The sequence below is a fragment of the Pseudocercospora fijiensis genome (assembly GCF_000340215.1).
Source record: "Pseudocercospora fijiensis CIRAD86 unplaced genomic scaffold MYCFIscaffold_6, whole genome shotgun sequence".
Taxonomy (NCBI): domain Eukaryota; kingdom Fungi; phylum Ascomycota; class Dothideomycetes; order Mycosphaerellales; family Mycosphaerellaceae; genus Pseudocercospora; species Pseudocercospora fijiensis.
The window spans coordinates 705869-758476 of NW_006921537.1; the positions used below are offsets into that span (position 1 = coordinate 705869).

The window sequence follows — 52608 nt, forward strand, 5'->3', positions numbered from 1 at the left end:
ATACTACCGAAGGTCGAGAAGTTCGATAATTAGGACTACTTTTTCGTTTAAAATGTACGCTAACGTCTATACTATTAATTTGTATAGAGGTGTTGTTAGTTTTTGCTAATAAATCGCGGTTACGTGCGGGGTCTTTTATATATAAAGAAAAGATATCCCGGCGATACGAATTATTAAACCTCACTTTCTAGTACTAAGAGCCTAGCGATTAGACGCATACTAATATTAAAGGAGAGCGAGCAATAGTTAGAATATAACGGTTAGAATATAGAAACAGCGGTCCTTACTAAATTCCTTATACAATCTAATTAATCCTGTTTTCGATATTATTCTATTAACATTACTAATCCCCTACGCCTAAAACTCCGGGTCCTAGACTTCTCGCTCGTCTATTCTATTGTCTTCTAAATACTGCTTATAATTATTATACATTCCCTATGCAAACACCTCTCGAAATCGCTAATATAGGTCCTCGTTGTCCGCTATAACGACCGGCTCTTCGTCCTCGTCCTAACCTTCCTCGACTAGTAGATCGAGTATAGCTAATAGCTCCGTACGAAGCGGTTGTTTGCCGTAGCAAAGGATAAAGTTATAGACTACAAAGCAGGATATAATAAACCTCGACTGCGAGCGGATAGAATACTTCTCGCGAGCGCCGATACGGACAATCTCGAAGCGCTTCTATATTACCCTAAATAGCCGCTCTATAACGTTACGAAGTTGAGCGTACCGAAGGTTATATAGCTCTTCCTTATTATCCGGCCTACGTCTAGTAGCCGCCTGTTCTCGAAGGTAATACCTTATCCTTTTATATAGTACAAGAAGCCGCTTGTCCTTAAAGGAATAGCTACTATCTACTAAGTAGAACTTGCTAGTAGGTACGTTAAATCCCTTCTAATATGCCTTCCGCAATACCTAACCGTCGTTTCTAGCTCCTTCGTATCTAACAAGTACGTACTAGACCTTTATATCGAAGTTACAAGCCGCTATTACATTCTGCGTAATGTAATTCTTCCTATAGCGATATAGACCTTAAATTAACTATAGCAAACTAACAGGTACGAGGCAGCTATCTATAGCTCTAACGGCGTTCTCGAAGTACTTGAATTTGCTAGCATCTCGTCTAGTTACGAGCCTCTTATAAGGCGACTAGTCGTCCGGTTATTATATATATATATCCGCTATATAATATAGCGCAATACTAACCTCTTTAATAATCCGCTCGAAGGTCAAATTAGCGTATTAATAATGCCGCCTTAGCTCTCGAATAGTTGGATTATGCCTAACAAAGTCTAGATAGATTATTACCTTCTTAGCGACTGTAATATCGTTACGCTAACCTTTATACCGCAGAAGCCCTCTTTCTTCTATCTCTTAGATTAAACTCTTTAATACTGGCGGCCGTAAACTAGTTACCTTATAACACTCTTGCTCCGGTCTATATAGCACCCGAAACACCTTATATCGCGCCTTTTTTAGCTAAGTTAACGTCCTTATAATATCCGACGGTCGATACTACCTCCTACGCTATTTCCGCTTTAGCAAAGGCGCGAGGGCCGTATGCTAGCTCGCTATTACTATATATAATATTAAGCCGACCTAGAGCTTCGGATCTATTATTTAATGTTATAAGAAAGAGCTTAGAAAGCGGTAGTATAGAAGAGAAGATAGTATAAAAGAGGCTATACGCGTATATCGCTAATCTACTAATAACCTACTTTTAAACCGCGTTTTCGGTAGACGGCTAGACCTTCTAATAATAGCATACCGCGCTCGGACGACGCTATAGTAATTAATTACAATCTACCGACGATAACTACCGGAAATAGAAGTAGACAAAGCGGTAGATATAGTCGGTAGATAAACCGGTAGAAAGATTATATGAGAACGCACCGGTCCACCGATCCACCGACTAGCAAGTAGACACACCCTAAGTAGCGGAAGTTGTTGTGAATGAACAAGGAAGGTTGATGTCTCGGATGTTTGCAGGTTTCGTGCCACAAACAAATAAGGTTGGAGCTAACCTGGAAGGTGCGCGACGAGCCGCTGAAGTAATGCTGGCGTCAATACTTCATCGATAATTTGACGTCCCTCGGATATCTTTGCTTATCAACACCTTCAAGTGCCGCTGCGACAGCATCATGCAATCGACATTGCCAATCACAAAATCCATCGGCGTCCAGAGATTCTGAAGATCATCGCATCATCTTGATGTCCGCAACATATGCTCCCCGTCTTCGGGAATGTAAAGAGATCAGATTGCCGACAATTTCGAGGGCGAGACTGAATGCAGCCTGGGGCTCGAGTGACTGACTGACAAGAGTTATGAATGGTGAAGCTATACTCGAAGCGACGAAAGGTGCCTGTGAACCAGTAGTGAATATCTTTCAAGAGATTTTCTTCGAATGAGTCAACGTGATAGGTTGGGAGTATCCAATCATCAAACGGATACGGCTATAATAACATCCTTCTATGCGACGCCTAGAGTTCTCTGGAGCGCCGAGCCCTGGGATACTGCCAACCATGGCCAAGCATCAGAAGTGCTTGCCATTGGAGGCTGGAAGGAGATTCGGATGTTATGTCTGGCAAAGACAACGCTCGGCCGGCCGAGCTGAGAGTATTGGCAGCTACGCCGTCGAGTCCAGCAATGCCCTTGAGCTCTGACATCCGGCACACCTAACTTGCCTCGGCCCATCAATATTGCGCCTTGTGCGCTGCTCGAAAAAGCCAGCTGGACAAGGAATGGCAGGTCTTCTCATTAGGAGCATGATCAGACCTCGACGCTTATCCTATGCTCTACAGTGATCGAGCGCTCCGACACACGACTCACGCTCCGATTTCCTGGCTCTTGTTGGGATGAGACGCTAGTTTGTGGTCCACGAGGGCTGCCGTCGAAGATTTCTGACATGTCTCTCTGCCGTCTTCTCCACGAAAGTCGATGGCTTTTGTTTGAGGAACTATTAGGCGTACGCCGGCTTCTCGCGACGGAAGAATGCCGTGTGTACTCGGCCGGATCCAGCTCCTCCAGCGCTGTACCAAGGAATCCGGTTCTCCATCCTTTGAGAAAGAGTCGCAGACAGGGAATGGTGGCAGCTATGGTATTATAGTGCATTTCCACTTGGGCCAATATTTCGGGGTCCACGTAGGAGAAGGTGAAGTCTCTATAGTCCATGATCGCAAGACTAGCCAGGCGAAGGGCAGAGAGGATGATGACTGGGAAACGCAAAGCGAAACCGATATTCACAGCCACCTTCGTACCTCTTTCCATCTTGAGGTTGCGGATCAGCAGAAATGGGTATGCGATAAGAACCCCATCAATTAGCATGCCCACAGCCTCCACACTCGCCCATCTCGCTAGCGTGATCGACGATGCAGCATGGTCAACCTTCCATGGCTTTTGGATGGGGCGACCAAGCGCTACAATGCAGACAGCGGCAACGCCATAGCCAATAAGTCCAGCTGAAAGAAACTTCGATCCTCGACCCATGGAAAGGCGACCAAACAAAGTCGTGATGGCAAGCTTGCCCAGGAAAAGTGCCGTCACGAAAAGCAAGTTGCTTGCGTACAATATCTGGATATATCAGCAAGATTTCTTCTGTTGTAGTGACAGCTTTACCTTTTCGACTGATTCGACCTGACTTTCGCGCAAAAGCTGCGGCTTCTGTCCAAATCCTCTCGAGACGCCTCCAAACACTGTCGCACTTTGTGCCGCCGACACCAACGTGGCGGCCATGCAGACGACGTCGTCGAGACCGAGGCGGGCTGTCCATGGCCACCGGATGCAGAGTCTGGTCAAAAAAGATAGTGTGCTGGCAACGAGGCAAAGGATTCCGACAACCACGATCTGTGCTCCATGGTCGTCAGGCGTGACCGCTGTACTGATGGCCAGAGATGGTGTTGTGGCGCCCTGGTCCGCCATGCTTCTTCTGTCTGGGCTCAAGGCATCACGATGTGGCGGCTCAATATGTATAGATGTCGTTCATGCGTACTACACAATGCTTATAGCTGGTCGTCTGTGAGCCGAACATTCCAGCGTGGTGGACAGCACGTGGCTAGAGCCTCATTAATCCAGCTTTGAGAAGGATGCAACCATCGGAAAGGCCGATAGTGCTTGCGTCTCCTTCAACAACAGTAAGGCACTGGCCGTGACATTGTGCTGGCCCTGTCGTCGTTAGCATGACGCGACCACTCGCCTCATTTGTCTCTCCCAAGAGACGACTACATCTGCGAGATGGCATTCTCTATACAGAACGTGCGCTCAATCATGTCTCGAGTGTGCGGCAAACCAGCCGCGGCATGCGCCAAGCAGGAATGCGGTCGTTGTCGCGGTGCCGACGTTCCACAGCATAACATCTCGTCTACGTGCATTGGCGAACCAGACCACAACATCGCCTTCGGACCTCTTTCGGCCGCAACTTGCGGAGTCTTGCTAATCACTCTTCATCGCATTGTTCCGGAGCATTATATCAAGGCCAACCTTCCCTGAGTACACCATGGGGGTTCTCAACACCTCTCATATCTTGACTGGAACCATGGACTTTGGCAATGGCGCGGAAAAGAGACGCTCAGATGCTGTCCAACTTAGGGCCGCATCAGAAATTGACGACTTCGCTCCTAATGTTCGATCTGGGACCAAAGAAGATGCTGTCGATATGCAGCGACTTGGTCGCGAGCAGGAGCTCCGTCGAACCTTCAGAACATTCTCGATTCTTGGCATGGCCTCAGTAACGATGGCAACTTGGATGGCATTGCTTCTTACCGCCAGCTTCTCCTTGATCAATGGAGGGCTTGCGGGTAGTATCTGGGTCTACTTCGCATCCTGGTTATTTACAATTTGTCTGGTCTGCAGTCTCGCAGAAATGGCCTCGATGGCTCCAACCAGTGGGGGGCAGTATCGTAAGCAGCGCAAGTTAAGCAAGTCGGCCTGCACTGACAATTTAAAGACTGGGTGTCGGAGTTCGCGCCACAATCGCATCAACGGTTTCTCAGCTACTCCGTCGGCTGGTTGAGCGCCCTTGGTTGGCAAGCAATCATCGCTGGAGGGGCATACTCAGCCAGTACTCTGCTACTTCAACTCGTATCACTCAACAATCCCGGTTACACCCCAACGCGGTGGCAGACGACACTCCTAATGATCGGGATTGGCGTTTTTGGAGCCCTCTTCAACACCTTCGGGGCCAAAAGGCTACCGCTCCTAGAGGGAATTGCGCTGTTCGTGCACGTCTTCGGCTTCTTCTGCATCATCGTCCCGCTATGGGTGCTCGCGCCCAAAGCTTCCGCCAAAGCAGTATTTACGGAGTTCTCAAATTTTGGAGGATGGTCATCCATTGGTACGGCCTGCATGGTCGGCCAGATTGCAGCGACTACCTCGTTTGCTGGTTGTGACGCGCCTGTGCACCTGTCCGAAGAAGTCAAAAATGCATCGCTCGCGGTCCCTCGCATGATGATCGCCTCAATCATCCTGAACGGTGCCATGGGGTTTGTCGTGATCATCACCTATGTCTTCTGCATCACGAACCTCGAGGCTGTCATTGGTTCGACATCCGTGTTCGTATTTGTGGACGTCTTTCACGCCGGGACAGGAAGCAAAGGCGCAGCAACTGCCATGGCCTGCATCCCGCTTGTGCTTATAGTTTGCGTCACGCTCAATTCGATAGCTGCGGGCTCTCGGCAGGCGTGGTCTTTGAGCAGAGACGGAGGGCTTCCATTCTCAGATTGGTTCAGAAAAGTCGTCGAGATCGGTATTCCTATACCACTGAACGCCATCCTCTTTTCATTTTCAATCCTGGTCATCCTCGCTCTAATCAACATCGGTACCTCCACGGCATTCAACAGTATCATCAGTCTGGCAACAAGTGCGACAAGCTTTTCGTACGCTGTCAGCGTTGGATGCATCCTCAGCAAGCGACTACGAAGAGAGCCACTTCCGCCTGCCAGATGGTCATTGGGTCGACTTGGTCTGCCAATGAACGTCGTCGCGTTGCTTTTTGTTGTGTTCACGGCAATTGTCAGCTTCTTTCCGGTGCTAGCTATGGTGAAACCTTCCACCATGAACTGGTCGTGCGTCATGTTCGCAGGCGTGTTCACGATTGCGGCTTTCGACTACATTTTGCGCGGCAAGCGAAGCTATCTCGGACCAGTCGTGCGTGTCAACAGAAGTTGAGACTAAGTCTATCTTTACAAGCAAACTTATTACTCTTCTGGTCGTCCTCTCTGGCAAACTTGACGCCGCATCGCTGTCCCGACAACATCTCCCTCGTATACGATATCCTTGAACCAGCGAAACCCGAAACGCTTGTAGAGAAAGTTTCCTTCTGGACTTGCTTCAACCCACGCCGCAAGAGAAAGCTGATCTGCAACCTGACACCCCCAGTGAAGCATTTTGCTACCGATACCGCGGCGCCAAAATGCAGGATCAGTGAAGCACGTGTCTAAGTCTGATGGGAATCAGCATTGAATCAGCTCCGAAAATTGCATCACCTACGCAAAAATGGCTGTGGGTTGTTCCTAATCTTGATTTCATTCATCGGGTCCATAAGAGCATGCGCTGCTTTCGCGTGGTCCCCAGTAAGCCACTCTGGCACCTCCATAGCTCGTCGCTTCATTGACGTCTCCGGACCGAGGTACAGTTTCCAATTGCTTGCAGCCACGATCTTGTTCGTCTCAGAATCCACGACCTTGATCCAGATGTCGGTTGGATCTTCTCTCATCGTTCTAATGCGTTTGTCGACGAATTTGGGTAAGTCCTCTGGCGACAGGCAGCCCATGACCAGTTCTCGGACTATTATCGGCTTTTCGAAAGATCTGTACTGGACGGCAATGATCTCTGGCATGTCGGCTTCTGTCGCTCGCGAAAGCACGAAGCTTGAGGTATCCTTGGCACCATGGATGTTCATGTTGGCGACGAGAGCAGGAACAAGAACACCAGGAGAGCAGGCGCTCGAGGAATTGCCTTGCATTTATCTATCACGTTCTGTTACACAAACCTGCCGCGTCCCACGCCAATATCGCTTGCCTTGCATCGGAGGAAATGCCGCCGAAGCGTTTGCGGGACAGGACTTGCGTGACCCACACCATATAATCAAGCACCCAAGCACCGTATGACTTGCGAGGCTCTCCAACCCTCGCCCTACTCCGTCGACCATGCGACCCGCAAGACTACACGCCGACTGGGGTTCTCATTCTCAGCCATGCTTAGCACATTCACTCCTTCTCTCCAGACTCGATAACCAGCCTTAATTCGCTTTCTTGCCACAACATCATGACCACTCGGTCATCAGCGCGGAGGTGCGACATACTGCGGTAGTTCCACGTCGGGTTCGGTCTCTGTTGAACGTTTCCGAGCGTCTGGATGCGGATCATTGACAGCGTACGCTGGAGGTGCTGCCCATTGCGTTCCCCACATCGGCTTTTGTCCTGCCCGTACTCGTTGCCGAGCAGATATGCGACTTAATAGCAATCAGCATCATGACATCTAGCTTTGCAAAAACAAAATCCATACCTGAAGACGAGAAATCCGATCAAAGTCAAGAGCAGTAAGCCCACTACCACTCCCACAAGCACCCACCGACCCCACTTATACCATCCCGAATCTTCACACACCGTGTCTCCATAACGGTTAACGAAGCAGTATACCATATTTGCCGTCGACTCGTCGTTAATGTTCGTTTATATAATTGTCGTCGTAAGAGATGAATGCCACAGCAAACCAAGATCCGAGGAATCCAAAGCAGTACTTATTAAATATCTACACCCCGCAGCATTTTGTGCACTGCCAACAAGACATGTACTATTACGCAGTCCCTGTCATCGTCAGCACTTAGGGATCTGGAATTCTGTTGAAGCGGTGGATTCCAGTATCCGCAGGGCACAGCCTGGCTCGGACTGAGTCGCCAAGCCGTCGGAAACGGATGTGTCAGTGCCAGTGTCAGACGGATGGCTGCGGCTTGCTGACTGACATTCATGTACTATGATGTTATCACTACTGCTTGATGTTTGAGCTTCTTTGAACGACAACGACAACGAGAGCGTGTGCGGAGATGTTTGAGGTGTCATGTTCTGGAAACTTCGCTTTCGCGTCCTTTTTTTCGCAGAGTAGAACAATGCTTGATGCATGTGACCGCGCATAGCCTTGTGCGAGACTCAGCCTACTAATGATTTGAGTAGATCGATCATCGCTATCCCCGAAGTGAGGCCACTGCGCAGTCTTGTGCTCTATTGTGTCATCGAACAGCAACACTTCTTTGAGAAGCACGTGAGCAAGCCAAATCGCACATTGTATTGCTGTCGTCGATATAGCCACAAACGAGTCTTCCTCTAGCAATCATAATTCCATTCGTCCAAGCTAGGCCCTCACTGCTTTTCTAACTATCTGCTTATTTCCAGGCGGTTGCAGATACAAAGGCGGAAATCATTGCTGTATATAAATCAAGCAGACCGAGAATTCGGATTACCTTTACCAATAATGCATAACTTGTTTAACTTTCTTCAGCCCTCAAGAGTTTATAACTCTCCATGCCACTTGCACCGATCCCTTTCACATATTGATAAGAAACGCGCAATCACAACGCCGAACCTTCACACCCTCTTGCTTCAACTGTACAAGAAGGGACCTACTATCTCTGCCAAAGAAAATTAAAAATTCGAGATCAAAAATCAAATCCAATACCTCTTGTGCAACCAAAAATCGAAGAATCTCCAACCACTGATTCCAATTTCTCATCAAACCATGGTCCTGAAAATCCTCATCTTCACCAACCGTCTCCCCACCCTCACGCCAGCCGAATTCAAAAACTACTACGAAACCCACCACATGCCACTCATCCAAAAAATCTCAGGAGACGATGCTTGGTTGAGTCATACGAGAAATTACATTCCGAGAGACAGCGACACCAATACAGCACAGTTGATCATTGGGGATCAGGATCTGGAGTTCGATTGTGTGGCTGAAGTCATATATAGGGATCAGGAACAGTTGCAGAGACAGATGGCTGCGGTTGGGACGTCGGAAAATACGAGGTTGAGGGAGGAGGATGAGGAGAGGTTTATTGAGAGGAGGAGTGTGAAGGTTGTTGTGGTTGAGTCGTGTGGGGGTTCTGTGGGTGGTTTTGGTGGGTGAAGGGAGAGTGGTGGGTGAGTATTGGGACTGGGATTCGATATTGCAAGAGGTGTACTGCTCATCAGTTGAGTCCAAGCCCGGAATCCCGTCTACCAATCGATTCCTCGCTGATCTTCTTTCCTTGAGTACGATCTTTCACTGCCTGACTTCCATCTTCATGCCGCTGCGATGTGGAGTCCATCTATGACTCGGCCTAGAAGATCCGTGGATCAATGTTCCTCAGAAGCCCGGGAAGCCACCATCAGTCCCGAGTCTTGGATGAATTCTGATCACAATTGGCGTCGTAGCAAAAGCCCAGAGTGTTGGCATCAGAACTAATATGTCTTCACCCTGCAGTGTTGGCGGTTAGCAACATGAATGCTGCTCTTGGAAAACCCATCCAGAACCATTTGAAACGCGATTGCGTTGCTATTGCAGGCTCACCAACCCCAGCAGCTACCTTCCCTAAGACCCCTCGAGAATCCAGCCATAGGCTGCTGACACGGAATGGCTCGGCCAATGGCAGCTTGATCGATAGCATCGAGTTGCGATCCGAAGCGTAGCTGATATCCTTCGCTCTTATCAGACCTAGGTGGTGCCCAATTCCAGCGGCATCGATTGGAGATTGTGGTGAATAACTCGTATTTTTTGCACTTGGTTGCGGGCGCCGACAGATCAGCCATAGTCTGGATAGTTCAGGGAGCTTAGGGAAATAGAGCGGTGTAAGCACACCTAATTGTATAGCACAGCGGAGAGTAGAGGCGTAGGGGCAATATTGAGAAGAATGGAGAGCATGGGTCGAGATTGTATCTCCAGACGCGGGAATACTTCATTGAAAGTTCCGCATTTCGTAAGGAGGCGACGTGGCTGGTAGTGATGGGAAGAGAGATCAGGAGACAAGTTGAGAGAGAACCAAGAGAAACAACCCGCTCGGACTTCCCGCCGGCCTCATTTCAAGTACGTGTTGTGGTTCAGTTAGGTGATATGCTGGTCAGCTGATACCATTAGCTGACCTGTGCTAAGAGGAAGGACATACAATAGGTATATTAACTGCAGTTTCTGTAGCAGGCTCCTAATCCTTCTTTGTATAGTTATATAGTTGTCAATCCGATAATTAGTTGTATCCCTAGTACGATTAACAACAGGTTATAAGCCCGGCGTATACGCTTACCTGTCTAGTTCAACTATAAAAGAACTGTTTCTAGAGTCTACTAAATAGAGCTAGCTATCTAGACCTATTAGGTACCTAGTTAAGAGCTCTAGTTCGGACTAAAACCTAGTAAGTGTCCCTTATAAGCCCTGCCTAGCACTATACTAAAAGGCAGCTAGGAACGATGGACACTAATTAGACAAAGACAGTAAAGGAGAATTAGGTTCTTAGAAAGGGGATCAACTTCTAAGACTAGAAGCTTATATTCTAGGCGGCCCTTCTAGAAAAGGACCTAGTTAGTATAGTATTCTATAGACTTGACTAGGCTAATAAAATAAAACCACCTCTGAAAAGTATGTTTATAGGGGACTCAGCCGATTAGCAGTATAGAGACATATTTAGGGACTAGAAGAAGAAAGACATCTAAGCCCTAGGTATACTTATTACTAGACTCGACCCTGCCCTTAGACTAGACTTCGGTAATATACCTAAGTTAGCTAAGGATATATACGACTATATTGAGGCTCTATATAAGCCTATTGTAACCGTAGACATATTTGATACTATCAAACTCATTAGGTATATTAGGATGCCCCTTACTAATCCGAACACCTAGTAGTACTACGAATCTTTTTAGTAGTAGTTCAACAGATTCTAAACATCGATAGAACAATTTGCTAGCTTAGTTACAACAATAGAAGCGCCTATAAAGTTATCAGACATTAAGATGCCTAACATGCTTGTTAGGATGCTGTTTATTTAGGGCCTTTCTAGTTACGAATAGCTTAGATCCTAGAAGCACAATAATAAGCCTAAGGCTAAGGACTCCTCCCTTAAAGCAATAATAACGTCCCTAAGGAGAGAAAAGCCTCCTAGATAGTCATCTAGCGGCTTAAAGCTTATTAGAGGGGCTATTAGCAATAATAACGACTAGTGCACTTAGTGCAAGTATAAACATACTAACGCTAAGTGCTACAAGCAACACCCTAATATAGTACTACCTAGTTAGGGAAAGAAAGACAAGAGCAAAGACAAAGACAAAGGTAAGAAGGGTAAAGGTAAAGGAAAGGGCAAATCTAGTAGTACCATCAATAATAACAAAGATAAATTAGACTCCTCCTCTAACTCGGAAGATAAGGGAGACTATTAGCTAGACGGCCTTAGTAGGGGCCTAATTAGGGGAGCTATTGCAAAGCCGGGACTAGCTACAGCAAGCTCTAAGAACCTAATAGCTAACACAAAAGTTTAGGATATAGGTACATTACTATATATTATAGGGAACAAGAGCTAGTTTAGCGATCTCAAGTACCTAACTAAGCCTGTTCAGTTCTCCTAAGTAGTAGGAAAATCAAGTGTATTACGATTAGGAACTGTTAACATCTTCCTAACCTATAAAGGAAAGAAAACCCTAATTACTCTAATAGACGTCCTCTATTCCCCGAACTTAGATTACAACCTAATCTTAGTAGAGCGTCTTTGGAAGAAATGTAGCATTTACTTAGACAGACCTTTAGGCACTTTAATACTTAAAGGCAAGCTAATTGGAAAGGTTAAGGAAGTATAAGGAGTACTTACCCTTAAAGATGCTAGAGTTAAAATGCTAGGCTCAGCTTTAAAACCAAACTTAGAATCGAGTTAGAAAGGGCAGCTATTAGCCCTAGCTATCGCTAGACTACGAGCGGACACATTGAGATAGTATTAGAGACTTAGCTACGTCGGCAATAAGATCCTAACAGCTACTAAGGAAGCTATTCTAGGCCTAGAAGAAGTTAATACATCTAAACTCGAGCACTATAAGACCTATAAGCTCTCGAGAGCTTAAAGAGTTATATTAAGAGAATACAGAACTAGACTAGAAAAAGCCCTTAACGAAGTCTATATTAACCTTGTTAGCGTACAACTATTTGATCTGTTTGGAAACAGGTACATTATAATCCTAACTAATGCTAAAACTAGGCTTAGGTAGGGTCTGTTACTTCGAAACAAAGACAAGGTAATAAGTAGTAACAAGCTAACTAACTAGATAGCCAGAATTAAGAGGCAATATAATAAAATCCCTAAGATTATCTTTAGTAATAGCGGGGGAGAGTTTACTAACAACGATCTAGTACATTTTGTAGAGGAAGTTGGCATTAGATAGGATGTGTCTATACTATATACACCGGAGTAGAATAGTATTATAGAGTCGTTAAACAAGACGATTCTACTTAAGGCAAGAGCAATGATAATTGACTCTAGCCTACCAATATACTGCTAGTACTTTACAGTAATACATTCGATTTACCTAACTAATAGACTAGTAAACTTAAGAACTAAGGAAGTTCTACTTAAGGCTTTCGAATTAGACTTGAATATCGGCAGCATAGACGTTGACCTGTCTAAGACGAGACGATTTGGCTATAAGGCATTCAAATACCTCGAATCCGGGGTTAAACGACTTAACTCCTAGAAATTTGTACTAAGAGCTTTCGTTTACTAGTTCATTAGATTCTAAGAAAATTCATTAACAAACTATCTGCTTTGGAACCCGCACTAGAAGGATAGCGTATAGTAGTATAACATCAGATTCTCTCTATACGTTACCTTCAACGAGGACTTTATCTATAAAGACAATTTCACTAAGCTTCTAAGTACCCTTTAAGCTTAGGGGGAGTATTTGAGACTAGCTGTCCCTTAGGAGACTATTTAGGTACTTAAAACCTAGTCTAACCTTTCATTTAAGTTAGGAATCCTAGCACTATTCCCTAGTAATAACTAAACACCTTAGCACTCTTTAGAACCTTAGGGGGAGCTATTTAGAGGTAGCATCCCTTAGCCTTAGTAGGCTCATAATTAGGAAGATTAGGAAGACTCCCTTACAGCTTAGGGGGAGCAAGGTATACTTAAGCAAGGAACACTACCTTAGCTAATACCTACAGCTAATAAGCTAATACTCTAAAATTACTAACTAGAACTACTAGCTACCTAGTAGGAAGCTGCTCCTAAGAAAAATTAGTATACTTAAGAAATAGATACTACTAAACTAGAAGATACCCTAATCACTCCCTTCTAAGTCCCTAAGACTACTAGCAAGAGAAAGAGGGCTCCTAACCTACCTTAGCTAAACCCTCCTTAAGCCGAAGTACGACTTAGGTCTAGCAGAGCCGTAGCTAAGTATAACTATAGCAAGATTACTAAGATTGCTGTAGCTGCTACTATAAAAGATGCTTAGAAGCTAGCTAACCTAACAACCCTAGCTAAAGCCCTAAAAAGGCCTAACTAGGATGAATAGAGAAAAGCCGTTATAAAGGAGATAAGGTCTCTTAAAAAGTCTAGTACAATCGAGTAGATTCTAGCCGAATCCCTGCTAAAAGGCAGAACACCTCTAACAGGAAAATGGGTTTTCAAGATTAAATACCTGCTAGACGGCTCTATTAACAAATATAAGGCAAGATAGATAGCTAGAGGCTTTATATAGAAGTAAGGTCTTGACTATATCAACACCTATACTCCTATACTAAGAGCAGCTACTACTAGACTTATCCTTAGGCTTTTAGTAAACAAAAACTAAAAGCGAAGACAGGTTAATATCGAGACTGCTTTCTTGAATCCCCCTCTAGATAAAGAGATTTTCATTAGACCCCTAGAAGGCGCGTACCTATTTAAGAAGCACCCTCTAAAGTAGATCATCCGTATTAGAAAAGGATTGTATAGCCTTAAGCAGGCTGCTAATCTCTAGCACTATAATGCTTTAGATACTCTTCGTTAACTTAGCCTAAGCAGGACAAAGAGTAACTGTTACCTATAGCAAGGTAATAGTATTCTTGTCCTCCTTTATATAGATAACTTCTAAATCTTTAGAACCTCTAAGGCAAAGATCGATGCTCTAATTAAAGGTCTTCGCAAGAAGTATACAATTAAGATTGTTACGTTTAACCTGTTTCTAGGCCTTTATCTAAAGGAAGACAAGGAGGGAAACCTTACTATCTCCTAGATATACTATACTAAAGAGAAGCTTTAGAAGTATAGCTTAGACTAGTGCAAGCTAATAAAGCATCTACTTAAGAAGCTTTACGAGCCTCTTACAACCCCCTATAACCGTTAGGACTACTAGCTATTTAATACTATAATTGGTGAAATGCAGTTTCTAGCTAACTAGACTAGACTAGATATTAGCTATACCGTCAACTACCTTGCTAGGTTCCTTTAGAATCCCGGACCTAAGCATGTTATAGCTACTAAACATCTCTAGAGGTATATTACTAGCATAGTTGATAAAGGACTTGTCTTTAGAAAGAAGAAAACTTTGGAATTTTAGGCATACTCTAACGTAGACTTTGCTAGTAACCCTTTATTATTAAGATTAACATTAGGCGCCCTTGTACTTCTTAACAACACTCTAATTATATAGAGATTATAGCTCTAGAAGGAAGTCGTACTCTCTAGTACTAAAGTAGAGTATATTACTCTAATAGAAGTATACAGAGAAATCTGCTAGCTCCGAAATTTGATAACTAAGCTTTAACTACTTACTAGGGAAGAAGTCAACAGGATTTACGTCTAGGTAGACAACTAGTTAGCCATTTCCCTTATTAAGGACTACATAAATTCTAAGAGGTCGAGGCACGTTTCCCTTAGGAACTACTACTATAGAGAACAGTATGCCTAGGGAAAGATTAGTATCGAATTCGTTACTACTAACAAACAGCTAGCGGACTGTTTCACTAAGCCTAAATCTCCAAACAAAATTCTCTAATAATATACCGTCTCTAGGACAAACTCCTAAGTTACTCCTTTAGAAAGAAAAAATCTTATTTATAGGATTAGAAAACAAGCTTTATATACTTATTGAATTTCATTCTGATTTCTAGAAACAGCCTAGCTGTACTATGTAGTCTAAGCTGCAAAATTTCTTTTATAATAACATTGAGACTAGGCAGGAAGAAATACCCTAGCCCTTAAGAGTTAGAAACTCTCTAATGCTATAAGGCTTTTACCAATCTAGACTGCCTAGCCTATTTTAAAATCGAAAACATATATTACAGCTCTCTATCTACTAGAAAAAACCGAATCTCCCTAATTAGCTATCTATCTTAGCATTACTGTCTTCGTAATTAGAGAAACCCCTCTAAGGACTACTAGAATTACGCGTCGAACTAGGACTAGTAGATAACCTAGAACCTAGACTACGACCACGTCCCTAAGTAGTAGCCTAGGTATAAGCATTTGCCTACTATAGTAGCAAATTTACTACTACCTAGGCGCCCTAAGGAGTACTCTAATCGATGCTAGACGGGACTAGTACGTATAGACGACGCTAATTAGTGCCTACTCTGCTCCCCGGATTGCGAGGCGGTAGAGGTACTATAGGCGTCTAACGATTCGTATTAGAGCGTAGCCGAGAGACGTAACCTAACAAAAGGATTAGTGTTTTTGCTTTAAAAAAAAATGTATAAGACTAGATTCAACTTACTAGAGAACTCGTATTAACTATAATAATTTAGGCTAGTATAGTTAGTATAAGCGCCCTTTAGGAAAGCGATATCCTAACTATTAATTCGATAACTTAGAGTTACATACTCTAAGTACGGACCCTTTAACTGCTTGCAAGGACCGTACTAGCCGTTACTAGTATATACGCGTCTAGCAGTAGCCGTATATACAAGCGCAGTAGGCAAGTAGTTAACATTCGATTTTAAGCCTAAATTGAATGCCTTAGCCGCCTTACGCAGACGCGGAGGCATACTTAGAAATAGCCGAGCATTATCCTAGCTCGTAATGAAATGCCTAACATTAACGTTACGTAGCTAAGGCGGAGTCTGCTCCGGACTAATATTAGTTAAGTACTAGATAATTCTCTAGAGAATCGCGATAGTTAACTAAACTTCCTTAAGGACTGCGCCTAGTTAGTAAATTGTTAGAAAAGGGGAACCTCTAATAGCAATACTTACTAGTCTCTATAAGCTAGAGCTTATTATAATGCGAAGGGTGCCGATTCTTGTTTAGATCGTTACTACCGCCGCCGCTACTACTACTACCTATACTACTCGCTATACTCCCTAGGCTAGGATAAAGAATTATCGCTATAATAAAGTCTCGGCTAGCTATTAGACTTGAAAGGTCTTAGTAAGAATTTGAATTCTAGTAGAGGCTGCTAGTACTAAGGGGATTGCTAAAGAGTAGATTGTAAAAGTTCAAGTTATCTAGTTAAGTTTAAGTATCTTTTATAGGCACCTACTAACCCTACAATCACGACTAAGGACATTACTCTAAAGCAAACTAATTAGTAAACAATATAATATAAGCACGTACAAGTAGTACAGTATATAAAGCTGTATATAAAGCAGATATAGTCTAATATCTAAAGGCAGTTAGAAGATGAAGTGAAGCTCTAAGCCTAGATTTAGAGTGTCTAATCTGAATAGCACATTATCTCTACCTAAGGGGGAGTGTTATAGTTCAGTTAGGTAATATGCTAGTTAGCTAATACTATCAGCTAACCTATACTAAGAGGAAGGACACATAATAGGTATATTAACTGTAGTTTCTGTAGCAGGCTCCTAATCCTTCTTTGTATAGTTACATAGTTGTCAATCCGATAATTAGTTGCATCCCTAGCACGATTCACAACAGTACGTGCACGGCGCACGGAGCACGCCGTCGATCGGGAATCGTGACTGCCAAGCCCTCTCCCTCTCTCTACTACTGCTTCCTCGCTTTCGACTCTTTCTCGCATCACACCACACGCAACCTGATGTGCCAGGCTACGAAACGTCACCTGTTTCTCATGTAGGATTGTATAGGAAGAGGTCGGATGTTCGGTAAGTCTCTCAAGGTTAGTATATATTCATTGTATCTGGTTGCACTGCTGGTAAAGAGATCTGTACTACATTAGCAACAACGATCAATTCACTGCATTAAACAAACCAGCACCTATATCAGCAGTATCACCTGCCCTATCCTCTACCTTCCTAAAACCAACCGATCGATTACCCATGTCCGCCCTCGCCCTCAAATCCCTCCTAGGCATAGGATCCCTCGCCGCCTGCCCTCTCGGCGTGGCCTACATCCTCACAGCCGATCACTCAACGTAAGTCCACCTTCCTACACACACATACACACACACTCTCTCTCTCACACAAAAACCCTCTTAACTAACATTCCTTGCTTGGAATTCCCAGAATCCCCCTCAAAACCCTCGCATCAAGCAACATCGAAAACCGCTTCAAAATCTTTGACGATCGCGCCCAAGACTCGCTCCCTGTGGCTGAGAGGAGACATCGAGGGCAAAAGATAAGGGAGGGGCTTGCTGTGGGAGGGGTTGTTTGAGTTGAATTCTTGGGGGGTTTGGAGTGCGTGGATAAGGAGGGTTGAGGGTTTGGGCTGAGAGCTAGTCTATGTTACTGACGGCATATCTTGAGCTGCTAGTAGGACTGCGAGTAATAAAAGGCGCGCGGAGCATGGTTTTTAGAGAAGGCATAGGAATGTTTGGAATTGAGCCGGGCGGGAGTTTGGCTATTGCATTTTGGAAGGGGAAGGTTGGAAGTTTGGGTACGATGACATTGAAGGCGTTCCGGGTTCCGAGACTTTGGACGTTGGATGTGTACATTTGGGAGTCCTGCAATGTGATGTTGTGATTGGAGTTTGTTTCGGGTCCCGGTGGTGGATAGTACTGTACTTGATGCCTTGCGGGCTTGATGGTATAGTGTGTGTGTGTGCCCTCTTTCAGGAACCGAGTGGATACAAGGATACAAACTTCCTCTAAGCTAGGTTGTTTATATAGTAACTGCGACTAGAGCCCGCCTCGGGTCCCGGCAATAGATAGTACTATACTTAATACCCTACAAGCTTAATACTATAGTATATATATACCCTCTTTTAAGAACCGAGTAGATATAAGGAATTAAGGATACTAACTTCCTCTAAGCCAGGTTGTTTATATAGTATTTATCTATATAATAAGGTATTTAAAGGCTTACTATCCGACTAGACAATAGCCTATTAGGCTCTTATATAGTTACGTTACTAGCCTTCTAGCTCTAGCTTCTCGAGTCTTCTAATTCTGTTACTAACTATTACTAGTTATTACTAACACTTCTAGTAATATTAACTAGGCGACCGTATTGCGAGACCGCCTACGCCTCTATTTGTGCCTCGATTAGGACTGTAAATACCTTGTTTAGTCTACTATAAGAGCGGAGGTACTAAAAGAGATAGAAGAAAGCGAATTTAAGGAAAAGGAGGATATATAAGATATAGAGGTATATAGGATAGTAGGAGAAGGCTGTTTTAAAGGAAGGATACTATATATAATATATAGCAATGTAACTATACTATATAGCAATCTAACTACTTCTATATATATATATATATATATATATATATATAAATGCCTTCTTTTTAACTTAAAGCTATTTTAACTTCCCTTTCTTTATCTCTAATACCTAATCCGGAGACCTTCTTTAAAACACTCGATATACTACCTAATATAATGCTATTACTACCTCCTTAACTAATAGCAACCCTGTTTTAGTTAACTTAGATAATAGTAAGGATAATACTATAGCGGATTTAGACTACTAATAATAATAGCGAAGGGCGGTACTACTTGTTAGTAGTTAGCTATAGTCCTACTATCTTATTTGTTAGTAGTCTATAGGTATTAGTTAGCTAGGCGCTTAGGGTCTTATTTAATATGTTTATAGTCTACTTTAATAGTCTACTATCTACTTACTAGTTTTCTATACTATAATCTATAGCTTCTTTACGCCTTAATCTACTCCTTTTATATCTATAGTACTAGCTGTATTAGGATAGTCGGCCTTATTAACCCTAGGGATTGCCTACTCCCTAAAACCTTAAAAGAGGGTATATAAATATATAGAAAAAGTCTAAACTTTTACCCTTATTATATGCGATAGTCAGTTAGTTACATAAACTCTTCTTAACACTCTTCTTAAACAGCAGTATAGAAATCCCTAACATACTAAGGAAACCCCAACTCAACTATCATTCAATTCAGACCGTGCTATATGTGCCTCCTTCGAATCCAAATCTCAGCCTTCGCATCCGGCAGAGCCGCAGCCTTAAGATCCCGTGTCCTCCTCGGCCCAGATCCTGCAATCTTCACATCAAAATTCAAAACAACATACGCCAACATCAACTTCATCTCCTGCGCAGCGAAAAACCTTGTCCCATCAAAATCAGCATTTTCACACACACTCTCTCTCTTCTACATGCCAAGATCGATCAAAACGAGGAAATATGTGTTGTGTTGTGTTGTGTTGTGTTACTCACCTCCCCGGACATGCATGTCTCCCATACCCAAAATGCAACGCCGACTCACTCGTTAACACCATACTTTCCCTACTGTGCACGAATCTAAACGCGTCGAATTCGTTCGGGTTTTCGTAATTTGTGGGATCTCGGTGGATGCCGAGGTTTGGGACTGCGATTTTGGTGCCGGGGGGGAGATGCAGGCCGTCGGGGAGGTCGATGCCGTGGGGGGATGTGATGGTTCGCTGAGGGGGAGAAAGAAGAGGGGTTGTTAGTTAACTTCAGAGGGGTGGATTGGAGGGGATTGCTTACGGCGATGCTAAAAACGGAGAAGTCGTTGATACGCATGGATTCGCGGATTGTGGAGTCGATGAGGTGGAGGTCGGTTACGGCGGCTTTGGTCCATTTGTTGTTGTGGGCTTTGAGGACTTGTGTGACTTCTTCGCGGAGAGCTGTGATGTATTCTTGGGCTCGGGAAGAGCTGTAGAGTTCGAAAATTGCACTTGTGATTGCGAGGCTTGTGGTGTGGATGGCGAGCATGTTTAGACGTAAGAGGCGTCGGGTGATCATGGTTACGTCTAATTCGATGGGATCGTTGCAGGCAACGCATTTTTCTATCAGCCATTGGAGACAGTCTACCTGCAGCGAAGGTTAGTAGGTAGCTAATTATACAAGATCGATATCCACATCGATTGACTCACTGGGGGATCTTTGTTCCCAGCTCTCACGGCCTCAATTCGCCTCTGGATCACGGGTGCCGCATGTTTCAAGACCATATTCCTGTGATGAACGCTCTTCCGAGTCATAAATGCCGCCGCCAGGGGTCGGAGAAACGATATCGGGATCATGTTGATCAACATGCCTTGCGTAAAGATCTGGTATCCATACAGTCGCGTGTGCTCGAGAAACTCTGCATTTCTGCAGAGTTCCGTGCCACTGAAGACGCGATTTGCCGCACGAGTGACAATCCGGATTGTGGTCTCATAAAGCAGGATAGGTTTCCATTCATCTGATTTGGGATGCCACTCGTCTTGAAATCCCAGACTCAGCTCGTCGTAGATATCTGGCGTGAAAAGTGACAGCTTTCTGGTAAGATCATGCCGGACGAGATCGATGTGGAAAGCACCAACCGCGATGTCACTGTCGCCAGTATACCTGACAGCAAGGTTGTCTCTTAGCATGGCCATGATACTGACATCTGCGTCCGGTCTCTGATAGACTTCTCTCATCTGAGACTGTGGTAAGATCAGGAAAGGCTCTTTGCCCCATTGAGGAATCACAAATGGTCGATCGTGTTTTGAGAGGCGGTTATATGCTTCGATGGTGAGGGAGCGGCTATGGGTCATAGATTTCCAGGACCATTGAGGAAACCAGCTTTTCGTTGATCCAGCCCATTCTTGCGATCTCAGGAACCGAGCTCGTCGTCCGAATGTCTTTATCGAGAGGTAGGATGTGATGTAAAGGATTATCAGGAAGAATGTCGCCTTCCATAGGAGGACAGCAGGTTCAAGCGTCCAAGGCATGGTTCATCGGCCAGGAGGTTGCTTATATGCTCTTCGGAGCTAATGATGGTTTTGATTTCGACTGGTAGTCTGCGCGGTGCCACTAAGCTTCTTATCCAGCACATTAAGCGATCGATGAACACAAACAAATCAGGAAGGTTGATTATCTTCGTTAGTCTCCTTGATCGCGATCTTTGAGCACCGTATAGATGTTGTCGATGGCGGAAGGCTCATTAATGTGCATCGACGATCGAGGAGGAGAAAGGAATGCAGAAAGAATCGAGGAAGGAAAGCCATATCTTGGTAATCAAGACTACTAGACATGGACTCCGCTGACAGAACCCTCGACAGAGGAATGGTACCAGTACGGCCGGCGTGCCGAAGAGGTTGGGCCGAGAAGAATACGAATAAAGTACGAGGCTTTCCGCGCAATTGATCGATTGCGTGCGCTGAGTTGAGACTTTTCCTGTAGTAGGTTCTGCCTTTCTTGCATCGTCCTCTCAAACGGGACAATGCTATGATCCCTGTACATTGGATTTCATGGCAGGGTTCAAGGAAGCCGGCACGTGGATACAGTATTCTAGAACCTAAGACTCCGGCAGCATTGTCGCAGTTCACTTAAGAAATCACGACTGTAAGTCGATCATGAGAGTGTTTGGCTGAAGGTAGTAGTTGAATTGTGCAATCTGGAGCAGCGGCTGAATGCATCTGACTTGTGCGCAAAAGCGCTAGTGAGACGACTTGATATACAAGAACAGGGTCGCATTGTACCAGCGGTAGAGAATCGGCAAAGAAGTAGTAGTCTTTGATTCGCATGTTCGGTCGCCAGATTTTAGAGCGGCCGCTTGTGACCCTTGGCGGAGGTGAGGTTCAGGTCAGATGTAAAGGTTGTCTAGTGCTGTTAGGCTGAGGTTGGAATAATAATTGACTAGCTAGCTGGCTTCGAGCTACCTCCGTTTAGGCCTTTGTGCATTAAGGATTACGTTGCGCGGTAGTGAATTGGTCAGATTGCACGTGATAGATTTAAATTAGGGCTAGCTTCCGTCTTTCCGAACAACTAATTATATACTACTCTACCTAATCCTTTACCTAAAGGCCTAAAGCTAAACCGCTAATTTTTATCGTAGATTCCGCTATTAAAATACGATCTCGCTACACTAACGACAACTAGCAAATCTAATACGAGGAGGTTATAGCCCTGCTAATTGCGAGTCTAACGATCTAAAAATCTTGTATATACGACGTGTACGCGCTAAGTTATACTAATTTAGCCGAGCCTACTTCTATAGCTTTCCGCCTATCTAAACACACCGATTCTTAACATATCGCTATATACTAAGTTAATACCTAGAGGTCCTTAATTAGGGCTATTCGACTAACTTCTTCGCTATACGTACCTACGCGCGACTTCTCGCTATCGAGTTCTTGTCTTCGTCGGAAATAGCGGTAGCAACACTCTCCTTTATTTTTAACTAAACTAACTCGAGGCCCTTCGGAAGGTACTTCTAATCGACTTCCTTGCTAGATATAACTACGCCCGGTATAGTAGTACTAAGTTCTTATTACTTTGCCGACGCTAGTTACTAGCGACTTAGAAGGTTCGAAATAGATTATTACTACCCTACTTAAGACCTATACGAGCTCGTATACCTAGTATTTCCGAATAACTTTGCTATAACCGGTATACCTCTACGGACTATCGTTACTAAAATATAGCTAAGTAGCAGACGCGACTCGAGCTAGCAATTCGAGTTAGTACTCTAAATACTAAATAATACTAACTACTACTAACTACTACTAACTAACACCTATACGACCTATACGACCTATACGACCTATACGACCTGTATAGTATCGCTAATATAAGCGACTCTAACTTAACTAATTAACCTAATACTTCGGAGCTCGATCGTCGTCTAGATAGAGGCGCTTAGGGCGGAGGCGCTTAGTATGCTTCTTCTTCTTATCTCTCTAATATTCTAGCTATATCCGAGCTCGATCGACATTTAGGTAGAGGCGCTTAGGGCGGAGGCGCTTAGTATACTTCTTCTTCTTGTTTCTCTAATATTCTAGCTATATCTAAACTCGATCGGCGTAGCGAAGACAATACCGCCTTGCCGACTCGACTAGAATATAATAAAGATAAAGACGAGGATATAGTTACACTAGAGGATCTAGATCTACTAGGACAGACGTCCGACCTGCTAATCTATATAGTCGATTAAGATCGCCGCCGCTAGCGCTAGTATTATAGCGACTATTACAACTCTAAGTATATACTAGGCGATAAAGATCGCTTAGCTGCTCGACGCTAGCCTGTCCGCTAACCTATCTATTAGCCTAAGCGGTCTGCTCGCCGCCTAAGAAATGCTAATCTTAACGTTATACACGCTTAGCTAGTTAATAATAGTCTAACTAAAGACGAGGATGCTAATATAGATAAAGACTCGTAGAGCGAGGGCGAGTTAGAGATCGAGAGTCGTGCTAGCAATGCCTCTAACGACGACGATAACGATTAGCCTAGATAGCGGCCTAGTAAGCGCGGCCTCGATAAGATAAACGACGAGGAAGAGGGCGTACTCGATCCTACTAGCCTCCGTAGTCTACGTCGCACGCTAAAGCAGAAGTACACTATTGCTATATAGCAACTCGCGCAGCTTAGATTGCTAATAGAGAAGATAATGTTTATATAGTTCGGTAAGGCGGGTATAAAGACCTACCGTAAGCGTATATAGGCTGTTTAAGATATGTTGCCGAATAAGCACCTTATTAGTGCTATTTAGTTACGTACTAAGGTTAAGAACTTAATTAGCAAGAAGTTCTTTAATGCCTATAAGCTAGAAGACAGTCTTGCCGCACTACGTCGCCTATCTAAGATATATAATGTAATCTATAATATCGCCCTAAATTAGTACCGCCTTCTCGAGGATTTTATGCTACTAAATACCCGTAAGGATACTATATAGCGAGCAGTATCGTTCGAGGACAAGCGGAACATAATACAGAAGCGTATCTATACGATTACATATATAGTAGTATATTTAATAGCACTAAAGCGGGCCTCCTAGATGCTAAAGTCGCTTAGCCTTCTATTAGTATATATTAGCAATCTTCTGGTACCTCTTATCGACACCCTCTATAGTATAGGTCTGCTTCCTACGTACAAGACTATACAAGCCTTAATTAAGAAGAATGCTAATACTTAGCGGCTAAAGATCTTAGAATAGGCTAAGTTGTATATCTAGTAGATCTGCTACGACAACTTTAATCGCTAGGCAAAGCGGAAGGACTAAGGCATTGCCGACAATAATAAACAGGTTAATATTACTAACTCGTATATCGCCCTTTGCGAAGATATACTAGAGGGGGGGTTAACGTAGGACATACTAGACCGCTCGAAGCTAGTACTTACCGAGAACATTATCTAGAATATCGATAGCGACGATACTATCGTAGCAGTCGAAATATATTAGCTCTACGAAGCTTGTATATATATATTTGGTAACGCGATTAAGGGCATCTTTAAGGTAGCGAAGGATACCGGCAATCTAGTCGAAGAACTAGTATATCCGGAGATTAACTATAGCTTCCGTAGCAAGACTTAGCTACTAGCTATGCCTCTATCGTAGAATAATAAGATCTCGAATAAGGGCACCGCCTTAGTATACGACGACATCTACTAGGGCAATCTAGGTCTAAAGCTAGAGGATCCGATTTTCGATAATAGATTGATTATTAACGTTAGTAATTAGCTAACTATCGAGCGTATGTTAGCTATAATCTTTAGTAGTGTCGAGAATAAGGCTATATACGATAGGAAGTAGTATGTCCTTCTAGTGCCCGCTTAGTTCTACATCTTTATAAACCTATGCTTTACACTATTCCGTACCTATTAGAATAAGAATAAGGCCGGCGATCGTATAGACTTCTCTCTATTATCGGATATCGATTTCTAGGGTATAAAAGAGGTTAATCTAAAGTTACTAAAATTCTTCCGTATATAGAGACTGCTAAAGCGTTGCTTTAAGGCCCGCACTATCGCCGTATTCCTCTAGATTATAGTTAACCGTAGCTATATCTCTAAGGATCTTGTTAGCGAAGGTAACTAGACCCGGCCTAAGGTCGTTAAGTAGGCTATTGTCGAGAAGATGTCCGCTACTAAGTATATAGATATCCTAAAGGAGATATATAAGCTACTCCTATTACTAGAAGCATAGGAGGGAATGCCTAATCGACCTGCCTCTACCGACAATAGCGCTACACTAGCTAGGCTAGATAGGGCCTTTACCTCTATATATAGACTAATAAAGGAGATCTCTTTGTTTCTGCGCGTCCGCTATGCTGTCCGTATATAGGATGTCGGTTACCTTCGTCGATACGTAGACTATACGATCCCTATATTCCTTAGAGCTAGACAGAGCAACTATAGTCGTCTAATAACCTATTTCTATTTCCTCCTTAATAAGGGCGGTACTAAGAACCTATAGAAGGCGGTCCTTACTACTGCAACTGTTAATTAGTCTAGAAAGAAGGGCTATACTATCGGTAGTAATAAGATAATTAAGCTTATTAACTATGCCCTATCCGAGGACTACAATCGCCTTACTAATTCGACTTATAGACTTGCTGCTGCCTTTAAACGAGTATCGATAAACCGAGAGTTATCTCGACTTATCCGCGATATATTTAGGGAGAATTCTAGTGTCTATCGGACTAGTTACTATACTAATAAGGACATTAGCGCGGGCGTATTCAATCGAGCTAATAAGATCCGTATCGATAGGTTCGCGAAGTAGTAGCACGGAGATTTTACGCTCTCGGACGATATCTAGAATATCGGTGCAGATTAGATGCTATTAGTCGTCGAGAACTTTAACGCTACTAACTAGAACTTTATTCGAGGCCGTACTACGGTGCTAGAATCTAATGCCTTAGAGGGTCCTAATGCTATAGAGCGCCTAGATAGTGTTAATTACGGTCTAATTAAGGATGTAGTACTTGATCTAGAGCGAGATAATATATAGGTTTAGCTTGCAGATAGTACTGCTTAGCTATTCGAGGGTATAGAAACCTAGGACCTAACTAGGACAGGCACTAGCGCAAGCGCTAGCAACGGTAGAGTAGAAGGAGCTAATATAGGTCTCCTCGTACGCACAGGTAGCCTTAGCAGTAAGGGCAGTAGTAACTTCCAAACAAATAGAGCACAGAGCATAGAGCATAGAGTATAAAGTATAGAGTATAGAGCACGGAGTATAGAGTATAGAGCATAATATTTGATATATTAAGGTAGGACTATTCTTGTCTAAGCACTAAACTAACGCCTATAATGTCGTCGTTGTCCTATAGCAGCTCTAGATTGTGCGCGCCTAGCGGCGAAGTAATAGCGGTAGACTAGAGTGCGTGCCTCGTACGATAATAGCTTAATAGCTAGCTAGGCTAGGCGTACGATAATCGCTTAATAGCTAGCTAGGCTAGGCGTACGATAATCGCTTAATAGCTAGCTAGGCTAGGCGTACGATAATCGCTTAATAGCTAGCTAGGCTAGGCGTACGATAATCGCTTAATAGCTAGCTAGGCTAGGCGTACGATAATCGCTTAATAGCTAGCTAGGCTAGGCGTACGATAATCGCTTAATAGCTAGCTAGGCTAGGCGTACGATAATCGCTTAATAGCTAGCTAGGCTAGGCGTACGATAATCGCTTAATAACTAGCGTTACTCTAACTAGCGGTTAGCGGCGAAGTAGTAGCGGTAGACTAGAGAGCTACGTCGGCTAACGAGCGTAGAGCACATTCTGTCGTCGTACCGAAGAGCTTTTCAAACTAGCTATAGCCTAATGCGAAGTCCTTACCTATGCCTCTAGTCGCTAGCAATTCTAGCCTTAGGCATTCTCGCCTTAGGCATTCGACTAGCAGTAGTCGGCGGCTATTACGTTAAAAGTGCGATAATATATAGCCGTTATTGTTGCCTTGCTATTATAGCTGAATAGCGCAATCCTATTAGTAGAGGCAAACCTTACCTGCGATGCGCTAATATAGACCTACGCTTCCTAGTTTAACTTCTTCTTCTTCTTCTTCTTCTTCTATATATACTAATATACTAATACCCCTAGCAATATACTAGCTATCGGCTTCTAATAGCAATAGTGTCGATACCTCTTTATCGTATATAGGTAGCTCTATAGCGATTAATACTATTCCTTGCTAGTTCTACGACTTGCTACCGACAGAGCCGCTTGTCTAATAGTTAAGGTTCCTCGATCGGTAGAGTTTGTTTAGTCCTTCTTTTAAGGTCTCCGATAGGCTTTATCGACGTAAGACGTTGCGAAGGCGACTCTCCTAGCGAGTAGGTATACTATAGCTTTAGCGGGCGTCGACTACGTATTTAACCGAAAGAGTATAGTTTTTATTAGAACATCGCAGAGGTCTTAGATAGATTGGCGGAGGTAAAAACTCTTCGGTAAGGTATACCTATAATGCGGCTAACGGTCTAACTCGGTAAAAACTCTTTAGTAAGGTATAACTTAAGTAGCGGCTCGATAGCGACTCTCCTACTAAGTAGGTTAGTTCGTAGCATTGCTATAGGCCTAACTCGGTAAAAACTCTTTAGTAAGGTATATCTTAAGTAGCGGCTATAGGCTTCCTACGTTCGGATTCTTTATAGGATAATATACGCGCATCTAGTTAAGTCGGCGTAACGCCTTCGTTAGGACTGTTAGTTATAATAACCTTAGTCGTTACGTAAGGGCCTCTAGTATACTTAAGCCCGAAGGCGCTTAGTCTTAGTCTTTACTGCTACACGACTATAGTACTGCTACGCGACTGCAGCCCGTTGCGCATTAAGACTGCTATTCGACTATAGTGCGCCTCCTCTTCTAGTAAGCGTATCGATATTGCTATATAACTACAACGCGCTCGACAACCTTTTTTGCGGTATCTCTAACACTAAGGGCGCGGTTATACTCTATTGTTGTCTAGGTACTAATAAGTGTCGCTTTAGCGAATAAGCTGTTGTTGTTTCGCTTAATAAGTCCCTTCCTATATACCTCGTACTATAGTTAGTAATAGAATGCGTTAATTGTTGCGCATTGCGCGTAGCATATAGGCTATATATAATTCTAGTATACTTCGGAGTATATGCTTCTATAGCCGCTTAGTGCCGCTAGTTAATTAGATCCCCGGACGCTACTGCTCGTTCTTCTCTGCCTCGTATAGTAACTAGTTATCGGAATGATCGTTCTAGGAGAGTCTAAGCAATAGAGGGCGTTAACGTAAGAGGGCTATCGTAGCTTCTCGAAGAGTGCTTGCGCTCGATATATATTATCGCCCTACGTATCTATCCTTGCCGTATATATTATAGTGCCTACAAGAGTATGCGGTATAATAAGTATAGTACTAGTATCGCTAGTGTCGCTAGTGTCGCTAGTATTAGTAACTTCTCGGGTTTCGGAGGCGGTTCTTAGTACCTAAGGCGGCCGTCGTTATCGTATTAGACACTTTTGTTAGCGCTATTTGCTAGAAATGCGCTTAATCGACGTATCTCGCTACATTAGTAATGTACTATTGTAAAAGTCGTAAAAGTCGTAAAAGTCGTAAAAGTCGGTATTGTAAATGCGCGGAAGGAAGCAGCTATAACGTTTAATCCTACTAATTAAGCGCTCTACTATACTAAATCCGGGGTCTTAGCGGGACTCGGCATCCTTATCGCTTCCTCGAATTTACGCTTCTCGATTAGCTCTTATATACGATTTTTACGATACCTACGACTACGATACCTACGACTATTTATAAGCCCTTCTCGGCAAGCGCGTTAATAGCTAATTTAATGTGCTTAACTACAAGGGCAAGCCTATAAGGACACGATAGAAGAGCCTGCTTAGTAAGCCTATAAGGACACGATAGAAGAGCCTACTTAGCGAGCTTACGAGGACACGATAGAAGAGCCTACTTAGCGAGCTTACGAGGATACGATAGAAGAGCCTACTTAGCGAGCTTACAAGGATATAATAGAAGAGCCTACTTAGCGAGCTTACGAGGACATAATAGAAGAGCCTGCTTAGCGAGCTTATAAGGATATAATAGAAGGGTAGTAAGGAAGGACCTTATTAAATGCTAATTCTAGCGCTAGCTCTCGTAGAAGCAGCTTAACTAGGCATCCTATATTATATACCGGCTCTCGTAGAAGTAGCTTAACTAGGCATCCTACATTATATACCGGCTCTCGTAGAAGTAACTTAACTAGCTCTCTCGCAGAAGCAACTTAACTAGGCTAGCTCTCGTAGAAGCAGATAAACTAGGCTAGCTCTCGCAGAAGTAGCTAAACTAGGCATCCTATATTATATACCGGCTCTCGTAGAAGCAACTTAACTAGCTCTCTCGTAGAAGCAACTCAACTAGCTCTCTCGTAGAAGCAACTTAACTAGCTCTCTTATAGAAGTAACTTAACTATCTACTACCTACTCGGCAGATACTAGGATAGGATATTGTCGTCAACTCTACTACTACGACTGCTTGCTATACTTAGGCTTCTCGTACGAGCGCCCTCGCTATATAGACCCTTAGCAGCCGTAGGAATACGAATGTTACGACTACTACGACGACTAATATAGGCTTGTATTAACCGCTCGGTTGCTTTATCGACAGTTATCTCTTCTTCTTCTTCTTCTTCTTCCTCTTCGGCAAGGGTAGAAGCAGAGGTAGAGGCAGATCGACGGGCGCCTAATAGCTAAGCACTACGGCGTTAGCGCTTCCTAGCTAGTAGTATATCGGTAGAAGGCTTAGCAGGATTAGTACTATTAGAAGGAGGGTTAGAAGGTACCGCCGCCGTAGTAGGTGTCTACTAAGCCTATTAAGCCTGTTAAGCCTGCTAAGTCTATTAAGCCTGCTAAGCTAGGCTGCCCTATATACCGGACTAGCGTATAGTATTCGCAAAGGCAGATCGCCTTAATAACTAGTTTAGGTTGCGCTGCTCTGCCTCTATCTACTATAGAGTCCTATAGGTTACTAGACGTAGATCGGCTAAACTACCTTTAGGACCCTGTTCTTCTCCTACCTATTTAGCAGTATCTGCGATAGCCTTCGCTACAGTATCCTGCTTTGCCTTCTGTTCTGCCTTATAGGCATCCTAGTTAGCGTATACAGCTTTAGCAATGCTAATAATAATAGCAAGTAGCTCGTCGAGATCCGTATCCTTATACTACTATCTATTTAATTCTAGTACGACCTATAGCAACCGATCTTTGCTAAGATTTACATCCTCCTATATATCTATTAACCGAGCGAGAAGGAAGACCTCCGATATAGACTATATTAGTCTATCCTTTATATATATACTAGCTAGTATACGAAACAGGCGGTTCTTACGCGGATATAGGGTATCAATCTTCTTTAAGTACTAGTCCTTAATATGCTTAAGCCTAAAGCTCGGTCTTGTGCCTTTGCCTAGTAGGTTAACTAGCTTAACGCGCTTAGCTAGTAGTTTAGGTAGATTAGCTATTAGATCGGTGTTGTAGAAGTTGTAGCAATCTCTTCTATCTGCTTAGCCTAGTAGGTACGGAAACTAGGTTAAGTGTTCGCTATAGTGCTTATTTATTACTACTCGAAAGCAGCGGCCTAGTATCTTTAGGTAATCGTTTAGCGTACCTAAGAAGACCTTTAGAATGTTCTTCCGGCTCTCTAGCTTAGATTTATTCTATATATTACTCTCCTTAGATTTGCCCTTACGGCCTCTAGAAGCACTATCTCTAGTATCGGTATTAGCGTTACTATATACATCGTCTTAGTCGCTCGTACTACTAACATCCTTACTAGGAAGCTCTTGTCGCAACCTGCTAGGTCCGGTAGTATATATACCTCTACCTCTACTACGAGCACCTCTGCCGCGACTACCTCTACTACGGCTACGACTACGACTACGACCGCGCGACTGCGACTGCGACTACGACTACGATAGTAGAAGGATAGAAAGTATACTAGCACCTTCCGGCATACGCTTAATATAGTCCCCGGTATAGTATAGTACGAAGAAGAATATACGAGGTCGATAGAAGTACGGCTTATCGAAGAATCCCTCTATGTTTAATAGAGCTAGTCGCCGAGCAATACGACTAAGTCGTTGCTAAAGGTCTCTAGGATTACGAGTAATATTGAACTTCTATTAGTATATATTAGCGATATTAGGCACGTCTAACCTAATACTTACTATAGTAGTCGCTGCTATATAACGAATAGCGGAGTCTAATTTACAATACTCGTCGTATCGGTCGTCCTAGTCTAGCTTTAGCACCCTCGTAGTATAGAAGGAGATAGTGCGGGTAGTATTAACGCCTAGACCTGCTAGGCTATATTAGTACCTCTTAGTTAGATCCGGATTATCCTTAGTTAGATATAGCAACTAGCTACGGGCGATATCGACAAAGTTAGCGATATACTTATAGCTATCGATAAACACTAAGGACTTGCGTATATTCTATAGTATTGCTAATCCCTTTATAATCTCCTTCTCTTCTCTATTAGGAATTAGTAGATAGGATACGGCATTGTCGATCACTATATACAATATATCGTAGTCGGTTAGATACTCCCTCGGGATAAACTTAATAATATATATAATTTCTAGGCGATCGATGCTACTACGGATAATCTTAGTCTTATACGGGTTAGGGCCTTCCTTGCGTATACCGGTATACTTCATCGTATACTTAGTACACTCTTTATCTATAGTAGCCGAGGTTAATAGAGTGCTAGTATCGATACGTAAGCGATCGCGCAATTAACCGACCTACGAGTATTTATCGCGGAAGCTAGAAGGTTTACCTTAGTTATAGATTAGATGTGCCTTATCGATAATAACTAGGCCGACCTTCTCTCGTATACGCCCGTCGTTTAGTAGCGAGAGAAATTGCGGTAATACTACCTATTCTAGGCTAAGCAGAATATGCTAGAGCTTGCTATTAAGGATGTTCTTAAATATACCTAGGTCGATCTTCTTAGTTTTAGTAGAGATATGTACTAAGTAGACTAGACTACTAGTATTGCTAGCTATACGCTCGATTGCTACTGCTTATTCGGCGCCTAAGCGGTTTAATAGCACTACTTAGATAGTAATTATACTAGTTAGCATTGTAAAGCCCTAGAATAGCAGACTCTTTCCCTCGCCTATACGAGTAATAAACAGGACATTATTCTAGCTATAGATAAGTGCGTACATTACTATCTTCTACGCTAGTATAGGAACGAATGCTAAACTAGGGTGCTTAAAGTCGAGGAGTTTCGTTAAGCCCTTCTCGATAATTTCCGCCTAGTACTAAACAGTCTCCTTAAATTAGCCTACTTGCTATACCAACTCTTAAATACGCGCGAGGGATGTCTCTAGATCTATAATCTTCTCGATACGCCGCTTAAAGTGCCGCGCCTATTCCGACTTTAGTTAAGGCAGCTTTATCGGAGGGATACCGAAGTCTAGACGTACGCGTATAATAGCGGAGCGACCTAGCAGTAGTGCTTAATATAGTTCTTAACACTCGAGTTGCTGCTTCTTCTAGCGCGCGGCCTTCTTAGCTAGGCGCTGCTTGCGGCGGGCTTTATCGCTAGCTATACTAGATGCTAGATGCTAGATGCTAGATGCTAGATACTAGATGCTAGATACTAGATACTAGATACTAGATACTAGATGCTAGATGCTAGATACTAGATAGACCTCGAGTCGAACTTGTTAATTAGCGGCCTCGAATAGTTTAGATAGCTTTCTCCGGCGGCGGTAAGGTCTAAATTGGACTATCGATTTAGCGTACTTTTATAGGCGGCGGAGCTTGCAGAACACTCAAAGTTTGCAACTACGTATTAGGTTTATCGAGATTAGGATATAGGTTAAAGATATTAGAGGCTAAAGGGTTAGTTTGCCCTACTAAGTCGAGGCGAGTATACGACTAAATTATACAGTAAATAGACACGCGGAGGTTGTAGAGGGCACTAGAAAGGTAGACCCCCTACACTTTATTAACGTAGAAGGGCGTCGTTTGTTTGCTCGTAAAGCATATAGAGGTAGGCAAACGAGTTAGTCGAGAGCAGCAATTCACGTTTATCGATAATAACTTTGGCATTTCTAAAGCGACTAGCTTATTAAAATAGCGGATATTCTTAATCGCTAAATTATCTAGGTCCCGTCTCTATAAAGTGCTATACTGCGACTAATAGTTATTAAGCTATATAGCCTATTCGATATGAAATATAGTAGTAGTAACGCAACCTATACCCGCTAGTAACGGTTTAGCTTTAGGCGCTTCGCTAGAATGAGATCTCGAATAGCGCTAAACCTAATATAGTATAGTATAGAAATGGAAGTTACGAGCAGCATACATACGAATTCAACTACGAAGCGCCTAAATAGAGGTAGGCTTCGAGTCGAAGATAGCACAGCTAGGCTAGGGCAGTTGCTAGCAAGCGTAGCAAGCGTAGAAGGCTTCTAGCCTTAGCGTACGGTTAGCCTTAGCAGACGGTATTTAGCTACTTCTGTAGACTATCTTTATATATAAATAACTCTATAACTATAGACCCAATTAATAAGGCGATTAATAATCTAAATAGCTAGGATAATCCTAATATTGCTACTACTACTAGTAAAGGACGGAAACTAATACTACTACTACTACTACTACTAGTAATAGTATAGGCAACCGAGGGTAATATAACCCGTAGCAATATAGGCAGCTATGTTTAGCATAATAGGATAACAAGACCGTTGCTTAGGCTAATAACTAGAGTCCTACAATATAGGTATTATAGAAGTATAACGTAAATAATATGCTATACGAGGTTAGTACTCTATCTATAATATAGAAGGAGGCCTCTTATATAGGCTTAAAACTCAGCCTAGGTGTATAGGGCCGGTTACTAGCTAATATCCCTCCCTTTCTTCGTATCTAACTAGACACGCTTTATATTAGGCGCGGACAACAAACAAATAGTTATATAGCCTTAGGCACTTTAGCTAAGGCTATTTTTTAGAAACTCCGTAATAACACCCCCGGGGTAGCATTGTTCCTAGATTCTATTAATATACAAAAACAACTTCCTAAGTAAACAATCTACTACGCCGACTTACTACTGCTTTAATATACCGTAATCCTTACTAGTAATAACCTTATTGGCTAGGCGGTTCTCCTAAACTGCTCCGTAGGTATAGAAGCTATTAGTACTAAAGTACTTAGCCTCGTAGTAAGCTTAATTAACGAGGAGGTTAGTAGCCGTATCCTATATAGCCTTCTCCTACTCGTATAGATAGTCCTTAAGCTCCTCCTTACTAAACTAGAGGATTTGTTTAACTTCGTTCTAAATAACGTAACTTAACTAAGGAATTCTACCGACTAGGGTATCGGAAATATAACTAAGGCCTTCGACTAAGATAGCGGTAGGGAAGGCGAATAGTACGAAGGTATTCGAACCTAGAAGGGTAGTTAGATTGCGGTACGCCTTAGTAACGTTAGCGACGGTTAAGTTATCGTAGCCCTTAATCTTAGTGCCGTTAACGACGCGAGAGTAGCCTAGGTCGATTAATATATAGTTACTCTCGGGCTTTAGATTACTATATAGAAGGTATAGTATCTAAATAGAGACTTCGCATTCCTTTAAAGGGTTAAGGACCTACTAAGCTGCCTCGCCTTCGTTAGGCTAACTATCGAATATATAGCCGAGGTCGTCGTTAGTAAGGTGCTTGTTAGTAAGCTTGCTAATCTTGTTTAGTAGAACTAGGCTACGGGTATTAAGCTTCTTAACCTAGTTTTCGAAGACCTCTAGTTTGTATATACCCTCGATAATAGTTAAACAGGCGGTCTTATCTTTAGATATAAGAGAAACCCTAATACGCAGATAGCTAGCACCCTTACTAGCTACGAGCTTAACTATATCTTATCTAAGACGAGAAGTCTCCTTAGTAGGGTAGTTCTTATAACCGCTATTACCTACCTTAAAGTACTTAGTAGGCTTAGGGACGGAGATAAGCTCGTATATATAATTAGGTCGAAGGGCAACGGCTAAGAGCTACAAGGCGGGATGCTAACGGACGATTTAGTTACTTACTCTATAGGTTTAAAGGGCATTGCGGCCTTCCTACTTAGACTTAGGTAGTTTATGTATATACTAAAAGTATATACGAAACTCCTCCTATATTAGGTCGATAATAAGAGGAAGGTATACTCTACGAGGCGATTATATCGAACCGAAGACTCGAGAGAAGATAGTATTACTAGTCTAACGAAAGCGGTCGAAGGAGGTGCCTTAGCCGAGAATGCTAGCGACTAACTTGCTCTAACAATTAGTTAGCGTAAGATCGCGAGTAATAGTGCTAGTAGGGTTGAATACGTAGAGTCCTAAGGAGGTCGGGGCGGGAGCGGGACGTCTAGGAAACTAGTTAGTATAACTAGTCTTAAGGGTAGTAAAGGCATCCTAATTAGTAACCTTACGACTAATCTTTAATAGGCGACCTACGAGGACACTCGCCTTAGTACTAGTATAGAGACTATAGACCTTAGCAGCCTTCTTAATATAGTTAGTATATATAGAGAACTGCTCTTTACCTAGCTTACTAAGGTCGTCGAGCTATTAATAGATAGATAGAGCGGTAGGAGCTTTACCTATAGAGGCCTTAGGAACTATATCGATTTCGGTAATAAGATACGTAATAGAGTCGCCCTTACAGGAACTATAGATGTTCTTAGTTAATAGGATCGGCGAGAGGCCTCTATCTCTACGCTCGCTAAAAGAGCCTTCGGAGGAGATATCTTCTAGCGGCGTATCCGGCATATTAATATCCGAGTTACTATAGTTAGTACTAGTACTAGTACTAGTACTAGAAGGAGTACTATACTTCTTAGTAGCCTTGTAGAGGGCCTAGCGAGCGTGTAATACCTTCTTGCGAGCCGCTTCGGCCTTAGCGCGTTCGTCCTTAACTTACTAAGAGACCTTATAGTTACGGGTCGAGCGACGATCTTTAGCCTATATCTCTATAGCGAGCGTAAGACTAGTAGCCGTATCGGCCTCTATTTCTAGGCGAAGAGCCTTGCGTTTAAGGACATTAACGATAGGAGCCTCTTAACCTTTAATAATAAAGCCTATACTATTAATACGATAGCCCTTCTTTTTTAGTAGATCCTTAGTTGTCTATATACTAAGATCTACCTAGACGATTATATCGTAGTGCTTCTTCTAGTAGGCTATCGTAAAGTCGTTAAGCGTAAAGGACAAGTTAAGTAACTACTTGCCTACCTTCTTACTAGCGGTAGATATACGATAGATTATAGTACGGGAAAGGTACTCGGCGCCTTAACGACGGACCTTATACTTATTAACGAACGAAGAGACCTACTTAGTACGCTCTTATCTACTGTAGGCGAAGTTAATAAGGCTCTTAGGAAGACTGCTTAGTCCTCTCTAATATTCGAAGGCCTAGTCGAGGGTCTTAAAGCGTAAACGAATCTAGGTACTAGCTATCTCGAGGCTATAGACGATAGGAAAGGCTTGTTTAATATCTATATTATTAAGAACCTCGCGCTTAAAGATACGCTTACTAATAGAGTGACGCAAGTTGTTTATACCGTACGTAACTAAGATAGTAGCCTTCTTAATATTTCTATTAATAACGCGTAGTAGGGTACGAGCGTTCTAGATCTTCTCTTAAGGGTCTTCGAGGGTAGTAACGATCTAGAAGCAGTGCTCGAGACTAGTTATAGCAGCTAAGGCGCTATCGGATAGGGCTTCGATCGGGACTAGGGCGGCTAGGCTTAGGTTAATAGGGGCAGGTAGGTCGCCGCTACTACTAGCGCCTAGCGGATTCGGGGCGCCGGAAGACATAGTCGACCGAAGCGGAAGTAGTTTAGAAACGAGTTTGCAAGTGTATTCGTTACTTAATAATAATAATTAAAGGATTTAGATAGAAGGGGGGAGGTAGTTAGGCGGTAGCGAGTTAGTTAGTAATCGAGTAGAAGAAGGAGCTTAGGAAGCTCGCTTTAAATATAGTACGAAGGTAACGTAGTCTATATATTCCGCGCTAGTAAAGCAAACGGATAACGGCTATATATAAAAGTAAAGCTATATACGAGACTTCTTTATTATTAGGGTAGGCTAAAGTTTAATAATCGATCTAGCTAATTGCTAGTAGCGACTACGCGCCTTTATTAAACTTTAGCTATCGTAGACTCTCGCGTACTCGAAATATAACTAGTTAGTTCGAGTCCCTAGTAGAAATCTATAGTAGTAAGGCTAGCGGGACTAATAATACCCCCGGGGTAGCACTAGCTTTTCTCTAGAGATACTTAGTATCGAGGAGCAAGTCGCCTAGGCCTAGCGTAGCTAATTCGTAAATCGTCGGTATATTAGCTTATAGTGCTGCCGTTATAGATGCAGTATTACCTTTTGTGTTAGTAAGTGCGTAAAGGTAGTCCGTGTATTTACCTTCTTCCTTCTTCTAAACACTAAGCTTAATAGCCTAAGGTCCCTATTCTTAGAGGCTATAGGCCTAGGTTGCTATATCTATCTAAGCGGTAGGAAGGGAGAGGGACAGGGAACCTCCCTTTCTTAGTTGTCCTATGTAACTAGTACTAGTTAGGGCAGGAACGGTCTCTAGTAGAGTATCCTATTATAGTTAATACCTAAGGGTAGTCGCTAGAGTCTAGGAAGCTAGAGGGGAGTAGTCCTAGAAGGGTAGAGGGTTAGGTTCGGCTATCTTCCTAATACTACCCCTAGGGTATTATTAGGAAAACACGCCTCGTATAGTTCTATCTAGGGAAAAACAAGAGCAAAGGAATAAAGTTGTAGTAACATTAATCGAAGGTAAAGGCAAAAGCAAAAGACAATAACAAGATAAACTAAAAACAACAAACAACAAATAAGAGTATAAACATTAGTAGGAATAGATAGTAGGTAAGGACTAAAGGTATAGAGCGGCACTATATTAACAGCGCGGAGAACGATTAATAAGAGCAAGGAAATAACGTAGTAGAGTAAAGGTAAGGAAGAGTAAGCAATTATTTAGTCTCGGGGTTAGGGTCGTTTAATACCTATAATTCTAGGCGGTCTTCGTCGCTAGACTAGTCGAGTTCCTCCTCGGAGTTAGAGTTAGATAACTAGAAGTCTAGTTTACTATCGGAATTAATATCGGAAATACTCTACGCGCAATTAATACGTATATAACCCTCCCTTTATTTATAAGTTATTCCTAATAGCTTACTAAGACGTATCTAGGGATACGCATAGTTATTAGGTAGAACAGGATCTATAATCGCAGTAGGATCCTCCTCTCGGTAGGTATCTAAGGTCGGTAGAGGGTCTATAGAGGCACTAACTTCTTCTTCGGTCGGGGGAGGGCAGGTAGGCTCTCTTAATTCGACGATCTTCTTTAGGTTAGCCCGGGGGTGCGAGTGCTTTAAGGTAGCACTATTAAGTTCCTAAAGACGGTACGTAGAACTATCGTAAAGGACCTCCTATACTCTATAAGGCCCTTTCTATTTAAAGGCTAGCTTATAGGAGTAACTATACTCTAGCTCGGACCGGTATAAGAGAACTATATTGCTAACCTTTAGAGGCTCCTAATTAATAGTATTATAGTTATCGAAATACTGCTTTGCCTCCTTACGAAGGCAACGTTATCGAGCAAGTCCCTCCTAAGAAGTAGCAGTTATATCCTTAAGAGCCTTAGCGCGTAGGGCAAGAAGATCTACTCTAGTACGAACAGACCCCTAGTCGTAAACGCTATACGTACGGTAGGACAACTTAATCGGAAGAATAGCGTCTCTCCTAATTATAAGCTCCGCTAGTATAAGTCTAGTAGTGTCGATAACGGTCGTTCGGTCCGCCTAGAGAAGGGCTAGGACGTAGGTAGAGATTGCGACTAACCTATTACTACTATTAGTTAGCTTAGATAAGGCATCGATTAAAGACCGATAGCCGCGCTTAACGATAGTATTAGATTAGGGATAGTACGGGGAGATACGAACGTTCTTCGCCCTATACGAAGTAAGTAGCGCTTAAACTTCTTTAGCTATATTAGTCGTAGCGTTGTCTAAGATAATTTTATAGGGCGTACCCTATCGGTAGAACAAGTCCTTAAATAGGAAGGTAGCTATATCGTAGGCGTTAATAGCACTATAGCCCTTACGGAAATAATAGGGTTTAGGCTATCGAGAAAGACCTTCCCGAATAATATAGAGGCTATTATTCCGGCTTAGATAAACCCTATTACCGTACTATCGTTTACTAACTAAATAGGTAGCGGGGATACGTAGCTCGCCTAGCCGACGGTAGCTATTTCTAAAATTGTACTTAGGATAGCTCTTATAGTAGCGAGAGATATTAGCCTATACGCTATCCTACTAGTACCGTCGATATAGGATATCGAAGGTGCCCTCCGCTACCCGGTAGCTAAGCTCGTCTTAAACTACGTAAAGGATTTCTTGCCTTGCTATAGGGTTATTAATAATACGCTAGAGGGGTATATTAACTATCGCTTGCCGCTAAAGGATGCGATCTTTAACTAGGAATCGTCGAGAATAGTAGATAACCCGACGGTACTAACTCTTTAATAGACTAGGTGCTTTCTTCGTATAGGTTAGAAAGTAGGCGATATAATAGGAGTCGTCGGAGTAGACCCTATTAAGGATATTATCTCTATCTAATTTATCCGCCTTAGCTTTAGCCTAGTCGCTATTAGTAGTAGGGTTCTTAGGCTGCTCGTTAGTTTTATTAGGTTAGTTACTAGGCTAGTCGTCGGGCTAGTCGTCGGTAGTAGACCTAGTAATCGCTAGTATAGCGTTAATATAGAAGGTAGTAAAGAAGGTGCGGTTAATAACCGCGTCGATATCTTCTTCTTCTATTATCTTAGCAATGTCCTCTTCTATAGCAGGCCTCCTAGAAAGGCTATCTAGTCTAGTATACTTCTTCCTAGGAACGTAGAAGACGTCGAAGTTAAACAAATAGATCTAGGCAACCTACCGAGCTATCGTAGAGTTTAGCAGATCGGAGGCTATATAGTTAAGTTAATAGACTAGCGTCTAAGCATCGATCTCTAGGCGAAAGAATATACTAAAGAGCTATAGTCGGAACTTCTTTAGAGCCTTATAGACTCTAAGGCATTCTCGCTTACTAGTATCGTACTAGGCCTCGATCGGTTTCTATAGTCCCAAGTCGTACCTAATAGGATAACGCAAGGATAGCTCCTTATAGTTATACTATATTAGTATCTCGCTATAGCCTTCCCCGCTCGAGTCGATAGTAATAATAATTAAACCCGTACCCTCTAAGTAGTTAATAGACGTAAGTATAGGTGCGCTAACAAGTGCCTTAGTTACCTTGTCCTTAGCCGCTTAGTAAACGGGAGTCTATTCGAACTTAGTATCCTTCTTAAGTAAGGCGTATAAGGGCTTATATACTAATACAAAGTTCTCGACCTAGATACGGAAGTAGGAGACTACTCTAAGCTAGGTTCGGATATCCTTCTAATAGGTAGGATCCGGCTAGGACACTATCTTTAGGACCCGTACGTTATTAGGATAGCGGCCGTTCTTATCGGTTACAAACCCGACAATGTTTATTCGTTTATATAGGAGTTAAAGCTTCTCCCTATATACCGTTAGATTAGCTCGCTCTAGGTCGTAGAGGATACTATCGAGGTTCCGGATATATTTAACAAAGAACCTACGGATACTAGGCTCTACTTCTTTATTATCGTACCTAGTTTTAGGACCCTTAATACCGATGTCGTCGAGGAAAGGTATCGCTATATAGGAGATATAGGCCGCGAAGACTTAGTTTATAATACGAACGAACTAAGCTACTAAGTTAGTCGCCCCTTAGGGAAGAGTAGTTTGTTTATAGAGCCTAAGAGGTATTTCGAAACTAGTAAGGTCCCGGCTATTAGGGTAGAGAGGAATCTAGTCGTAGCCCGAGAAAACGTTAACTAGTAAGGCTACAATATAGTTAGTAAAGGCTTCCGAGAACCTATTAGTCTCCGGAGGAAGGTTAGTATCTCTAATCGTAACTACGTTAAACTTTTATATAGCGTTAATTAGACGGTACTTCTTTAGTTCCCTAGGAGCTGTCTTCTTTTAAACTAGGAAGTATAGATTGCGATACGAGGCATAGGAAGGCTCTAGTATACCGGCCTTTACGCGCTGCCGTATTATATCCTTAACTATACCTCGTACGCTTAGGTTTAGCTTAAAACCCGGGTAGGCCTAAGGCTTATATTCGATTGTTCGGATCTTCTACGGAGGGGCAACCTCCGAGTTAATCCTACCTAGGTAAGTGAAGTTATACGCTAATACGGCTTCGCGGTTATATAGAAGCTTATATAGTAGGTTAAGCTTAAGATCCGAAAGCTCTATATTAGGTTTAATCTTCGCAAACCTTTCCGGTATTAGCCTTAAATCCCTAGGAATAGTCGAGAACTTTTTAGTAATATATCTCTAGATATACGGACTATCCCTAGATAGCAATATTGCTTCTTAATTAAGACACTTTTGTCGCTAATTAGGATTCCCGCTAGGATTAGACCTATCGGTAATATACACGCTGCCCCTAACGGGCTTAATCTTGTTAGCTACCCTCTTATATAGGGTATATATACTAATCGATTGCCGAACCCGAGCTCGCTCTCTTTGTCGCTAGGCCTAGAGATTAGCGTAATAAAACAGCGCGTAAACTTCTTTAGAAGTCTCCTTAAGTCGATAGGTATATAGCTAGTAGTCCTAATTTATAACGCTAGCGAAAATGTTAGATTCGTAATAACACCCCTAGAGTAGTATTAGACTCGCGCTCTAATTAGTTAGTTCGGATAGGCCCGTATCCGGTAATAATACTTACGATAGCATTATTACCTTAACTCGTATAGTAGGCGGTCGTTATATTATACTCGCTATCGCTTCGAGTATTCGTCTTCTTAGTACAGAACCTAGAAACTTCCCTTAACGTATAGAGCGGCGCACTTCTAGAAATAACCTATTTAAGCTATACTAACTTATAGCGTAGATTGCCGGTCTTATAACCGCGCCGTAGCGTTTCCCGAAGACCGTCTAGAAGTAGCAAGGATATCCTCGTAGGACTTGTAGCTAGTGTTGCCGATATAACTAGTAAATACGACTCGGTTACCCTTCTAGTTAGCGATAGTTCCCTCCTAGGAGCTATCGTCGCAGTTACGCTAGATACTACGAGTTATACGAGACTATAGTCGACCTAGAATAATTAAACCCCGCAGTAGTTCGGGTTGGTTTAGTTTGGTTTGCTAAGCCGAAACTCTAGTTTAGTTTAGGTTAGTTTGCTAAGCAACTATATAATTAGCTAGTTCGAACTATATAATTTATCGGTTTTTAAGAAGTGTACGAATATATACGTAGCTTTAAGCAAGCCCTTTGTAGGACTTAGCAGTGTAGCCGGTAGCGTAGCCGGCATTTTTAGTCCTTAGTACTTATAGAATTTTCGAATCCTACTTAGGCTACGTAGTTGTATAAAGGTACTTATATAACCTTAAATCTATAGACAATTAGCTAAGGGCACTAACTAATTAAAAGTATATATACATATATAAGGCATTATAGTTTAGTTTAGAAACTGTACTCCTTAGGTATAAATTTCATCCTTTCGTTTACAGTTTAATTCCCTAACTGCTTAGTAGAATGTCTTTATCTAGATCTAGGTAGAACTTATCGATTTCCGTCGAAGCTCTCCTTAAGAAGTTCTAGCACTTTCCTACTAAACTATACTCTAATATTAAGTACTAGGATAGCTCCTCCCTCGACATCGGTACTATATACGAAACAGCTATAAGGCAGCTCTATAGGGCGTTCTACTAGTTACTCGCTATACTACGGCCGAATGCTAGTTCGTTCCTTAGAACTCTAGGTTAGTTAGGAGATATTAAGGATAGAGTAGGCAGTAACTTCGTATTGTATAAGGAAGTAGAGGCTACTATAGAGGAGTCCTTTAACCTATAGAAGATAGTAAAAGATATAGAGGCAGCTATAGGTCTAGGTACCTAGTTGAATTTCTAGTAGGTAGAGTATAAGGATATTTAGTAGGAGTATTAGGTAGAGTTGCGAAAGCAGGTATATAATATAGTCTAGAGAACAGGGATAATACCTATAACTATAAGTATTAGGTTCTTCAATCTTCCTCCTTTTTTCTTTGTTTTCTTTTTATAAAAATCCAAACTAATATAAATTAACTAGAATATCTATCTTCTTTTAGTTCTTTATAAGACCTAGTAGCGTAGCCGGTAGCGTAGCCGGCAGCGTAGTAACGTAGTCGGCCTTTTTACTCCTAAGTACTAACGGGTTTTTCGAAGACTTCTATTCTATACGGCTAATAAAGTATACTATACTATATAGGTATACTTAGAGAGTATTTAGAGCGCGGTATATAGCGCCGTATAATAGCGGCTTATTTCGTATATAGAAAAGCTTATAGACGATACTACGAATATCCTTCCTACTAGTATATCTATCCTATCTAGTACTATCTCGAATATAGACATTCTAGCCTTTTAGAATCTAATCGAGTGCTTTGAAATCCTTATCTATAATCGTTATACGCTTCGCGTAGATAGCTATAAAGTTAACCGCTAAAATAGTATTAGTATAGTCCGAAAAGAGGTAGAAGAGAAATATATATTCGAAGATACGAACTAGGTAGGCTTCTATAGCCTCTTAAAGGGCGCCTATCGCGGAGGCTTAGAAGCGAAGGTCCGTTCTATAATCCTAGGCAATTTCGCGAATAAGTCGTTAGAAAGGAGCTTTGCGGATTAGGAGCTTAGAACTCTTCTAATACTACCGAATCTTACGGAGGGCTACGGCTAAAGAAGGATTAGTAAAAAGATAGTAAGAATGCCGGCTACGCTACGCGGCGGCTACCGGCTACGCTACCGGCTACGCTGCCGGCTATAAATAGGACTTACTTCCTAGGCGCTATCGACGCTTCGCACGATTACTACTAGTATAGTAGGGAAACCCGGCTTGGCACAGGTGTGCCTACTTGTACCCTCTTCCCCTGTTTTTGTACCCTAGCATATATATATACTACCTTTATAATTAGAATACACACACACATACACGATATAAGGAGACATAGCTACGACAACATACAGCAATAAGGACATAGGAGATGTACCTAATCTAGCTACAATATAGCCCTCCCTATAGCTATTCTCCTCTCTTTAATATTTACAACGCCTTCCCTTCGAAGTATACAATGCTACGCCGACCCCTCGTAGTTTACTAAGTACCCGGCCTATAGTATACAGTTCCCTATATATGTACCTTTACCTACGACCTACTCGTCCCGCCTATATTTTCTAGAGCCGAAGGTAGGGCTATCTTTATTTATTTAAAGGTACAGGTATGTATATAGTTAAGAAGAAACGTTTATAGCCTTCGCCTAGAGCGAGGACTACACTACTAATATAATACTACCGCTAAAAAGACCTTAGTAGTATCGAGACGTCCTACTACTAATAAACCGTTACCGACTTAAAGCAAAAGGAATACCGCTACCGACTCAAAGTAAAAGGAAATACTGTTTACGAATGTTACGACTCCTAACCTATCTATAGTAGGCGGGACCTTATAAGAAACGACCTACATAGAAAGAAACCTAAGAGCCCGCTATAAGAAACTAGAGATAGGGACACGAAGAACCCCGAAAAGTCGATAGCCCTCTATTCCTTCCGCTAATCGGCGCGAGCCTAACTTAAAACCTCCTTCCGGGCTATTACAACCCTTCCGCGGTGCCGTAATCGGCATATTGCGAGTTAATAAAAATTAATAAAAGAGGAACAAAGGGGGCCTAGAACGGGTGTAGCAGGTATGCTAGCTAGCTAGCTAGGTAACATTCGCCGCCCCCTTTATTCTATATATATGCGGACTACCGCCTACCCTCCCCTTACTTCGAGGACACAGACGCGATACGCACTACAAAGTACGCTACAGCCCGTCTACGCTCCCTCCTTACCTTAAGTATACCTAGTAACCTGTCTAATTTTATCGATACTATATCCTTCCTATTTATTCTAATCGTTTATCGTCTTCTATAAATTGTTTGTTCTATCGACGAAATAAGCTCCTAAGAAAACAATAACAACCCTACCCCGGTAGAGCCGCCTTTATAGGCCCCCTCTAATGCCGGTACCTACCGAGACCTACCTCTAAACTTTATTCGTAACTACCTCGATACTAACTCGGATGCCGAGAGGACTACGGCCTCGGGAAGCGATAAGGATACTAGTATAGAAAATAGAGAAGCGGCTTAAGGAGGCACTACCTAGGAGGGTAGTACTCGAGAAGTTCCCTAGTAGCTTATTTAGGCAACCGGAGGGCTATCCCCTCAACTTCTCTAAGGTCTTCTTTAGGCCTTCTCGGACTTAAAGCCGCAGATACCCCTCTTAGGGACCGTTAAGAACCCCCTCTTTACTAGAGAAAACGCTACTAACTTTGTTAAAAGGTTTTCTACTATCCTTAAGCGATACTATCTAAGGGCTAAAACGGCTACTACGGTAAAGCTCCTTATAGCCAATTGTGAAACTAGTATCCGACCCCGAGTTACTCGGCTCCTAGGTAGTAAGCCTCTTACGTAGGAAGCCTTCTTAAAGAAGTTTAAGCGCGAGTTTGCTAACTAGGATGTCGCGGTTCGGCTAAACTCCCGCGAATACCTTAAGCAGCTATACACTAGACAAACGGCTAAGAGTAATGCCCTTCGCTTTTGCTAGGACTTCTATAGTATCGCTAAAGGGATACCGAGGAGGCTTCTTAACAATATTACGAGGAGCCGTCTGTTTCTAAAGGGCTTAGGAGGTTCTATGCCTACTATTATGCCTCGGATCTACGAAAAATGCAGCATCTACCCTTACGATAAGGAATCCTATACCGACTTCGAACAGATTTATCGTACTAGGTACGACCTAGCTCGTAGCCGATAGGGCTTCTCGCTCCTTACTAGCGACGATAGTAGCTATTTAAAAGAACTGCGAGAGACAGTTAAGAAAAGAATACTAAGTATACGCCCTACCCTAGATATCTAACGATAGGGGGTAGCCCTTAAGCTAGTTACGGACCCCGGTATCGACGACCTTATTAAGCAGTTCTAAGAACTGAAACTTTACGTCCTCTCCCGAGACAATTAGAGGGGCCCTACTACAGGTCCGGTTAATACTAATACCGATTCGTATGCCCTATAGCGCCTCTATCCCCTCTAGAGCGATAATACCCCTACGACTTAGATATATAATAACTAGTTTATATAAGGGCTAACCTTCGATGCCTTTGCCTTTCAATCTATCCCTAGTATAGAGGGTCGCTATTACTATTACGGAGCTAAAGGCTACCTTCGTCTAAACTATAGGCCCTACCGGTATATATAAGACTAAGGGTTCTACTACATTCGGGACCGTACGTAGTACTTCGGGCCCCTAGGTACACTATACGCTACCCTATTCCGCTTCCGTAATAGTCCTACCCTCCTAAAGCTCGCTATTATACTTCCTCTCCTCGAGGCCTATTACTAGTAGGAGATTGTTTTCCTACCTAAATTTAGAATAGAAGCCCTTCGAAAACAATTTAACTATCCTTCTTAGCAACTAAGGCGAACTGCAGCCCCTAGTACTATAGCTTAACTAGGCCCTCGAGTTCCGACTCCTCGAGCCCTAGCTCCGATAATTCCTTCTACTCTTCCCCCTCTATCTTTAAGGTCTCCGGGAAATCCCTACGAAGGGATCGCTTTAAACGACGCTCGAAACGGCCTTCCTACCCCTACTGCTGCCCCTACTACTACTAGGCGGGTTATACTGTACTAAAGGCCCTACGATCTAGGTATAGTCGAGGAGGCCGATAAAGAGCTAGATTTTAGCGACTACGAGGCGGCTATAGTTATAGATACCCTTGCCTATACTCGTAGCTAGGATGTACCGCTTAGGAATAGTCTTCCCGTTACCGCTATTGCCGACACAAACTAGATCCGGAAAGCTGCTACTAAGCAGAAAGGTGCTACGAAGACTAAAGGCATTCGCAACGTAGTTTAAGGACTTAGCGTTCGCGAGGTAGAGGAAGCAATTTGTAAACAAACCTAGCCTCGAAGAACTACTTAAAGGTCCCCGAGCCTACTACCTCTAAGAGTAAGAACCTAGTCTAAGGAAACGGTTAGTCGTAAAACCCCTGCTACTAGCCCTTCTAGTACTTATAGGCAGCCTACTGCTAAATCCTTAAATAGTAACGCTAGCCTACCTAAGGATAGTAACCTAGAAATAGACGACGTACTACCGCTAACCCCGAAACCTGCCGCTAAAGAACTATCGAAGGGGGTAAACCCTCCGAGCCGGTAGAGAGCTACGCGGAAAGAGCCTAAGACAACTAATATTATAAAGAATCTTTAGAAACACTATAAGGACCCCGACTTTTAGGTAAAGAAATTCCTTAGTAGGAACGGTATATAGCTTAGCAATGCTAAGGCCCTCGCTTATATTCCGGAGTGCTAAAAGCTCGTTACACGCTAGCTAAACGACAACGCGCTTGCTATAAGAATCTAGGAGCTAGAAAAGGATAAAACCGACAAAATCCCCTACTAGATTATAGAAATAGTAGGTAGGGTAGCTACCTTAGCTGCTAGGAAAGGTAGACCTAGGCGGCCTAAAGACTACCCTGTTCTAGTCCTTACCTCCGCCCGGGAGTTCTTTACTAGCCTCGACGAGGAAGAAAGCTATAAGGAATACGAGGCCGCTAACGAAGAGGTTATCCGGGACCCTAATTCGATTAGCCGGAGAAACAGACTTAACTACTACGCAGTATAGGTTATTTTATCTAGAGTAGATGCTCTGCCTAACGAGATGCTCTATATCGACCCTAGCTAGATTCGCCTTTTATTAGTTAACGACAACTTCGCCCTTGTTCCTAGTCCGTATGTTACTATTACTATTAATAGGTGCCTTAAGATCCGCGCTCTTATTAATTAAGGCTCCGAGGGGAATATACTAAACGCGAAGTTCCTATAGCGAGCTAGCCTTGCTCTTTTAAAGGGTCTTATTCTAAATATGCGAGGGGCTAGAGGAAGAGCTAAATTTATCGGTATTAGCACTTCCGTTCCTATCTCTACCTTTAATGTCGAGTATAAAACCGACTTCCTTATTACACCCCTAGGGGATAACGACCTCCCTATTATTCTTAGTCGCCCGTAGGCTCGTAAGAACCGCCTTATCGCTCGAAATATAGACGACGGCTCCTAGGAAGGAACTATTTCTACGCGCGGGGGCCGCTCTACTACCTTTACTACCCTTGCTAGCTCTAAGAATTGTATCCTACTTAAGGAGCTCCTTAGTCGTAACGATACCTAGTAGTTAAAAAACTAGGTAGCGGACGAGAAACTAGCGTCGAGTCCGCCTATTTTTCGAAACCGCTAGGTAGGGATATTATACGCACAGTTGCGACCTATTGTTTAATAAGAAATGTTGTTATAGGGCTACGTAGCAAAAAGGATAGTAACCCTAGGGTATACTAGCTAGCTAGCTAGGGTACATTAATTAGTCCGGTAGCCGGCCCGCCCCCGCTCCCGCTACCTTTTCCGACCTCGCTTAGACTAGCCCCGGCTTGTCCCGGCATTCCCGCGTCCCCGTAATTGCCTTCTAGTAGCACCCTATACAAACGCCGCCTAGCTAGGCACTATATCTAGGAGCGGGTATACGACGACGTATCGGTCCTAGCTGTATAACGCTAGTCCTTTCTCGAAGATTCTTCCTAGCTATACCCGACGATTAGCCTTACCCGGCTTAGGCGTACGGAGGCGATTCTCGAGCCTATAGCTTGTAACGACTAGGCGACAATCCTTTAATAGTCGGAAGCGAACAGGTTTTGTAACTAGTATAAGCGGCACTATAGGTTTTAGAGCTTTCGAAGGTTCCCTACCTAGCTACTATCTATTAAGAAGATGCTTAAGGAAGATTCGGATACTAGCCGTACGGTCGGAGTTTATAGTATATATAAGAAAAAGGCGGACAAAGTAAGACCTATAGAAGCTAGTACTACGATAACCGGGAGTGTAACGACCGGTAGTAACCCTTACTAGAAAAAGAAACGGCTTACTCGAGAAGCGTTACTTCTGCCTAGAACTAGGCTATATAACTAGAAGTACCTAATTAAGAAGTTCTTAGATATACTACGCGGCTCGCGCCTAACTAAGGAAAGGAAAGCAAAGCTTCTTATTAGAATAGAACTTCTTCCTAAGGAGCTAGATCTGTTCTACGAAATGCTTTATAATAGGGAGAAAGCCCTTACCTAGAGCTTTGCCGAAATTAGAAGGGTCGACGCGGATATAGCACCTCTCTAACGAATCCGAACAATTCCTTATAAACCCTAGAGAAAACTAACCTTCCGCCTCTAGCCTAGCCTAGTAAACATTATAGAAGAAATGATCCGAGAGCGAATTACGAATAGGGTACTTAAAGTTAGCGAAGGAGTATACCGGAACCTATAGTTCTTAGTCTAGAAGAAAGGAACTAAGAAATATCGCCTAATTAACGCTGCTATAGAGCTAAACCGCTATATAATGCGGGACGGAAACCTTCCTCCTAATACTAATAGCTTTACCGAGGATTTTGCTAACTATACTGTCTCGTCCCTAATCGATTTCTTTTCCGGGTACGACTAAGTCCCGCTTTACAAGGCCGATCGAGATATAACTGCCTTTAATACCCCGCTTAGCCTTATACGAATAACTACCCTTCCGCAAGGAGCGACAAACTCCGTTACCTAGTTTATCCGAGTAGTAACAAGAATCCTTTTTAACTATATTTCCTACCGTACGAGGCCGTTTGTCGATAACATTAGTATAAAGGGCCCGAAGACCCGATACAATAATAAAGAGGTCGAACCTAGCCTAAGAAGATTCGTTACTAAGCATATTCAATAGATAGATGGTATTCTTATAGATATTAAGCGTACTAGGTATACTGTTTTAGGTCTGAAATCTTAGTTCCTCTATAAAAAGCTAAAATGTATCGGCTACGTTGTTAATATTTCCGGAAGACACCCTAATATAGAGAAAGTTGCAAAGATTGTCGCATAGCTAGTACCTAAGAACTAGTCTAGCGTACGGGCCTTCCTTAGGGTTTGTGTCTACTACCGTATCTAGATCGAGGGCTTCGTAACAATAGTAAGACTACTCTTCTACCTCCTAAAGGCCGATATCGAATTCTTATAGGGACCGGATTAGCAAGTCGCTATAGATACCTTAAAGGCTGCGCTAACTACTACCCCTACTCTTATTTCGATCGATTATACTAAGGGTACTAGGTTGATTATCCTTCTATTAGACGCGAGTAGATCCGGATATAGTAGTAGCCTAAACTAGTGCGAAAGGGACAATATAAAGAAGCGTTACCCTATTCGGTACGAAAGCGGTCTTTAGACCGAAAGTAAAGCCCGATATAATGCTAGCAAACGAGAGTGCCTTACCGTACTTAAACTGCTAAAGAAGTTTAAGAAGTACCTCGTAGGGTAGTACTTTCGGATCGAAATCGATACTACTACCCTTATCTACTAGCTTAACAAATCCGCCTCGGACCTCCCTAACTCGGCAATAGCTCGCTAGGTAGCCTAGATCCGACTATTCGACTTCGAAGTTAAGTATATCCCCGGGCGAAAGCACTCTACGGCTAATAGTCTGTCCCGTCGTAACCCTACTAAAGAAGACATCGCCGAACGAGATAACTAAATCGACGACGATAACATAATCGATAACGACTTCTTTTATAGCATAGTATAGACTAAGCCTGTCGATCCCTTAGCTAAGTCTAGCTTCCTTAATAAGGACGAATACTAGTCTCGAGAATCGCTTCTTATTAGATACTTTAAGTTAACCCTTCGCTTCCTATAAGGTATCTCTCGAAGCGAAGCCCGAAGGGTTCGACGTACTACCTAGAAGTATATTGTTAAGGATCGGCTCCTTTTCTACTAGCGTTATCCGAATTGTCCCCTTTAACGAGTAATTAATAGCGAAAAGGCTAGGGAGGAAATCATCTAATTACTTTACGAGGATTATAGCTATAAAGGCCGGGAGGCAGTATACTATCTAGCCTTAAAGAGGTACTTCTAGTATAGAATGTAGTCCCAAATCGCTATATAGGTTCGGTCCTATCGTATATGCCGGATGCGAGAGGGATACAAGATTGCTAGAACGCTTTACCCTACCTATATTCGAGTTGTTAGCCGTCGCTAGGTTGCCGATATGCTTTATATCGATAATAAGGGGTCTATTGCCTTAGCGCGTAAGGTTGTTAGCGGCTAGGTAGAGGGGAGAATATTTAACTGCTCGGGCAAGTCGGTTAATATACACTAAATAGCTAAATTCCTATACGAAGAGGTCTATTACCGATATAGCTATCCGGATGAATTCGTTATAGATAACGGATCTAAGAATCGGAAGGACACTAAGGAATTGCTTAAGCGAATAGCTATATACCGGGTACGGATTTCCCTATACTACCCGAAGGCAAATAGACAAATCGAAGTTAGAAACCGACCTATCCTAGCTACCCTTTCTAAACTAACGAACGGCACTATAAAGGGTTAGAGAAAACACGTCCCGCCTGTCCTATAGGCCGACCGAACGACATACCGACGAACGACTAGAAAAACGCCTACAGAAGTTATATATAGAGGGGCCGACGTTATCCTTCCTATCGAGAATGCCTACCGAACCTTCTAAAAAGTCGACTAGGACGCTATACGCGACACTGCCTCGTTGCTTGTATACCGTACTTAGTAGCTAGTATATATACCTAACGATAACGAAGAGGCGTCCCTTCGGCTAAAGAGGACTTGCGAGGAGAATACTCGCTAGTACGACGAAAAGGGAGCAGTATCTAACGCTCCCCTTAAGATTGGATCCCTTATACTTGTTACTAGGAGCGAAATCGAGTACTCGAGGTCTAGTAAGCTTACCTTTCGCTAGAAGGGCCCCTTTCGTATTGCGGGGATTACTGCCTCTAGGACCTCGTACTACCTTACGGAACTTAATAGGACTAATCTAGCTATTACCTTTCTACGCGATCGACTAAAGGAAGTACCTCTATTCCGGCCTAACCGGATCTCGGGTAAAAACGCTACTACGACGAATAACGAACCTATTAATAAAGAAGTCGAGGCAGATAGAGATAGCTAGTCTAAGTCCTCCGACTCTAGGGACGATAGCTAGTCTAATACTAAGTCCGGTAAAGAAAGGGATATAGACGTCTATACGATTACATCCCTTCCTAGGGAGGAGCAAAGGCGAGCCTTTTAAGCCTACACTATAGCTATATACCGAGTCGACCCTAAAGTTAATCCTATCTCTTAAATTAACAACCTAATACGAGACCTTCTTAGCGTACCCCTTATAGAAGATTATTCGAATAACTATCTCTTCTTTAATAGCTCGACCGAACCTAATAGTTTTCTAGCTTTCAATTACCTAGCCCTATTTACCTAGGGAGGGGTAACCTAGCCTTTAGCTTAATACTATAGATTCGGCTAGATAGCAATTCTATATAGAAGGCAGGACCTATACGAACAAGCCTACTACGTTAGCGCTCTTCCGAGGCTTACCTAAGA

At 42.9% G+C, this 52608-nt stretch overlaps 7 protein-coding genes across 7 annotated transcripts; 4 read left to right on the top strand and 3 right to left on the bottom strand.

Moving 5' to 3' along the window:
- Positions 1–3610: 3610 nt before the first annotated feature.
- MYCFIDRAFT_9501 (uncharacterized protein) lies at positions 3611–3856 on the bottom strand (the record flags this gene model as incomplete). Its single annotated transcript, XM_007929689.1, has 1 exon — positions 3611–3856. A coding segment is annotated over one exon (246 nt), but the record flags the coding sequence as incomplete, so codon positions are not given.
- A 676-nt stretch (positions 3857–4532) lies between these two features.
- Positions 4533–6163, top strand: MYCFIDRAFT_35772 (uncharacterized protein; the record flags this gene model as incomplete). The annotated part of the gene is made up of 2 exons (XM_007929748.1): positions 4533–4896; positions 4944–6163. 2 exons carry the CDS (start codon positions 4533–4535, stop codon positions 6161–6163), a joined length of 1584 nt encoding a protein of 527 aa, XP_007927939.1.
- Positions 6164–6279: 116 nt separating this feature from the next.
- Positions 6280–6866, bottom strand: MYCFIDRAFT_122166 (uncharacterized protein; the record flags this gene model as incomplete). The annotated part of the gene is made up of 2 exons (XM_007929991.1): positions 6280–6431; positions 6485–6866. Coding segments are annotated over 2 exons (534 nt in total), but the record flags the coding sequence as incomplete, so codon positions are not given.
- A 1737-nt stretch (positions 6867–8603) lies between these two features.
- MYCFIDRAFT_211670 (uncharacterized protein) lies at positions 8604–9962 on the top strand. The gene has a single exon (XM_007929992.1). The coding sequence runs from the start codon at positions 8729–8731 to the stop codon at positions 9116–9118; it is 390 nt and encodes a 129-aa protein (XP_007928183.1). The 5' UTR covers positions 8604–8728; the 3' UTR covers positions 9119–9962.
- A 7129-nt stretch (positions 9963–17091) lies between these two features.
- On the top strand, positions 17092–18109 carry MYCFIDRAFT_204084 (uncharacterized protein). The gene is made up of 2 exons (XM_007929993.1): positions 17092–17316; positions 17408–18109. The coding sequence occupies exons 1-2, from the start codon at positions 17222–17224 to the stop codon at positions 17553–17555; spliced, it is 243 nt and encodes an 80-aa protein (XP_007928184.1). The 5' UTR covers positions 17092–17221; the 3' UTR covers positions 17556–18109.
- A 1145-nt stretch (positions 18110–19254) lies between these two features.
- Positions 19255–21025, bottom strand: MYCFIDRAFT_139852 (uncharacterized protein; the record flags this gene model as incomplete). The annotated part of the gene is made up of 4 exons (XM_007929994.1): positions 19255–19414; positions 19524–19747; positions 19815–20141; positions 20204–21025. 4 exons carry the CDS (start codon positions 21023–21025, stop codon positions 19255–19257), a joined length of 1533 nt encoding a protein of 510 aa, XP_007928185.1.
- Positions 21026–21070: 45 nt separating this feature from the next.
- Positions 21071–21936, top strand: MYCFIDRAFT_176192 (uncharacterized protein; the record flags this gene model as incomplete). The annotated part of the gene is made up of 11 exons (XM_007929995.1): positions 21071–21101; positions 21134–21162; positions 21204–21242; positions 21289–21307; positions 21344–21379; positions 21459–21570; positions 21628–21655; positions 21697–21735; positions 21763–21780; positions 21834–21878; positions 21910–21936. The coding sequence occupies 11 exons, from the start codon at positions 21071–21073 to the stop codon at positions 21934–21936; spliced, it is 423 nt and encodes a 140-aa protein (XP_007928186.1).
- Positions 21937–52608: the final 30672 nt, after the last annotated feature.

Bases quoted from the DNA above. Each gene is read 5' to 3' on its own strand.
- MYCFIDRAFT_211670 (XM_007929992.1), top strand. From the start codon at position 8,729: ATGGTCCTGAAAATCCTCATCTTCACCAACCGTCTCCCCACCCTCACG.
- MYCFIDRAFT_204084 (XM_007929993.1), top strand. From the start codon at position 17,222: ATGTCCGCCCTCGCCCTCAAATCCCTCCTAGGCATAGGATCCCTCGCC. The intron at 17,317-17,407 runs GTAAGTCCACCT...TGGAATTCCCAG, and splicing joins CTCACAGCCGATCACTCAAC to AATCCCCCTCAAAACCCTCG.